The sequence below is a fragment of the Camelina sativa genome, chromosome 19, assembly GCF_000633955.1.
Source record: "Camelina sativa cultivar DH55 chromosome 19, Cs, whole genome shotgun sequence".
NCBI classification, from domain to species: domain Eukaryota; kingdom Viridiplantae; phylum Streptophyta; class Magnoliopsida; order Brassicales; family Brassicaceae; genus Camelina; species Camelina sativa.
In genome coordinates this window covers 21,609,164-21,669,457 of record NC_025703.1, presented here as the reverse complement: position 1 = coordinate 21,669,457, position 60,294 = coordinate 21,609,164, and the positions used below count along the sequence as shown (strand labels likewise).

General features: G+C 38.3%; 2 protein-coding genes and 2 pseudogenes across 2 annotated transcripts; all 4 read right to left on the bottom strand.

Moving 5' to 3' along the window:
* Positions 16,645–17,807, bottom strand: LOC109130885 (annotated as a pseudogene).
* Positions 18,064–19,939, bottom strand: LOC104766888 (annotated as a pseudogene).
* Positions 53,912–54,387, bottom strand: LOC109130997 (EMBRYO SURROUNDING FACTOR 1-like protein 7). The gene is made up of 2 exons (XM_019241259.1): positions 54,256–54,387; positions 53,912–54,157 (listed from the first exon to the last, which is right to left on the bottom strand). The coding sequence occupies exons 1-2, from the start codon at positions 54,326–54,328 to the stop codon at positions 53,952–53,954; spliced, it is 279 nt and encodes a 92-aa protein (XP_019096804.1). The 5' UTR covers positions 54,329–54,387; the 3' UTR covers positions 53,912–53,951.
* On the bottom strand, positions 56,800–57,326 carry LOC109130884 (F-box protein At1g11270-like). Its single transcript, XM_019240971.1, has 2 exons — positions 57,313–57,326; positions 56,800–57,217 (listed from the first exon to the last, which is right to left on the bottom strand). The coding sequence occupies exons 1-2, from the start codon at positions 57,324–57,326 to the stop codon at positions 56,800–56,802; spliced, it is 432 nt and encodes a 143-aa protein (XP_019096516.1).

Here is a 60,294-nt window from a genome sequence, read left to right as displayed (position 1 = left end):
TTGACAAAAAAAAAAAAAAGGGGTATAACCACGATTACTCCAATCAAACAAATGATGTGCCAATGTTCCTGGAACCAAATTATGAGTATTAGGGAGGGGTGTCGATCGACAAGGGTGGTGTAGGTCGACACCAATGTTTTCTGGTTCGGCGAGTTTGTCGTAATTGTTTATATGGGTCGGTTTGGTTTAAGATAAACCATTGAACAATGATATTTAAGTGGGAGGACGACCTAGGTCGTGCCTTCATTTATTTTTGGCCGCTGTTAGAGAGAAAACATAGAGAAAAGGAGGAGAAAGCGTTCTTGGGAGAGTTTGTGAGATTTCTAAGCTGTTTTGGTGAGATATATTCTTGTGGAGTGGAGTTCTTGTGCTAGGAACAAAGGAGAGGGCTTCTAGGGGTTGGATTCATTGTTGTTGGGTCAGAAACTTTCTGCAAAGAGGTGAGTGCAGGACCATGGCTGATCTAAGCCTGAGATCTCATATGTTTTGCTTGATTCTATGTTGTTTGTGGTGTTTTTCTTGCTTGTGTTAGTTATGTTATGGTTCTCATAGGTTCCTAAAGCTTTTGGGTGAGTTTGGGACATATTGGAGAAGGTTGGAAACAGAGATTTGATGATCGGTTTCGAGCAGAACGTGTCTGCGGGGTCGGTGTCGATTGACACCAGGTGGGTGTCGGTCGACACCAACTTGTTTGTCGCTTGATTTTCCCTGGTTTGTTGTGTTGTTTGTGTTGCTTAACATTTGAATCTCGGTTGCTTGTGTGTATAGCCCAATAGATGGGAGGATTGCCTCACTGAGTGTTTATTAAATAGTCATGAATCTCAATTTGTGTTTGCGGTGCAGGTGAAAGCAAAGTGTGATCGTGGAATCAAGGCGATGAGGAGGAGGATGATCTAGGGTTTCGTTTGTGTTATGTTGGTTATGTATGGTCATGTTGTTGGAACCTTGGTTAGAGTCATGTTAGGTTGTTGGATAGAATGGTTAGGAATGTTATTGTATTAATGATATAATTGGTTTGGTACTATTTGTATGTTTCCGCTGTGCATAATGTCTAATGCTGGTTTAATGATGAGTTCTGGTTTGGGTTGGTTAATTAAGTAGTATGAGATGCTTAATTATATATTGTATCAATTAAAAAAAATGGGATGGGTTGTTTCAGTTTGATATCAGAGCCCTTACGGTTCTAGGGCGGTTAAGTGGATTGGTTTAGAGCGGTTTAGGAATTTGATTGGTGGAATTATCTTCCTATTGCTTGATGCACGTTGTTGTGTAATGGAATTGAATATGAGTAGTTAGTCAATTTGCATGTGGTATGGAGTCCTAGTATCATCCTCTTCGAGCCTTCAATGAGATTCCATGGTAAGTGATTTTGTGTGTTGTTAGTTGTGTAGTGTTTTTAGCTTCTGTGCGAGAAGTGCAGTTGGCTATTGACAGTTGTTGGAAATGGTGGATCACGCCAATATCGGGAAATACCGTTGGAGGTGATTGGTGGGAGTTAATGTTTTGCAAATGAAGTTCTTTTGGATTTTTGACTGGTGTGTCATGCGGAAAGGAATTTGCGCGGGACTTCAAAAATTGGAAAGTTTCCATAAATGGAAAGTTTCTAAAAGTGGATAGTTTTTCGGGGGTAGAACTTGTCTATTTTTGGAAAGGGTGCGGGGGGGGGGGCATCCAAAGTGTTTGAGATGTTTGGAGTGAGTCATGGGGGTGGCCATGACATTGGTGATATTCTGGAAGAGTTTATGGTGTTAGTAGGACATTGAGATGTTCTATGCGGATCATGGGGGTGCTCCTCGCTGGAGAAAGGCTTATAGACGTTATGACCGTTTGCTATAGGGACGGGGATCATGAACAACTCATGACGAGATTGGGGTGCTCCTGAGGGGACAGAGGGTTCTCTAGATATTGATGGCTCGAGGGACTGTGGTCCTGAGGGTGGCAAAGGAGATGGGGGTTCTTCTGGTACTGAGATCACGAGGGTGACGACCTGAGGGTGAGACGGTATGACTCGAAGACGGGGGGTCTGAGAGTGGGATCGTTATGGCTTGAAGGTTCCGACATAAGAGCAGGTGAGTTGGGGGCAAAAATGTCAAGGACGTGGAGATAAGCAGTGTGTTCGGGTGCTGATTTAGGAGATTGATGGGGGTTCAATCTCAAATTTCCTATTGTGATCGGGTGCGGATTTAGGAGATTGATGAGGGTTCAATCTCGGATTTTCCTGTTGTGATCGGATGCGGATTTAGGAGATTGATGGGGGTTCAATCTCAGATTTTTTCCTGTTGTGATCGGATGCAGATTTAGGGGATTGATGGGGGTTCAATTTCGGATTTCATGTTATGATCGGATGCGGATCTCGGGGTTGACGGGGGTTCAATCTCAGGGTTTCTGTGTGCTAACCGGGGGGGTCAGGTGTATGGTGGTTGGGGGGACCAGTGTCGTGATGTTTGGGAGAGTATGGGTTGGGTTGACCAGTGGGGTCAAGACTTTGTTGACCGGTGGGGTCAGGATTATGTGGACCAGTGGGGTCAAGATGGTATTGACTTGTGGGTTCTGGATTGGTGCTAACCAGTGGGGTCAGGTTTATGTGGACCGTTGGGTCACGTGGTTGTGCGGACTGTTGCTGCAGTTGCACGGGAAACCTTCGCTCAGGGTGTTCAGTCCGGTCAGAGGATGTGCTGGCCGTGTTAACGGGTGCACGGAGGTCCTTGGCGGATGGACGGTGCTGCGGGATTCGAGGACGAATCCATATTGGTGGGGGACAATTGTAACATCTGCGAACCAATTTATGAGTATTAGGGAGGGGTGTCGATCGACACCAAGGGTGGTGTCAGTCGACACCAAGGGTTGTGTCAGTAGACACCAATGTTTTCTGATTCGGCGAGTTTATCGTAATTGTATATTTGGGTGGGTTTGGTTTAAGAAAAACCATTGAACCGTGATATTTAAGTGGGAGGACGACCTTAGTCGTGCCTTTAATTATTTTTGGCCGCTGCTAGAAAGAAAAAAAAAAGAAAGGGAGGAGAAAGCATTCATGGGAGAGTTTGTGATATTTCTAAGCTGTTTTGGTGAGATTTGTTCTTGTGGAGTGGAGATCTTGTGCTAGGAACAAAGGAGAGGGCTTCTACGGGTTGGATTCGTCGTTGTTAGGTTAGAAACTTTCTGCAAAGAAGTGAGTGCAGGACCATGACTGATCTAAGCCTGAGATCTCTTATGTTTTGCTTGATTCTATGTTGTTTGTGGTGTTGTTCTTGCTTGTGTTGGTTGTGTTATGGTTCTCATAGGTTCCTAAAGCTTTTGGGTGAGTTTGGGACGGATTGGAGAAGGTTGGAAACATAGATTTGATAATCGGATTCGAGCAACGTGTTAGCGGGGTCGGTATCGATCGACACCAGGTGGGTGTCGGTCGACACCAAGTAGAGGTCAGTGTTGGTCGACACCAAATTGTTTGTCGCTTGTTTTTCCCTGGTTTGTTTTGTTGTTTGTGTTTCTTAACATTTGAATCTCGGTTGCTTGTGTGTATAGCCCAGTAGATGGGAGGATTGTGTCACTGAGTGTTTATTAAATACTCATGCATCTCAATTTGTGTTTGAGGTGCAGGTGAAGGAAAAGTGTGATCGTGGAATCAAGGCGATGAGGAGGAGGATGATCTAAGGTCTCGTTTGTGTGATGTTGGTTATGTATGGTCATGTTGTTGGAACCTTTGTTAGAGTCATGTTAGTTTGTTGGATAGAATGGTTAGGAATGTTATTGTATTAATGATATAAATGGTTTGGTACTATTTGTATGTTTCCGCTGTGCATAATGTCTAATGCTGGTTTAATGATGAGTTCTGGTTTGGGTTGGTTAATTAAGTAGTATGGGATGTTTAATTTTATATTGTATCTATTAAAAAAAATGGGACGGGTTGTTTCAGGTGCCGCCAGTGGTTGGTGGGCAGGGTCCAGCAGTGCAGCATGTGGCTGGATTACAGGTAGGTGTACAGTGGAGGACCAAGGTAGTGGATGCACATTATGTTCAAATGTTGGTGCAGCTACGTATGTCGGTGACGGCCTGGAGTGTGCAGCGAGAGATGACTTGGAGGGAATTTGTGGGGACTTCAATGCCAAGTATTTTTCGCAGGAGGCACTAAATCGCATGGAGGGGCGGTTCTTGGGGTTGACCCAGGGGAACCGTACTGTCCAAGATGCAGAGTTGAGTCGGCTGGTGGTATATGCAAACCGGTCTTTGGTTCTAGAGTCGGCTTAGGTGCGGAGATTCCTGTTGGTCTTCGTGATGACTTAAGGACTTTGTGCAGGGTGAGGAGCTATGCTACTAGAGCGGATGTAACGCCCGAATGCCACTTCTCAGTAGGCCCCAAGTCCAATCCCAGTCCATGGGCCCTCATTCCTTAATGGGCCTCACGTCCTCTCACTAGGCTCGTGAGCCCATCCATATCCGACGACCGGTTTACTATGTCCAGAAGGCTTTAAAGACTTGTTACCGTCCCTACACATCACCACATGATCTTTCCTTGTGTTTTGTCCTCACTCGCACAGTTCCGACAGTCACTTCCCGGAAGGTCACCCATCCTGAGACTACTCTAGCATAAGCACGCTTAACTGTGGAGTTCTCTCATAACCTTTGACCGAAAAGATAAGTGCACTTTGGTGACATAGGTGGCCAAATCAATTGTATTAAACCTCTCCGCAAGTCCCTGAAATTGGGGTGTCATAGCGGAACTTGTGGAGACTACAGCTGGGATAGGGCATGACTTGAGGTAACAGGTGGTGTTGGTCAGTCCTCTAGTGCAACGGAAGTAAAATCAGCCGCATTCTGCACCTATCAAGGGTGGCAAGCTTGCGCAGGGGCATAAGCGGAATTTTGAAGCCATGTAAAGGTCGGAGTCCCGTGGTGCAAGATGCTTCGGTGTGGGAGTTTGGAGCACAGGGTGGCGAGTTGTCCACAGAGGACAACCAGCCAGCGCCGTCGACGACTCCAGTATGTTACCACTGCAGAGAGGCGGCATGTTCCAGGTGTATGGACGGATGAGAGGTGTGGATATTCAGGTGAATGGAGAGTCGATGTCGGCAGACCTGGTTATCAGTTCAGTGGAGTTGTATGATGTGATATTGAACATAGATTGGTTACACCTTAAGATAGAGTGTACCTTAAGATGGCCATGTTGCGGAGTCCGAACAGGTCTATCTCAGACACTAAGTTGAGTCTGAGGTAACTCCTCTGGGACCGAGGAGTTCAGACCCCGCAACATAGTTATCTTGAGGTACACAATCCGATCATGTGCTTATTAACCTAAAACGGATCTAAGTCTCGATAAAATAAAATATCATCATTTTGAATTGGGGGAAAATTAGAAATCCTAGGGTTCTTCATCTTCTTCTCTGAAATCGACGAGTAGAGAACGAAGAAGGTTCGATTCGAGAAATAAATGAGGCTACATTCCTCTCAACTCGGATATCTGCATCACAGGACTCAAGAATCTCCACATTATCTGTAACAGTTAACTAAATTTCGTTAACATGGACTCTCAATTTTATAATTACATGTATGAATTGTGAATTTTATTGGAGTACAGGTCTAAATTAGCATTACATGTTTGTACGAAGAAATATTAGCACTTTTGGAATGGAAACAGGTATAAAATGACCTTTTTCCCAAAATTCAAACTACCCGAAAGTATTTGAAAATATTCGAGAGTATTTAAATTACCCAAAAAAATCCGGTCAAAAATTCTCAAACTATCTGAAAATATAAAAATATATGAATTATATCAAAAGATTAAGGTTTTAAGGGTACTTCGAGTTTCGAGTTCAGGTAAGACATTACCCGAACCCAAAATACCACAGGCTAAAGATTCATTCGGGTATCTCTAATAACAACTCTTAGTTTTTTTGTAATAATATTACAACAAATAATGTCCACATCATCTGTAACGGTGGACTAAAATTTGTTAACGTGGACTTTGAAATCGGCTCAAGTTTATATTTACATGTATGAATTGTGAATTTTATTGGAATACATGTCTAAATTAGCACTACATGTTTGTACCGAGAAAAATTCGCACTTTTAGAATGGATACAAGTAGAAAATGACCTTTTCCCCGAAATTCAAACTACCCAAAAGTATTTGAAGATATTCAGGAGTATTTAAATTACCCAAAAAATCCGGTTAAAATTCTCAAACTATCTGAAAATATCAAAATATATGAATTATATCAAAAGATTAAGGTTTTAAGGGTATTTTGAGTTTCGAGTTCAAATAAGATATTACCCGAACCCAATATACCATAGGATAAAGATTCATTCGTATATCTTCATACTATGGTACTTATATGTACATATTAAAACTTTTAGGGGGTATTCAACTTGTATTTTATAGGATTTGATAGGATTTTAACATTTTAGAATTTTGCAAAATTTAGATGAGTTTTTAAGAGATTTGATTGTGTTTTATAGCTTTTATATTTATTTTTAAAAAATGAAATGTGATTCTATAAGTTTCTATTGTTAAATTTTGGGTGATTTTAAAATATTTTACAACTCAAATATATTTTTGTTTTCTTGAAGATGTAACAACGTTTGCATCTTCTTAAGAACATAACAACATGTATATATTTCTACGTATCATAAAAATCGGATCAAGATTATTGAGCTATGTCCTATGGAAAAGGCAGCCTCCACCGCAACAACAACGGTCACAAATCATTTTTGATTTTTCAAGTTTACCTAGTGCTATTGAACTTCCTCGGCAATCGCCGCTTCCACCGCAACAGCAACAACAATCACAATCGCAGCAACAACGTTCAAAATCGCCACCACCATAGTCTAAATTTGGTCAAGCCGATCCAATATTCAATAAGTTGGGTAGTTAAACTTCACATACAAGTGGAGCAGGCAGAGGAAAACCTCTTGATTCTAACTTAGATTTATCAGAAGAGTTATGAACATGAGAAATCAAAAATTATTCACTGAGAAGAATACAAAACGACACTAATAATAGGAAAAGACATTGTAGTTAAAGGTAACAAAGTGTCTATTTTGTTGGTATTGAATATAAAGAAAGAAAACAGCACAAGAAGATGACAAAACAGAGAGTTTTGTTTAAACGAAGAAGGTGGTGATTTGATTCACATGAAGAGACAAACGAAGCTTCAGGTTGAGGAGGCGCTCATGACCATGAAATGCCCAGTAAACTCATGATGGGTTTAAACCAATGCTATAACTCATGGAAGTCACACATTTCACACAACAAAGTCATAAAATATTCTATTATCAAAGGAAATCAGTAATTCAACTCTGCATAATGGAGAGTGTAGTGGCAACAAATTAGAAAAGGGCATATCGCCAATGCATTTGTATTAATTTTTGTTCATACATACAGAGGGGAGTTGAATTAGTCTGAGGCAGTGGTATAACGTGATCCCTCTCGAAGGAACCAATGTTTCTTAAACAAAAATGGTCAGATTGCATGTAATTGACCTTCAATAACCTAGACTTTAAGGCACAACAGTTTCATTTAACGCATCAAACTAGCGTAATGATATGAAAAATAGCCACATATAGTAAAAAGCTGGTAAAGTTACCAATTAGTACCGTTGTAGTCACCAAATTCAACCAACAGACAAAGCACCCTCCACATGAAAGGCAAATCTAACCTAACTCGATCTTCTAACTCATGAAGATTTACAATGTATCCCAATGACATTCTAAAAAGTAAAAACTTCATCCACTTTGTTAGTTAGAAACCATTTTAGCAACAGAAGTATTTTTAGATCAACTAACACATACTAAGTTTTTCAGTGTACGACAGGAACTAACCAGTGAAAACTTTTAACACAAAATTGTTGTAATGTCCCGACCGCCACCTCTTAGCGGGCCGCATTTCCAATCCCAGTTCATGGGCCCACTTTCCTTAATGGGCCTCACGTACTCTCACTAGGCCCGTGAGCCCATCAATATCCGACGGCCGGTTTGCTACGTCCGGAAGGCTTTAAAGACTTGTTACCGTCCCTACAAATCACCACATGATCTTTCCCTGTGTTTTGTCCTCACTCGCACAGTTCCGACAGTCACTTCCCGAAAGGTAACCCATCCTAGGACTACTCCAGCTCAAGCATGCTTAACTCTGGAGTTCTCATAGGACCCTTGACCGAAAAGATAAGTGCACTTTGGTGACATAGGTGGCCAAATCAATTCTTTTAACTTCTCTGCAAGTCTCTGAAACTGGGATGTCACAATTGTCAAGAAGTACTTTTCTGCAGGGACACTGTTATACTCTTGCTCAAGAAGGAGGATGAGATCACCAACAAATAGGTTTCCTTAGTTGAAATTGGCGGCAGAGACTTCACGGCTAGAGAAGGTGGCGTAGGTTTTAAGGCTTCGAGCTGTCTTCAAAAAATCTCCGGCAAAGAGAGCTCTGATGACGTTGTGACCAGTGGAAGACACATTTATTGCCGGTAAGAAAGTTGCAGACATCGATTGCAGTTTATCAAAAACAAAAAAAAAGTTGCAGTTTATCTTTTCGTATTGGACAGTTTTTTTTTTTTTTTTTGGAATCTTTCAAAATTCTAACTCAAAAGGTATGATTTTATTAGGCATACTTTTCAACTAAAAAAACAAAACAAGTCTCCTAAAATCATTCAAAGTACCATTTTAAGAAAAAGTTGTGATGTATTGAATAACAGTAGATTTCAAGTAAGTTTTATAAATGACTGATTGAATAACAAGATATTGTAAATTATTTGAAGTGATTTTACATAAAGTTCACACTACAAGAAAACAATCAATTTGCAATGGAAGAATACATCGCAAGTGCCTCGCAAATAGACAATCGCTAGGGATTTGAGAGATTTTACGATTCCTCGCAAATCGGCCAACATCGCAAATTCCTCGCAAACTTTGCGAGGAAAATTATTCCTCGCAAATCTCACGCAATTTGCGATGGCATTTTTTCCTCACAAATCTCACGCATATTGCAAGAAATAATTTTACTCGCAAATCGCAAGCAATTTGCGAGTGAGACTATTCATCACAAAATTTTTGCAAGACACGACGTTAGTTTAAATCTGCATGTTTCGATTATGTATCATATAATTGTGTTTAATTTACATTTTACCGTTTAAAAGTTGTTGGAGAATAATAAAATATAATCGAATTGAAAAATATAATTAAGATTAAAATAAAATTCAAATATTACAAAACAAAAAAATGTTAAAAGATTGTGTTTGTCCCTTCAGGGATATCCGATAAACAACAAGAGAGTTTTTAAAATGATTGAGAGAGAGAGGTCACATTTCTGGTCCTTGTGTGGCTTCCAGCTACTGTTTCACCGGCGTTGCTCTCTGGTTCGGCTTCTTGGTTTGTGCTTGGTGGGTTGGTTGTCCGGTGCCCAAACTTGGCAGCAAAGTCGGGATCCTTTTCAGCGAGATACTCGAAGTATGCATCATAGCTATGACTTCTCTCTGAAGCAAATATTTTTTTTTAATGAAACTGAAGCAAATAAACAAGAAAAAAGCAAGAAGCAACATTTTTTTTTTATAGATTTTATAAAAATTAAATAACAAAAATGGAAAAGTTATAGGTTGAAGAGATACAACCTTGGGGATAGGAGCTTTTGAAACTCTGATACCAGATGATATAAGATTGGAAACTCTCCAACTTAAGATCACACAAGGATCAAGAGATTCAAAGCTTAACTTGCGGAAGGTGGAATTCACAGGCTGGCTCTGAAGCACTCTCTCGTGAATCAAGGGGTGGTACGATGGATAGATGGGTGATTGACTCGCTCAATCGGTGGGGGTAATCGAATCGCTCGATCAATGAACGAATGAAGGATGTTGAATCACTCAACAAACTTAATCCTCAGGATTCTGAATCACTAAGTGAATCACTCACAAAGAACTAAAGAACAAAGCAATACAAAGACTTAAACTTTGTAAAGAAGAAAACATTTCTATTACTTTAAAATGATCAAGGGCGATTTACAAATGAACAAACTAATGAGCATATATAGGCTCAGCTACACGTTCTAGTGTTCTAAAACAAGAAAGAAATCACAACAATTAATGAAAATATGATCGTTGGACCATTAAGTGTAGAATCAGTCCAAATAATGCAAGAAGATGTGCCTTGTATCTCGTTAACTTGGGGAGGAAGTGGTGACGTCTTGGAAACTTCTTGGTCACTTGTGGTAACTTAAATATGCACAAGAATAGAATAGGAAGTAGTCGTTGTGCACTGATGACAATCGGGTCCGAAAAAGGCAAGTAATAAGATTGAATCCTCCTGATCCAATGGCTATTATTTCTTGTGAATATCCTCCAAATATTCTCTGGTGGGTTAGAGGTACTCCTGGTTTCCATATGTAGCTTTGGGACATGTCCAAGTGAAGGTAAATGAAAGTTTCCTTATCTGGCTTTAAGTAGATTAATGGACATGATTCAAAGGGTGGTTTGGACTTGGGTGTTCTCTTGGGTTGTTCTCCAAGGGCTGGGGACTTGTGGTGAAACAAATATGTGTGTGGTATTCCTTTAGGGCTGGTCCAAGTGTCAAAAGGCCAAAACTCTTCATAACTTGCAATGATGTCTGATTCATCTGCAAGTAGTTCAGCATGTCTATCAGCGAGTAGTTCAGCAGGTCCAACGAGTAGTCCAACAAGTACTTCAGCTATGACTTCTTGTGTCATCTTTGAATCAGATGAATGGTAAGTGATTCCTTGATGACTTGGTTTTGCCTCATTAAAAACCTTTCTAGGTAAACCCAGTGGGAAAAACCCTAGACAAGGGGAAAAGAGTGCAACAGTCATATCCCAACAATGAGATAATTTGACTTGCTGATGCTTGAACCATTGGACTCCTTAGAGTTAATTTGATGATGAATAATTAACCCTTCTCTTTGTGCTTGATCAGAACTCCATTTGGGAAAAGATTTCTCCAAGATGCTCTTCGTGGACCGGTTTGGTGTGTGGACCGGTTGGTTCGCCATGCTCCCGGTTTGGTTTAGTTCTGATGTCCGCATCAAGATGAGAGTTAACCGGAGAAGATTAGGGTTAGCTGGAGAAGATTAAGGATTGACGGAGGCTAGGGTTTGAGAGGATTTGAGAGAGGCTAGGGTTTGAGAGGATGAGTTTGAGCTTCGCTCAAACCAGCTCAGTTGTATATATAAAAATTTTGTGGCCTCGTAAATCCCTCGTAGGCATTGCGATGTAATAACTAGGATCCCTCGCAAACAGGTCGCAACAACCGACAAATTGACCAATAAGAATACACCAATTTTGCGAGGGATTAATATTGCATAATCGCACATCCCTCGCAAACCAGTCACAACAACCGACAAATTGACCAATTAAAATACATCAACTTTGCGAGGGATTCGCGTGGAGTAATCGCAAAACACTCGTAAATCCCTCGCATCCTGATACTTTTCATCAAATTCAGGATGTTTACAAGAAACTTTATTTCACATTTAAACCTAAACCCTAAACCCTAAGTTTCTTAATCTATTTCAGTATATGTCAATAAATTCCTTAATCTCCAAAGTTTCTTGTCTATTGATGTTGGTAAGTAATGCTCTTCTTTAATTTGCTTGTACAAGATCAAATTGTGAGGGAACCGTGAGGATTTAGCGAGAGATTAGCTCGGGTCCATCGCACATCCCTTGCAAATTGCGAGGGATTTGTGAGGATCTATAGGACATCCATCGCATATCTCTGGCAAATGTTTATATTCTTTTGCATCAAATTTTTTTTCTTACTGATACATTCTCTATTAATTTCATGTTTTTCCTATGTTTTGGAAAGTTCATTGTTCTTATAGTTGGTCTTTACTGGACTATAGACTCTACATTGCAATTGTTGATAAAAAAACTATAACACTTTGTCATGATCATAATGGAAGTAATTCACATCATCATTATATATATATATATATCTTCTGTGTCTTTATGTCAAAGTTTCTTTAAACATGTCAACATCTCAAAGGTTTTTTGTCTCTTGATGTTTACTGGGAACTTCATTTCAAATTTAAACTTAAACTCAAACCCTAAACCCTAAACATTAAACCCCTAATGACCTCACAAATCATCACATCTTCATCATTGAAACATCTGAATCTATTTCAGCATATGCCAATAAACTCCTTAATCTCCAAAGTTTCTTGTCTATTGATGTTGGTAAGTAATGCTCTTCTTTAATTTGCTTGTACAAGATCAAATTGCTAGGGAACCGTGAGGATTTAGCGAGGGATTAGCTAGGGTTGAAATCCCTCGCCTCTTCCTTGCAAAATTGCTACGGGTATATCTACTCGCTAATGCGTCGCAAATATCTGATAGACTTGCGAGGGAATGTTATCTCTTCGCAAATCAGTCGCAAAGTCCTTGCAAATTTGCGAGGGAGTTTTCCCTAGCAAATTTGCGAGGGACTTGCAAGGGTCCTCGTCTTTGTAGCAAATGACCCGCAAATCCCTAGCAAATTTGCGAGGCCGTACATCCGTCGCAGTTGTCCGTCGCAATGAGCGTGTTTTCTTGTAGTGTCAAGTTGAATAACATAGGATTTTACAAGATTTTTAAAAATCATCAATTGAATAACAACTGATTTTAAGAAGACTCTAAAATCTTCTAAATTATAAGTTCAATACTAAGAGTTTTTTTTTCATGGATTTTGGTTTTGTAATCCGGTCATTACTGCAACTTTATATATATATTTATATATAATTAGATATATTGTAAATATACGCTTAATTTGTTTGTATAATTATATTTTAATTTTCAACAAAAATATATTTTTTGATATATGTTTATTAAAGTATAATGATCCAATCATAAACTAATTAACAAATTGAAATGTTCTAGTTTATTAGTTTCTAATTGAAAGAACTAAAAAATCTAGAAATTTTGCTTTTTTTCTTTTTTTTTTTGTCAAACAAGTGCACTTTCATTCAACTCAAAGCCTCATAAAGAGGTGGGTTCTTACAACATACAACAAGATAATCAAAGGAAAGAAATGATAAAGGTTCCATGAGTTCTTCAAAGGGATTCTCAACTCTTGAAAGTTTTACAATGTTTGAAGGATCTATTGGGACCAAAGTGGATTCGACCATGAAGACAGGCTTCGCGAAATCCTTGACCAACAAGTGATCATAAGTGGCTCTAGCGACTGACGCAATCGAGCTTTGAAAAGAATGTTCCACAGGGGTAACACTAGACGGATGTCTCGCCAAACATGAGAGGTAGGGTAGTTGGAACAAAGTCCTTCAGCATTTTAAGGCCGAACCTCATAACTCTAGTATCAGCTTCAACCGGGGATCGCAAGAGTTGGGATCCAAACCGTAGCAAAGCAGGTGAGTCCTCCATCACATGTGTCTTATGGCCATGGAGGTTAAGGAGTTTCACACAAAGCTTGCAGCTGGTTTGGTCCTCATAATGATAACAGACCCGAGCAACCTAACGCTTGGTGATATATGACAATTGGGTACAATGGGTGAAAGCTTCAGCATCAAGCAGATTGTTGGATCAGACTCCAAATTAGAGCTCAGCAATGAAAGCATCCGAACACTGCTAATCGACTGGCCTTGACAAGGATATAGCTCATACAATTCTGAAGAACACAATATACTGCTATCGAGGACTCCTCGACTTGACCAAGCAGATATGATCGGAACTAGAGAAGTTGAGTTTGATATCACATTATCATTCACGGATCTAGATAGGACAATCCAAAACCCGACCAGTACAGATAAATCAGAGCACAAGCAGCTTCGACACCCACCTTGAATAGAGACAGAGCACACAGTTTCAACCTTCCAAGAACTTAGCATTACTCTTGTCAATAGGACCTCTGTATCCCTGAAGTAAATGATTTTCACATAAGGGGACTTGTATTTTCGGGGGGACAAAGGTGGCTGGTTTTTAAAGCAACGTAACCAACACTCCGTGGAGGTGTGGCCATAATGTCGTTGCTTTTAAACACTTTTAGCCTAAACCGACGCAAGAACATATCAACCCAACCTAGGGGAACCAAGGTTTTTTCTTATAAAATAAATATTACACTATTCTCGTTGGTGAAGTTGCTTGCCAAAGCTTCGAGACGCATTGTGTAGAATTACTTGCGATGGTCCAAGATCCTGAACATTGGTCGGCGTTCTCTACCCTACTGGATGATTTGCAACGGCTTCGGTCCTCCTTTCCGCTCTTTACCTTGTCTAAAATCCCTCGTTTCTTGAATCCAAAAGTAGCTTGTCTCGCTTGATCGTCTAAAATTTTATTAGTAGAAACTTCATTTATAAATTCTTTTCCTCCAGTTTCAGTTTCCAATCTTGGAATCTCCTTCTAATCAATGTGTGGTTGACAAAAAAAAATTAAAAAAATAATAAATAAATATTACACTTAATGACTCAAACATGTCTGGACGTGTGTAGTCCCATAAGCATCTCCTAGCATAATCAAACTAACAAAATCAGGTCTAGATGCCGACAAATGAAAACCCAAAGATAGATAAAATGCATAGTTTGTTAATCTATATGCAAGACTTCTTATACACATGTAAAACACGAAAAATGAGTTCTTCGTAATAGAGTCATAGTATAAACGTATTAGCAAAGACAGCTAATGAACATTACTTATCTATATCTTAAGAGAACCGACCATCATTTCCGAATTCACTTCCAACTCCACACGCCTAGCTCCCTACTCTAAAGCTATAAACAAACCATAATAAACTCCCCAAAATTTGACTAAAGTAGCATAACACACTCCTATAGTCATCGCAAACCCGCCACACCAACTAGATCGCAATCTTGTCGCACTGGGCATTCGGTTGCTAGTCTCGGGCTCCCGCGAGATGCCCCATCGCTGTTCAGCTTCATCCATCCATCCTCTGGTGGGCTCCAAGAAATTTTTTCGTGTAGCATTTTATATGGTACATATATTAAATAAGAAAAAATATGAGTATGGAGAAAATGCAGTTATTGTGGTAACGTTTTTCATTTGTTCAAGTTAAATGGTGGTGGAAATAGTCTAATCGTAAAGCTTACTATGGATGACTTATTATGAATCTTAAATAATATCATTATCATGTAAATTAGTAAATAGTTTGAGATATGATAACATTTAGCAAAGTTAACTCCCCATCTGCACAATAAGGTTCAGAATCCACGATATCATGCTTCATCTTCACAATGAATAACAAAGGTTTCGATTATTATTAGGTAAACTAGATTTTAACAATTTTGAAAAAAATAATATATACTTTTTTATTATATTTAGTTTGTTTTGTTTAATTAATTTTGTTTGGATTGTTAATTATTAGAACAATAATAAGGGAATTAAATACATAAATATGTAATTTATAAGCTATTGTCTCATTAAGTCACAATATTACCAATGATTTAATTGTTTTACAAAATTTTAGTTAAATGAGGATTTAACACGTGTTTCAAGACCGAATTAATAATATTTTATATTTATACTAATGTTAATTCAAACCATCATATATATATATAGATATTCAGTTTATAAATAAAATATATATTGAATTAAATGTATGTTCTCTTGCTAAAGTTAAGTATTTGTGAATATTGGTGTTCTAATCATTCTAAAATTGGATTTTCAGTTTGGAAAATTTATTAATGTTAATATAATTATTGAGATTGTAAACTTTTGTTATAAAAAATCTGGTGTATATCATTTAAATTTGAGAGATTCTAGCATCCATAAAAATAGTTTTCGAGATTTAATGGATTAAAATTTTAATGGGTAGAGTTGTTTTTGGAAAAATCATAATGTATAGATGTTGTTAAGATTTTTTGGCAGTAAATGTAACAAATGTTGGTCAATTTAAGAAAGTTTAGTATTTGTGTTTCTGTGCAATGTTATTTATGGAATTGTTTTAAGGGTTAATGTTGTAAAAAAAAATTAAATAAGTAAAACCAAAAGGGCATAAACCAAAAATGTACTTCAAAAATAATAAAATAATAATATAGATGTTTATATTCATCATCATGCGTCATATATAAGCTGGGAGCCTGGGAGACACGAACACCAGGTAGAACTTTCAACCAAATGAGCTCTAATATAAAGGAAATAAAGAAACTAACTCCACTAAAATCCATAATCCTTCGATGTGTCGCTGAATGAATCCACTGAAGAGGAAGACCACTAAACCATTAATAATCATATTCATAATGCAAACAAAGCAAAGCAGGAACATATATTAAAAAAACCTTTTAGAAGTTTGAGTGCGACTAATACTCCGTACCAGAAATTGTTACAACTTACAAAGTTCTTTCACATATTCTGATAGCGTTGCCATGTTCTTAGTCATGTGTAGGAGCTATTTTATGATCTGCCATCATGATCGGACTACATTACCCTGTAAATTATGTTTGCATTGCCTACTACTAAATAAACCAAATTCAAATTCATTCAGAAAGACTGTCGGATACTTGTTAATACAAAACCTAGAAAAAAGTTGTACATGAACAATTGGAAACAAGTCAAAAATATTGAATCTCCAAGCATCGATTTCAATGACGAACACGGATTTGAAATAAAACTAGAGTACATATCAAAAGAACATAAACGAATAGATAATTAGGCTGACAAAAAACGAAAAAAGAAGCATAGATAATTACGAGCAGAAAGTGACATCGACATATCATACGTCCCTTCTCACTGGAGGATGGACTGACTTGAGCAGTTCTAAATCGTTAAGATTAAGATCCTCTACGTGGTTTACAAAGGTGCAAACACTACAAGGTGTCTTAAACGCTTCACCAAAACCTTGGATTTCAACACGTTGGAGAGTGTTCCTTTCCAGATTGAAGTAGAAAACATAAAAAGGTTGGTTTGACGTATACTTGCGCATCGAAAACACTATTTCACCTGAAGCAGTCGCACCAGCGATAGAAACCTGACGACAGAAGAATCTATCATTGGTCCAAGTATTCATATTTCGACCATTCCTGTTTCTCAACATCCTCTAAAACCCACATACGCAACTCATTAGTGGCATCAACGTCGAGATTTTTCTCCAAATACTCATCAAGATCATCCCCATAATAACACTTCTTATAAATGTCTTCATCATCATCCCAAAAAATCACAGCTAATTTGCCCTTATAGTTAATCAATCGACAAAACCTTTCTACATCAATAAAGGTGAATTTTTCATCAATAAAGGTGAATTTTTCAGACCTAACATCAAAGCAAACTATCACATAATCAGACGTCACAACATGAGCATCATTAAAACAATCCGAGGTATCACACAAGTAATACAAAACCCCGTTGATGCATACCCCATCACTCTTAATATCATGTCGTAAGGGACATTTGATCCTTCTCCACGTCAAATCTCCATCTTCAAGTGTAAGAATTTTATTATGGCCAGGACGACAGTAATAAGCCATGGACAAATGCCTTGTATTGCTTCTCAATCGGGTCCAACCCGAAAAAGCTATAAGCCTTTCTGTAAGTATACCGATCAGGTAAGATCACATACCGTCCCGTGATGGGGTTACATATCAGATGTCTAGCCTGGTATCGATTACCATGGATATAGAACAAGCCAGAGACGTAGCCACATGAACAAAGAACAATATCTTAGATCATAATCATGATTGATCAGTAGATTGTCTGGAGAGAATCTCACATGAAATTCGGCCGCTGCTACAAGAGTCGTCGACGATGATTTCTCATATCGATTCTCAAGCTGAGGCGACGAGAAGAAGCTCCACACACCGCAGGCTTTTGCGTTTTCGTTGCCGTTTTCTATGATGGCAAATAAGAGGCGTGGCTTAGCCAAGGATCTACTCATGATTTGCCGATTCAATTCAACAAAGAAAAGAAAAAGATAAAGTTAAAAACTAGATATTGGGTAAACCTAACAAGTAGTAGCAATATATAATCGATTTTCCGATTTTAGTGGGCTAATTTAACGTCCAAGTGGGCCGCCAGCTTTTATTTTTAGTGTATAATCAAAGCTTGGTGTCCTAATCTAACGGTAGTTAAAGTCAAGCAAGACTACATATACTGATTTTGATAATCGGTTGCAGCATTAGCCTACGAAGTCACATAAGATAAGTTCAATACCAACTAACTGACTCAGAACTGTCTCAAAAGTCAAAACACAATACTTTAAGACAAAAGTTTCTTTTACTAAGTACTGATCAGTAGCCTTTTCTCCAAGACATACATTCATCCATCATCATCAGTGAGTCTCCTCTTAGGGTTTGACGACAACGAGGAGCAGCTCGTTTGGTTTGATGAGTGTGAATTTGCAAGTATCCCCGATATCAAGGGGATACTCTTTAACCAGAGAGCGCCATCCACCAGAGAAAGCTCTAAACCTCACTAGATAAACCACATTCCAGGATTTCTTCCCATCTGGGTGATGGATCATGAACATTGTCTTCTCCTCCGACATATGATCCTTTGCATAAGAACCCGGGATCCTCTGAAACACACACAAAAATAGATATTTTTGATTCATACCAGTTTTTGTAAAAACCAAAATGGATTCTGTTTCGACGTTATTGGTTTGTCTTATCTTTACCAGGAATATGAGATATGCTTTCTTGAATAAGATGGTGAATTCTGCAACCGAAGACGAAGAGGCGCCTGCAGAATCTCTCCTTGCCCTGACCACTTTCTCAGTCCTCTTGGGGTTTTGGGTTTCCTCAGCTTTCTTCTTCCTAAAGCTGAGCTTCCTTTTGTACTTTTCTCCTCCATTTGATTCAGCTTCTCTTGTTGGGGCACGATTACGCAACTCAGGAGACACCACCTCGTCTTTCTTGACATCATTGTAGACACTAACTCTTCTTTGTTCTGTTTTAATCCGACCTGTTTCATCATCAAAAGTAAAAGAATTATTTGATGTCTTTATATGGTTCACTGTTTCATACTCGGAAAAGCAAATCTTACTAGAAGAAGCCAAGGATGCTCTGGACTGTGAAGGTTGGAGCATCTCCTTGCCGTCTTGTTTGAAGATGCTAACAGTGAAACTCATGTTTCCATTGTGAGTGAATGTAAGAAACTCACTGTGTCCCAAGGCATTGTCCTTCACAAACTTCTCCCAACCAGACTTCTCCATGAAGTAGAATCTTGGGTTTTTTGAAATTGCTACTTCCCAAAAGCGTCCCCATTGTGTTCTTATCTTCATCTTACATGAGAGCTCTTTGTCCGAGAAGCTTCTCACGAAGTCATGAGGAAGTGCTCGCTTGGTTATACAAATAAGATGATATAAGAAGACTGAAATTAATATAAACCAAGAATCGTTTTTTTAACTACAATGAAACATTAGTGAACCTGTTACTACATCTAATCAAGTATTTGAGTCCAAAGTTTCAAATTTTACCATTAACCATCACATACAAATGAAAACCCAACAAGACATTTGTTACCAACAGAGGACAGATATCATCCAGAAGAAACAATGTCGAATATTCAAAAGCATAGATCCAGACAGTGAACTATGGGAAGCAACAAAGAGACAAGAATTAATGAGTTATTTGAGACATAAAAGCTTATCAACGAAAAAAAGATTCCACTTTTAAGACGAGACCCATTGTTACAGAAAACCAAAAGTTTTAGCTTTCCAAACTTAGCTAATAGGATTCGACATTTAAGACAAGACCCATTGCTACAGAGAACCAAAAGTTTCCACCTTTCCATATTAAGCTTGCAAGAAATCGCCAACTTTAGGAACTAAGAAGAGTTTAGAACATTGTTACCATGTTTTCGGAAGCAACATCTATACTCTGAACAGCCTTGAAGAAGCCTTCATTCTTCCGTTCTTGTAAGCACCGAAGGTAATCAGCGATCCCAGCCATTTCTCTGATTCAAGGAAGGTCACACTCACACACAAGCTTTGTTCCTTCAACCTCCTCTCGTGTCTCTCTCACACTCTCTTTCTCTTTGTTTTGTAATGAACAATCCTCTTAAATTTTTTGTGAAAGTTTGTCATGGAAATAATTCAGTCAAAGTGGTTAAAGTTAAAGCTGAAAAGTAAGTACAATGTGACATCATGTGATTTTTGTACATCACACGTAACTCTAATGTGTTTCCTTAAATTTTTAGAAAATGTTACTATTATCCAATTGAAACCAAGGAGGAGTACGGAGTTGGAAACCCTTTTATAAAGTTATCGTTTTTTTGTAAGTATTTCACTGGTCTTTAAGACTATTTTAATATTTCACATTAAAGGTAAAAATGAGAAATTATTTTGTAAGTATTTCACTGGTCTTTAAGACTATTTTAATATTTCACATTAAAGGTAAAAATGAGAAATTAACCAAAAAATAATTATCATTAGTTTTCAAAAATATTAATTCACTTTCTCTCTCTAATTAATTATAAATGGAAATTAATAATTAAAATTAAAAAAAATATATTAACTAATCAAAACTTACAATACTAAGATTGGATATTATACCATATTATTTGTTTTTCATATTATATTTGGAAGTTTTTGTTATTTTTTTTTAATTATAGTTTTCCTATCCATCTTTCTTTGATTTCATTGAATTATCATATAATATATATAATTAATAAATATGTAAATTTTTTTACATATATTGTGATTTTTAAAACGAATATATATTACTCAGTTATGAAGAAAAATGTGTGCTCAATGTTCCACATCATCCGATTAATAAGTTTATGTGGATTGATCAATAATAAGTTTTTTTTCTCACAATTCTAATATTATAATTACTACTTTAAAATATCTTACAAAATAATGATGCAAATACAGCAAACAAACAATATAAAACGATAGTATACGTCAAACAAATTAAAATGCTCTAATCTTTTTAAATAATTGGTATAATGGGGCTATTATATGATTGTTCAGGTATATTCCGACAAGAATATGAACTAATGGGTGACTTCAAATTATAGACATACAATTATTTCGTCATATTTAAAATTAAATTCTACTAATATGAACTAAATCAAATTTACACTAATAACCATATTACATCAATAAAATTACATAATTTACAGTTATGAATATACGCAATACATTAAAACTGCTTACTTCTTCACAATCCACGTTTGAGACACAATAACGAAATTAGTCCGAAACAAATAAAATATAAAAAAACTACACATGTTACGTGACTAAAGTATGAGCCCACAGCTTGCAGCCCACTTAGACGTATAAGATTAGCCTAGACATATTTATTTATTCTACTAAACCGACTAAAATCGAAAAATATTATTCACGGAACCTAAGTCTCTTATGTATACATATATATTGCTGGGTTTCTCTAGGTCTTAACTTAATATACAAGTTTATAAAAATGTTCAATGTAATTGAAGAAAACATTCCTACAGTTCTACCATTACTGATATATATAGTTTCAGACTTCATGTTCTTAAAGCATGCAATTTGTCTGTTTAGTTTTGAAAGTTTGAAATTCTTGGTTCTCTGTAACAATGGGCCTTTTCCTCAAGAACATGTTTTTGTTTTACTTCTCTAAGTTCCCAGTCTGAATGTGAAAAATGCACATGTTTATGACACTCTTTTGAAATGTTTCAAGTTGATTTTTAAGTTTGATGTTGGCATGGAATGCACATGTTTATGACACTTTTTTGAAGGTGATGCTGATGTGAGCTGTAAGGTTATGTCACAAGCGTTTCTCAAGTGGTCTTGTTGGTTTGAGAGTAGTGTGTGCTGCTAAGAGTTGACTTTATTGTTCTTGTTACCAGCATGCTAGTTAAGTCTTCTGGTCAGAATTTGCGAAAAGTTAATGAAAAAGTCTTCTAGAGAGGGTCCGGGAACAAAAACGACTTGTTTCGAGCAGGTTTGATAGCTAGCTAGTTAGTATCACTCAATATCCCCCTGGTTGAGTTATAAAGCTAACTAGTATCACTTAAGCTAACTAGATCCTAGGGATGTAGGTTAACCCCGTTAACAAATCTCTTGTGTCGTTTACTTTACGCACGTACCAGTTCGTTACACTCTCTCATCATATAAACACAGAAACACTCATAGGTCTAGCATACATATACGTATTTTCAAAAACAATCAATACAGTCTAAACCTGAAAAACGATGTCTCCCTCCATGATCCGGCGATAATAAAACCATTAATTAATATATTCAGGGTTCAAGGCGAAAGAGGAAATGGATGTATTATATAATCCACCAATTTGCTCCTTCACTTGAGCAGCTTCCCATGTTAATCTCTATTTAAACTAGAAGTTCTTGCGGATTTCTAGGACCTTGTTCGTTTGATGAACTATATATAATATGTGGATATAGTATCTAGACGTAGGATCTGGACGCAACATCTAGATGATGTTCGTTTGTGTTATTGGTTAATGTGTCCGTAAATTATATCTGGATGCAATTATGTTTGTTTCGTAAGTTGATATTTGTATCTGGATACAATATATGTAATAGACCAAAAACGTGATTTTGCTGTTTTGGCGGGAATACGTGATTTTGCAGTTTTGGCGGGAAAACACGATTTTGCGGCTTTGGCGAGAAATCAAGATTTTGCGGTTTTAGCGAGAAAATGAGATTTTGCGTTTTTACCAATTATGGATGAGTTTACCTCATCCAAACTCTCCAAAAAAACTCATCGAGAAATTCAGTTTTTTTTGAATGAGTTTTCAAAACTCATCCAAAAACCTAGTCCAATTCATTTCTTAATTGTCACTAAACGAACAATGACATGCATCTGCGTCCAGATACTGCGTTTGGTGAACCAAACGAACAACACATAAGTCTTTTCAACAACATTCGTATCAATTAGAATTCGGAAAAGTAAGTTTGAACACTTTCACCCTTTCTAACATTTCTTTCTTTTCGTTTTTGTCAATAATTTAGTCGCAGAAAACTCTATAATATATTACAGATTTCACCAAATCAATTTAATTCAATCTGATACTAGAATTATTATTATTATTATTTTATTTTATTTTGTCGTCAGTCAAAATCTTGGTACTATGATATTTTATTAGTTTACAAAGTGGTTAATTTAAGAAAATATTTTAAACTAGCATCAAACAAGTTTAAATACAATTATATATATATATATATATTTCACGAGATATTTAAATCATTTTAATATTAATATTTTAACAACAATTTCAGACTACTATGCAACACTTTTTTTTTCGTCCGAAGATTTTTCATTATAAAATACGATTGTGAAAGACAAGGATGGAATAAGTTTTTGAAACACCAAGTTGGAAGAAAGCAAAGAAATCCAAAGAAACTAAAGCCCAAAAGAGAAAAACTTTACCCAAACGAGCGAAACTTATACAGAAAAACAATCTACGGAATCTGAAGGAACCACAAATAGAATAGTCCCAATTACGCCCAAACAAGAGAACCACAGAGAAGGCGAGTTGAAGTAGAACGAATCGAGGGACTTGACAGAGAATTTGACGAAGGAAGATGAACGCACTAGCTCAAGGAGGACAGCCAAACAAACCCTCTAGCAAAACCGGAGGAAATCCAATCAAGTGGGTAAACTGAACCATCCACGATTGGCAATAAGAGGAACCCGATTGAATACTCAGCCATGGAAAGGCAATCAGAGACAAACCACAAGCATAATCCAAGACAGATTACCGTAGTAGAACAAGTCAATCAGGTTAACAACCAAATCTAAGAAGAGAGGCCACAAAAGAGCTGATACCGGATTGCATGAAAAGGCGAACCCGTAGATTACGGACCTCTAAATCCAAAGATCTATCCTAAACCAATGATTAGACCGTCCTAAAAAAAGAAAGACATAAGCGATCAAACAACATAAAAACCAAAGCCAAGTCACTCAACACAACCAAAAGAGGAGGAACCCAAAAACAATGAGGCCGTTGTCGCAAAACCAAAGAGAACTTAAAAACGAACTCAGGGATACAAGAAGCTGACTAAATACAAGCCTTAGACGAGACAACACCACCGCAAAGCCAACAAAATCCAAGAAAAAGCTCTTCAGATCCACCTTGAAAGCAACCGGAACATGCGACAAGTCACCACCGACTCACAATAAAACGAGAATAGAGCAGATGAACTAGAATGTAGAGACATTTGAACCAGATCGGGAACCTGAAACCTCGATAACCAAATCGAAAAGACGAGTAGGAGCCATCGGGGAATAGATCCACGCCGGAAAGAACTAGCATCACCGAGAGGAAAAGACAAAGGGTGGAGATGACGAAGCTAAAGTTTGATAAAGCTAGGAAAACAAATCGGGACAACCTAAAACGAGAAAAAACTGGAACAGACGATGGTGTTGTGGAAGCCACCTATCACCGGCCATTGGAGAAAAACTATTGATTGACGGCTAGAGTGAACGTTTCCTAGAGAGAGAGAAAAGGGATACTCTTGTCTTCCTTGACTACTATGCAACACACAATCTAGAAATTATATGTAATCTAATGTAAGTATTGACATTGTTCAATTTTTTTTTTTCTGTGGAAAAGTGTACTTTTGTGCTCTCGTAATGCCACTTACACTACTTTAAAATTATATATGTTTACTTAGATTGAAAATATTAATCTAGTATATAATAATCCGAGCTTAAGACCACCTCTATTGGTTGGGTGTCTTAAAAATAATCATAAACTAAGATTTAAGACATCTCAGTTTTTTTTGTATCTTCATCAAAAGATTATCATCCCTTTTTAGACATTTTTATTAAAATAACAATAAAATTAATTATATAAAAAAGTTTAAGACACTCATATTGAGTATCATCAATAATGATGTTCTAATCAAAGATATGACCTCTACTGGGGTGTCCCAAACATATGTACTAGTTGAATATCATTTTAAACAATACTGCAAATAAAATAATTTAATGGTTCATAATTTCTCAAACAAACAAACACAATTTCAAATAAAGATCAAAAGTTTTCAAGGTACAAAACTTGCATACAAAACATAGTTTAAAACAATTGCATACAAAACTTAAAACATATACTAGTTATAAATCTAGAAATGTTGATTGTTAACAGATGGCCAAACCTTATTGATATCAGACGACCTCACATCAGCATTATCAAAAGTTGTTCCATTAAGAGGTGGCTCTTGGTGGGTATCATTGTTGTTTGATACAGTGTTGCTTATCTCGAGAAATTGTGAATCGTCAATGCTAACAGTGCTTCCTCCATTTACTCCAAACTCAGGGCTCATGAAATCAAAAAGGTATTGCCTTGGCTGCCTCATAGACACAGTTGGATTATCAAACATAACTTGATCTTGTAACTGTTGAGAGATTGGCCCAGCAAAACCATGAAAGGTCAACATTGGGGACCCAACTAGCGCTATATCCAAATTAGGGTTTTCGTTACTACTGTTACCTTGGTATAGAGCATGGTCATGGTTTTTGTTGTGAGATATCATACCCATCTTGATGTCTTGGTCGTTTCCTTGTTTAGGCGTTAAAGGAGATGGAAAAAACCATTTATCAATCAAGTAATGGCTTTGATTTTCCCTTAGTGCATTACCAATGCTAATCCTTTTTGTTTCTTCATCAGTCTTCCAAGATCTCTCATCATTTCTGGTGTTCCTAAGCTCCTCGAATTGTGCCTCAAATGGAAGAATCGGTGGATCGCGAAGAGGAGAATATTGCACAAATTTTGACTCTTTCCTGCGAAGTTATCCCTTGAGAAAGATATCAACGCAAAAATCTCACTCAAGTCAAGATCATCAATTCTTCGACCACAATACAGTTGCACCATCAGCTGATCAATGACATAAACCCATATGATTCTTATTACTCTTCAAGAATTGCTCATGAACCTTCGCTTTGTTTTCTTTCAGGTATGACTCAAGATTCATCTCTTTTTTCTTCTTTTTGATCTCCGGTAAGGAAAAGAAATCGTCAAGGAGACCACGAGCCTTCTCAACAGAAAGCGCCATACCATTGGCTCAACCTCCTTAGGGCTGAACATGATAATGCACGCCATTACATCACACAATATCGTAAGTTCTTTTACCTTTTTCATTAACCCTACCCTCATTTTCTTCAATTTCTCCTCTCTTGATTTCTCATTCTCTACCCACGCGAGTTTTATTTTTTTTATTGCCATGGTCACTCTTTAATTTTGATTTTTTTTTTTTTTTTTTTTTGTATGTGAAGAGATGCAAGAGTTTATCTAAATATTCTTTAAACTTTAAACAAGGAATAAAATCCTTAGCACTAGTGCTAGTCAAAAGAAAAAGATACGTTGAATAAATTTGAGAAGATGTAAAATTAATTATTATATATTTAAAACTATTTATTTTTATTTTCAAAATCAAACCAATAGAGTAACACTTAAATCCGACTTGAACCACCAACATGTTCCAATCTTTATGTGGATGTGTTCTATGGAATTAAACTCATTTTACATAAAAATTAATTTTACTTCTAAATATATGCCAAATAGTAGTCATAGTCAATACATAATGAATATGATTTTTAATTCATATTTTTATGATTAGTTAGTACAAATAATTCTATTGACTACATTGTTTTCATTATTTTACAATGTATTAGTTAATTTTTTCTTACAAATATTTTGGAAATTAAATATTGACTATACTTTCCAATTTAAGTGTTGTTTTAGTACTTTTTATGCAAAGTTAACTTCCAAATTTTTATTTACTAGTGAATATAACCCACATGTTGCGTGAGCTTAGTACATTATTATGTTTTAATTACTATTTTCCAAAAATTTTGAGAGTTTTTGTGTTTTTTTTGTAATCACAACACAATTGTAGTATTAAATTTTATGATAGTGTTGTCAGTGTGTTACTTGATACTAGTTTTTCTGGTCTATCCTAGCAGTTTAAATTAACTTTATGCATTGTAATACTTAAGGTGTCAATCCAATGGAATGATGCTAATCATAGAAGATGCAATCAAGATAGAACAAGTTAGTCGGGGGAGGGGGGGAGAGGGGTTATCTATCGATCTAATGAAGAAGAAATAAAAATGAAATGAACTAAACAACTTAAAGAAGTACTAACCAGAATTAAGCTACAGAACAAGTGCAATAAAAAATACTAAGCAGAATTAACTAATACGCCGAAGTAAACTATAGTAAACTAAAACAAAACAATGCATAAACAAGAAAGTAAACTGGAGCTCGAGTGAGTGCTCGATCGAGCATGGTATGTGAAACGACCCGACCCATTTTTTTTAAGTAAGAATACTAATTAAACTAGTGGTCTCATACATACTAGCCACCTAACCAAAACCAAACCAAACAGCAGAAAATAACCAACAATTACCATTATCCAATAACCAATAAATAATGAAATAAGAATTCAATAACTCAAACCAGCAGAATCATAAACCAACAATCAGCATCCTAGCAACACTCTATGATGCAACCCTAGCGACCTAACAGAAGTTAGAGAACATCCTCTTCTTCACCTCCTTGATTTCACGGTCACACTTTGCCTTTACCTACACCACAACACATATGAGATGCGTGAGTATTTTATAAACACTCAGTGAGGCAATCATCTCATCTACTGGAAGATATCTCTAACCATCAAGCAACAATCAACAAACAAACAACAAACCAGGACAACTGCATCGACCGACACCAACCCATGCATCGACTGACACCAATTGGGGTTGCATTGACCGACACAAGCTTGTATTGACCAATACAAGGTTCACCTGCATCGACCAACACTAGCACTGCATCGAGCGATGAATGCTCGCCATTCCCTAATTGCATCGATCGACGCCTCCACATGGCATCGACCAACGCTCCTAGGTAAAATCGTGCCTTCCTCGCATTGCATCGACCAACAGACAAAATGCATCGATCAACGCACATGCCGAGCATCATCTTCCCAAAGCTCCTCGCCGGATCTCCATCCCTAAACCACAAAAACACAATCCAATGCAACAAAGAAGCTTTTCAAAGCCTCTTGCGACTCAACAACGTTCTAACAAGCCAAATAACACATAAAACAAGCAAATAAGAGAAATCTCAAGCTTAGATAAGCCATGGTCATGCAGTCACATTTGCCAAAGAAGATTTTGACTCTAAAACGACAGATCTACACTCCTACCAAGATACTACAACGATCCCAACTACAGATCTCCACAGGAACAGCCACAAATCGCCAAGAACTCTCAAGAACACTTAAGAACCTCTTCATCTCTTCTCTTTTTCTCAAAAACAGTCAAACTCGGCCAAACCCATGAGTTCCTCATTTTATACATGATTCCAGGGTTTTCCCTAATCCAAAACGCAACGTTTAACTTAAACTTGTTCGTGAAATGCGACGGTCGATGCACCTCCCAAACTGGGATTCTGGTTCGCGGATGTTACAATTTTCCCCCACAAACATAGATTCTTCCTCGAATCTTGAATAACCAACAACCAAGGCCACAAAGGCCAAAAATTTCTAACCAGACCGCCACCAAAGCTAAACAAATGTCCTAAACATGACCGCCACAAAGGCCAAACAAATTTCCTAATTAGGACCTTCACAAAGATCACTTGTCCTAAAGGACCGTCACAAAGACCACTCGTCCCGTAGGACCGTCACGAAGACCACTTATCCCAAAGGACCGTCACGAAGACCATACATCCCGAAGGACTATCATGAAGACTAGTCATCCCGAAGGATTGCCNAACCAGAATTAAGCTACAGAACAAGTGCAATAAAAAATACTAAGCAGAATTAACTAATACGCCGAAGTAAACTATAGTAAACTAAAACAAAACAATGCATAAACAAGAAAGTAAACTGGAGCTCGAGTGAGTGCTCGATCGAGCATGGTATGTGAAACGACCCGACCCATTTTTTTTAAGTAAGAATACTAATTAAACTAGTGGTCTCATACATACTAGCCACCTAACCAAAACCAAACCAAACAGCAGAAAATAACCAACAATTACCATTATCCAATAACCAATAAATAATGAAATAAGAATTCAATAACTCAAACCAGCAGAATCATAAACCAACAATCAGCATCCTAGCAACACTCTATGATGCAACCCTAGCGACCTAACAGAAGTTAGAGAACATCCTCTTCTTCACCTCCTTGATTTCACGGTCACACTTTGCCTTTACCTACACCACAACACATATGAGATGCGTGAGTATTTTATAAACACTCAGTGAGGCAATCATCTCATCTACTGGAAGATATCTCTAACCATCAAGCAACAATCAACAAACAAACAACAAACCAGGACAACTGCATCGACCGACACCAACCCATGCATCGACTGACACCAATTGGGGTTGCATTGACCGACACAAGCTTGTATTGACCAATACAAGGTTCACCTGCATCGACCAACACTAGCACTGCATCGAGCGATGAATGCTCGCCATTCCCTAATTGCATCGATCGACGCCTCCACATGGCATCGACCAACGCTCCTAGGTAAAATCGTGCCTTCCTCGCATTGCATCGACCAACAGACAAAATGCATCGATCAACGCACATGCCGAGCATCATCTTCCCAAAGCTCCTCGCCGGATCTCCATCCCTAAACCACAAAAACACAATCCAATGCAACAAAGAAGCTTTTCAAAGCCTCTTGCGACTCAACAACGTTCTAACAAGCCAAATAACACATAAAACAAGCAAATAAGAGAAATCTCAAGCTTAGATAAGCCATGGTCATGCAGTCACATTTGCCAAAGAAGATTTTGACTCTAAAACGACAGATCTACACTCCTACCAAGATACTACAACGATCCCAACTACAGATCTCCACAGGAACAGCCACAAATCGCCAAGAACTCTCAAGAACACTTAAGAACCTCTTCATCTCTTCTCTTTTTCTCAAAAACAGTCAAACTCGGCCAAACCCATGAGTTCCTCATTTTATACATGATTCCAGGGTTTTCCCTAATCCAAAACGCAACGTTTAACTTAAACTTGTTCGTGAAATGCGACGGTCGATGCACCTCCCAAACTGGGATTCTGGTTCGCGGATGTTACAATTTTCCCCCACAAACATAGATTCTTCCTCGAATCTTGAATAACCAACAACCAAGGCCACAAAGGCCAAAAATTTCTAACCAGACCGCCACCAAAGCTAAACAAATGTCCTAAACATGACCGCCACAAAGGCCAAACAAATTTCCTAATTAGGACCTTCACAAAGATCACTTGTCCTAAAGGACCGTCACAAAGACCACTCGTCCCGTAGGACCGTCACGAAGACCACTTATCCCAAAGGACCGTCACGAAGACCATACATCCCGAAGGACTATCATGAAGACTAGTCATCCCGAAGGATTGCCTAAACAGTCCACATGTCCTGAAGGACCGTCATGAAGACAACACATTTCGAAGGACAGCCTAAACATGCAACATTGGCTAATAAGCCTGCCACAAAGGCCACACAATTGGCTAAATAGCCCGCCACAAAAGCCACACAATGTCTCAAAAGACCACCACACAGAGGCACACAATGACTCAACAGTCCGCCACGAAGGCCACGCAAGCCCCTCCAAGGCTCCTAATCACTAAAAATTGACAAATTCTAACTCCCATAAAAATTTCCATTTTTAGAACTTTCTACTTTTTTTTGAATAAAATGTTAAATTATACTCAAAAGAAAAATTAGAACGTTTTTACAACTTGTGCATCAGTTTTTGATAGCTTTAGATAAACATTTAAACGGATATCCTAGACCCTAGATTGTAGCCACACCTGAAAAGCTGCATCATATCTTCGATCCCCCATTATACCAATAGCAAGAAGATGGTCTGTGACTTGCCGATCAACCCACCGAATGATGGTATCTACTGGGGTCGATGCTTCACCATGCTTGCGACCATTCCGTTCCCGCCAAACCATATAGATCACAGCTTGAAATGAGTATCGAATAAGAAACCCCTCCACCAGCTGAGCATTAGGATCAGATACGTAGTCTAGAAGGGAACTCCAATCTGTGGTAAACCGAGCTTTCATCAAACCATTAGCAAGGACCGACCATATGTTAGCAACAAACCCACATGCAAAGAATAGATGGTCCCGTGTTTCCATGGAAAGTTGACAGAACACACAAGTACCTGCAAAACTTCCATTCCACATAACCATACGGGCACCCGTCGAAAGACGGTCAAGAGCCGCCAACCATACACAAAACGAGAACTTGGGAGTTGAGTGACGAAACCAAACTCCCTTGTGCCAGGCCACAGTACTAGAAGTAGTGTGTACATGGTTCCAAGTATCCCGAGTTACAAACCTCTGCCGAAACACATCATTTTTCCCCTTCCAAAGGACCCTATCGCCATGCGGCTGACGTTGTTGCCGTTGAAGTGACAAAGCGTCTTCTATCACATTGAGATGATCAGCAGGGTGTCGCTGTTGTCGACGTCGAGTCCACACGTCAGCCACTGTGCTTTGCCAACTAATCCCCATATCCAAGACACCACTAGTTCCCACCACATCAACAAGCAGACCCATGCTGGACCAGTTATCAAACCAAAAGGATGTGCTTTCCCCATTCCTCACTTCCACTTTGCAAAACGTTCTTGCTAGATCCCGATACTTAAGTAATTTTGTCCATATCCAAGAACCCAGGCTAGTCGTACTCTTTAGGGACCAGAAGGAAGCTTGCTTCAACAAATTCATATGAACCCATTGCACCCATAAAGAATCACCCTTTGACACTATTCTCCAGATCAACTTTAAACAACAAACAATATTAGCCTCAGGAAGTGATCTCAGACCAAGACCACCCTCATATTTTGGTTTGCACACAACCTCCCATGCCAGTTTTGCTTTTTTAGTGCTCATCTCCGGTCTCGACCAGAGAAACACTGAACGCAAGGAATTTATCTCAGCTACACACGCACTAGGCAACATATAAGCAGCTATCCAGAAATTACAAACACTCCAAAGAACCGAGGAGATCCAAGTTAAACCTACCCGCAAATGAGAGGTGTCTGACCGTCCACGAGCCAATTCTCTTTCTTATCTGCTCTAGCAGCGGGGAACAGTTGACATTAGTGAGACGTTTAGTAACCAAAGGGAGCCCCAAATAGCGAACTGGCAACGAGCCAGTGACGAATGGGAATTGAGCGGGAGCAGGGCGATGTGTTATATCCCCTGCCAAGTAAAGCGTTGACTTTTCCATGCTTATGTTTAAAAAACTGAGTGAAGACCGCAATAATACCCTCATTAGACCTAGCCTTACCATCCGCGAGTACCATAAGATCATCCGCAAAACTAAGATGAATGACACCAAGAGACCGGCATCGAGGATGGAACCCAAACTTGTGCTCACCCGCCGCTCTATCAAGAAACTTTGAAAGAATGTCCATACAAATAACAAACAAATATGGGGAGAGGGAACATCCTTGACGAAGCCCTCGAGAACTATGGAAAAACCAAGCAAGCTCACCATTAACCTGTACTGAGAAGGAGGCGGTCGTAACACATAGCATTATCCAGTGTATAAACGTCGGTGGAAACTGCAAGGCGGAGAGAACCTTGGAGAGGAAAGACCATTGAACAGAATCAAATGCCTTTGAAATGTCAATCTTGATAGCACAATGACCAGAAATAGAGGTTTTATGATAGTCTTTAACTATTTCAGTAGCCAACATCACATTCTCAATCAACAAGCGGTCCTTCACAAATGCAGATTGGTTGCTAGAAATAAACTTTGGAAGCACCCTCTTTAGTCTATTAGCAATGATTTTTGAAATAACCTTATAGATCACATTGCAGCAGGATATCGGTCTATTGTCCTTCATCTCCTTAGCAGATACTTTTTTGGGGATTAAAGCTAGAATAGTGGAGGTAATACCTTTAGGCAGAAACCCCTTTGCAAAAAAGGACTGAACTGCTAACACAAACTCAGAGCCCAGAAACTCCCAAGTGGCTTTATAGAACTCTGAAGTGAACCCATCAGGTCCAGGTGACTTATCATTTGGCATGGATAAGAGAACCTTTTTGATTTCCTCACCTGAAACTTCCCTCTTGAGAGTTAGCTGGTCCACTGCAGAACAGCGAAACGGCAATAATAGCTCCATCTCCTCCACCGTCGTACCCTCGAAACCTACAGGAATGGTTTGTAGGAAATCCCTAAAGTACCGTTCAGCCTCAACTTTGACTTCTTCTTCCCCCACAACCACTCTCCCATCCTGAACCTGAACCTTGTTAATAGAATTTAAAGTTGTCCTTGCAGTAATCGCTCTATGAAAAGATTTATTATTCTTGTCCCCCACTTTCAACGAGTGCAGCTTGGACTTCTGCTTGAGGTATTTTTCTTCTAACCCCGCCAAGAACTCCTAACGTTTATATGCTTCATTCTCCTCCACCATAGCCGTAGGGGACGGGTTGGTCAGATTGTTGTTTTGCTTAGTGCATAAGTCATCAAAAGCAGCTTTGGTCTTCCGAACCAAATTCCCTAGCCGTCTCTTTGCCAAAGAGCGTAACTATGGCTTTAACACTTTAAGTTGTTTAGAGAACCTGAATAATGTAGAGGTGGATAGAAACAGAGGTTGCGTAGTTTTCCAGTAGGATTCAACTAGCGGCCTAAACTCCTCCATCTCCGTAAATAAATTGACAAACTTAAACGGTTTTCGTTGTCGAGCATGATTACTAAAACCACCCGTAACCATGATCCTGCAATACAGGTGATCAGAACAACCCCCGGCTGAGAACACACTATATGCCTGTGGATACGACCGAACCCAAGCATCATTCACCAACACGCTATCCAGCTTCTTGAGAATCAGATCATTATCCCGCTTATTACACCATGGAAAGCCATATCCGATAGAGAAAAATGGTTTACTACAGCTTGAAAATCCCGCATACCTCCTGAGATTATCGGATTAACATCAACCCTAGAATGCTCCACCATATCCAATGTTTCTTTAAAATCACCAAACAAAATCCAAGGTTTATTGTGGAGAATGGGCGAGCTATGGTGATCTCGTAGTTCCTCCCACAACACCTTTTGAGCCTCCGCAGTATTCAAACCATATACAAATGAGCAAAAGAACTCATCTTGTAGAGTATCGATCTTCACCGAGCAAGTTATGATTTGCTCACTCTTATAAAAAGGGTCCAACCACACCGTGTCCTTCCACATAACCCATATGCGACCCCGACGACTATACTCATAATTTGTCAAAATGGACCAACCAGGGAACAAGTGACTCCCCAACCGCTGAGCATTCCTTTCCCAAACCCTTGTCTCCAACAAACACCCAAACTGAAACTGATTACACTCCACCCACTGTTCCAACAAAAACCTGACATTAATGTTTCGTAAGAGGCTTCCTACTCTGATCTATAGGAGGATCCCTAGCAGAATTTGTAGGAAGGTTAGAACCATGTTTGTTAGCTACTTTTAGAAACTTTTAATTCAGGAAACTTTCCCTCTTTAACAACCGCCTCGCGGAATTTTGTGTCCTGAACACCACCTCATCTTGTTACTTAGTCGCAGAACCAACCACCCCTAAGCGACCAAGTAACAAGAGAGATGGGCTGGAATACTCCATTCCCGCTCCAGCAATGAACAGTTGGGACCAGGCTAGACAAGCTCAAGTCGCGGCCTGCTTCACAGACCACTTCTTAAACCTTGCCTTCAGCCTCGCCTCTGGCTCCCAAAGGACTCTCATCACAGGAATCTTCTTCTTCCGAGGTTCCTTGATCCCTTCTCTCGAGAACCCTCACTGGTCTCGCCTCCAAAGTCATGTTAGGCTGAAGACCCTAAGGAATCTTAGCCAACAACTGATCATCCTCGCGGAGACACTTCCGAAACATCGACACATGGAAGGCCTTGTGAAACGCATGCATAACCTCAGGCAACTCCAGCCTATATGCTACCGGTCCCATCTGCTCAATCACTCTGAACATACCCATATACCTCGGACTCAACTTTGTCTTTGTCAATGACCTGTTCAGACCCTGAAACATGGCCATCTTGAGGTACACTCTGTCTCCCACCTGAAATTCAAGATCTCTCTTCCTCATATCAGCATAACTCCTATGTCGGTTCTGAGCTTCTTTCATGTTAAGCTTCAAAACCCTGAATCTTCTCCGAGGTCTCCTGAACAAAACTCACCCCATACATGCTTCTCTCCCCCACCTGAGTCCAGCATAACAGTGTACGACATGGACTCCCATACAATTCCTCATAAGGAGCCATCCCAATACTCGCATGGTAATTGTTGTTGTATGCAAACTCTACCAAGATCAGGTGATCTGCCCAATGGCCACCCCAATCAAACACACACATCCTCAACAAATCCTCCAATGTCTGGATCGTCCTCTCTCACTGCCCATCTGTATCGACTGATACAAGGTTCACCTGCATCGACCAACAATAATACTGCATCGACTGATGCATGCTCGACATTTCACGAAAATCCCTAATTGCATCGATCGACGCCTCCACATGGCATCGACTAACGCTCCTAGGTCAAATCGCGTCGTCCTCGCATTGCATCGACCGACAGACAAAGTGAATCCATCGACGCACATGCCGAGCATCATCTTCCCCAAAGCTCCTCGCCGGATCTTCGTCCCTAAACCACCAAAACACAATCCAATGCCACAAAGAAGCTTCCCAAAGCCTCTTGCGACTCAACAACGTTCTAACAAGCCAAATAACACATAAAACAAGCAAATCAGAGAAATCTCATGCTTAGATAAGCCATGGTCATGCACTCACCTTTGCCAAAGAAGATTTTGACTCTAAAACGACAGATCTACACTCCTAGCAAGCTCCTACAACAATCCCAGCGACAGATCTCCACAGTAACAGCCACAAATCGATCGATGCACCTCCCAAACCGGAATTCCAGTTTGCAGATATTACAGTATGAAACATGGTCGAGCACTAGGTCGAGTGATGCAGGACTGAAGATGAAAGGCAAAATTAAAGTACAAAAACTATAAAGGAGACAATGACAAGTAATTAAATGTAAGAAACATAAGCAAACAAGTAGTAAATAGATCTTAAGGATGGTAATAATTGGATTTTAAACATTTTTGAAGAATAAAACACATAAGATCTATGCTTAACTTCTCAGAAAAAAGATAGCATATAGAACACCTAAACAGAAAGGATTCTATAGAATTCAAGCTTAAACAACCTAAACTAACTAATTTCTCTACCAACGTAGCCCATCCTTAAGAATCTATCTCTACTTAGATCCAATAAATAAGATTTAAGAACACAAACCTAGAAATTAACCAAACAAACATAATCAGAAAGATAATGATGAGATAAGTAATTTTGTAGAAGAAATCAAATGAAAATACTTAAAAGATCAAAAGTTATTAATATTACAAGTTTTGGAAAACCTTAGAGAGCTAAAAAATGAGATTGTTCTGCGGCCAGAGGTGAGAAGCCTATTTATAGGAAAAGAGGGAAACCATAGTTAGCTAGAAGACAAAATAAAGAGTTGGTGGCTTTTGCCTGACCATGTGCTCGACCGAGTGCATAGTCGAGTGGTTGGTCGAGTAACTCTAGTCTTAGATCTAGGATGATATATGTTCAGTAAAACAGTTATAAATCTTGAACCACAACTCCGATTAGCCTGAAACCACCGATTTTGGAAAGCTAACTCGATTGTCGACAACTTTGATGATGAACGCTGAATGCCAACGGAAGATCTTCATTCTAATCGATCTTTGAGGGGCTTTTCTTGAATTTGACCGAGTGTTCTTTGGTAACGGTCATGTGTGTGCTCGAGTCCATGGTCGAGCGATTGCTTTCCTTTCTTTTGAGTCTTATTCCCTTACTATATGTCTCCTTATGATCACAACTTCTCCTTGGTGATTCAAAAGTACCTAAATTCATCTATTCATGCACAGAAATATGAAAATGCTATGCAAATTCTATCCTAATACATAAACTGAGAATAAGAGACATAAATTTGCTATAACTAACTTTAAAAAATGCAAAACAGAAGATAAATGCATGCAAAATATGGGAAAGTACAGAGATATCAAAACTCACATTATATGAATTCTCCCCCACCTCGAATAAACCACATTTCATGTCTTCATCCCATTTGATTGATGGATCATGAACATTGTCTTTACCATGGAAATATGATCCTTTGCATTAAATCTTGGGATTCTCCGCAAAAATTGTTGTATTAAGCATTAACTATTAAGTTCTCCAAAAAAAAATCTAATTCAAATATCATGTTGTTCAAAATAGGATCCAATACAAAGACTATGTGTTCTTGCTTTGGATTCCTCAGCTTTTTTCTTCGAAGGCTGAGTTTCCTTTTGCATGTTCCTCCTCCATTGCATTAGGAAATGAAAAAAATATTCTTTTACTGATTTAGATTTGTTTCTTTTTATTTCAATATATTTTGGGAATCCTTATGAACCTTAATTTATCGGTTTTCATATTCGTTAAATATAAAAATACAAAGGCAAATATCTACTTTGTTGTAAATAGTTGAACCATACAAATCTAACAAATGCAAATGTTATTCATGCTCTTTTGGATTTTACTTTATATAGTGTAAATGTATGTTTGTGTGGCTGTTTTTCATCACCTCCAAATCTAATTAAATAACACACAATTATGAATTACCTAAGTTGTCTAGTAATATCATTTCTATTGGTTGTTCTATTATTTGTCAGTTATACCATTTATCCTATTATATCTCAGTTATACAATTTGTATATATTGTCCTGTGTTTGCAAATGTTTCATGATGCAAAAGATGTGAAAACTGTAATTTCGTGCAAATAATATTATTAAAACCTCCTAAATGATACTACAATATAATAATCTAACTACAAAAGTACAAATACACAAAAATTATCAAACTTCGGTTTGGTTTCGTTCAGGAGCGAAAGCTTCGATTTGATTCATCATTTACTGACTGGTACCGAAACATAACTGAAACAATATTTGGTTTGGTTTTTTGTTAGAAAATTCTCAAACTTTTCAATAATATTATTTGCAAAGTTTTTGTAAAGTTTGTTTCAGTTCAAAAGTTTGGTTTGGACTAAAAATTAAAGAGAACAAATTACTCAGATGTTATAGAAAAGTAGGAATATTGCTAGTATATTATACATTTTCTAAAAATTATTCATATATTTAGTGCTTTGGTGTATTTACAATTAACACCCTGAATTAATTTTTCATTTTTAATTTTGAAAATATTAAAAAAAAAAAATAATTCAGCAAATGATTCTACTTCATTATTGACAGTGAACGTATGATTTATATTACTTTACGGCTGAGTTATGATACTTAAGGGAAGTCGAAAGATCTTGTAGATTCATATCACGGCTGAGTTATAATGCTTTGTGGCTGACTTATAATAAGAAATAAAAGTAAACAGCTGAATTTTATTACTTGACGGTTGAGTTATAATACTTAAGGGAAAACGAAAGGTCTCTTAGATTCATATGGCAACTGAGTTATAATGCTTGGTGGCTGACGTATAACAAGAAATAAACTTAAATTAAACGGCTGATTTATATTACTTCACAACTGAGTCATAATACTTAAGGGAAAACGAAGGGTCTCATAGATTTATATGACGGCTGAGTTATAATGCTTTGTGGCTGACTTATTATCGTTTCATCCTTCCTCTCGATTCGTCCTTACCACTATTCGGTAGACTCTTTTGTCGAAAATCCACACATAGTCGTAGCTGATTGATTTTCCATATTCTCAAAAAACATTGCAACTCTGGATCATTGTAGACATGAACTGATGGAGTATCATGCAACATATGTTTCAGTGCCTTGTTCAAGAACATGTAGCTCAACTTTAGTTGATGGCTTAACGCGTTCAATCCGTAGTCATCGAGAACAAGCTTATTGTGTGTTGCTTTCGCATCTATCTGCAAAACTCTACACCCTCTATCGTCGATGTTAAATACATATTTGTGATTTTTTACCTAATTACCAAAAACAACAATTATCGGAACTGGATCCATGAAAGAAAATAAAGAAGAATGAGGAAAATTAAGAAGTGAAGAATATGGTGAGAACAATGTAAAAAAACATGTAAATCCTTCGCTTTTGAACCAGGTCTTCACCGAAACTCGATCCATGAGCGAAAATGAAGAAGAATGAGGAAAATGAAGTTATAGATATCTCTGTTCATGTGAAGAACAAGAGTCGAAAAAAAGACGTTTTGTATTTCCTTAGAAGATGATGAAATGGAATAATGACAGGGATGATGTGTCCGAAGTGGCAAGTCAGCCACCAAACAAACATGTAAATCAGCCATCAAACAAAATTATAAGTCAGTCCAACATGAATACTGTTACAATAATTAAAAACTAAAAAATGGCTGCCAAACTCAGCCGTTTAATGTCATAACTCAACTGAAAATCTGTAACTCAGCTGTATCATTTAATAAGTCTGTCGTAACTAAATTATATTCTAGTAATTAATCTTTTGCTACTAAGTCAGCAGTTAAATGGTCGTGTTTTCCGATAAGTTAGCTTGTGACGGCTGAGTTATAGTACTTAACCATAACTCATCTGTAACGACATCTCATAAGTCAGTCGTTGTTCATAATTCAGCCAGCCAGAGAAAGTTAATTCAGCCGTGTCGAAGTATTAACTCAGCCAAATTTTTGACAACTCAACCATCGGGTAAAAACTATGCCATAATTACGGCTGAGTTATGCTCATAACTCAGCCATTTTCTCATAACTCAGCCATACTTTATTAAGTCAGCCGTAACTACAGGCTGAGTTATGCTCGTAAGTCAGCCGTTTTCTCATAATTCAGACATTTTCCATAAATCAGCCGCAACATATTGTAACTCAGCCATCATTACCGTTGTAACGCTTTACGACTGAGTTATTTAATACATGTCAGCAATTTCTGACGTGACAATGATATTCTTTGTAGTTACGTTTTTTCCTGTAACATAAAACAAGAACACGCTGAGTATCGAAAAAATACCCGAAATATGATTGTAATAAAAAAATATTTTATATGATTCTGGTAATACTACCTAAAATGTATGACATCTGAGTAAATCTTCCATTAAAGAATTTGAAAAAAAAAATTGAAAATACTTTACTTAAGCCAAACAGAACCAGTTAGCGATGTAATAATAAAAAAATGATCTTTTAAGCTTATGCCCAGTTGTAGTTCTTTTTTTTTTTGTCATCTGAACTTTTTCATAAAATTTATGTTAAGCATACAAAAATGGTGGTTAACAGCATAACCCCGGAAACTAAAGCCAGCGGATAAAGAATCATCTCTGGAAGCTTAAGCCGGCAGGTAACACACCTCCGGAAACTAGGACTAATAGAAGAACAAAGACAAAAGCCAAGACCTATAGTAAAACTTTACAAAGGGAATGATAGAAGGATCAAAGATCTAAAACTGTCCAACTGAAACAGAGCGAATTCTACTAAGCTTTCCCAAAGAACCTGTAAGCGCCGGAGAGTACCCAAAAGACCGGAAGCACTAAGAGAGCATACCGTAGCAAAGCCTTAATCACACCAGCAGGAACAAAGGCAGAATTCATACCATCACAGAGAAACATAAACCACAACCACCACACCAAACCAGAACCCCATGGAGGGCGATCCAAACTAGGAGCAAAGAAAAACCTTGCGAATTGACCTGAGAAAAATCAAAGAAGACCAGCAGCTCTTACACGCGGACCCTCGTCGACCCAGCTTCAGCCATCTACAGACCCAAAACTGGTAACCTCTTCGCAAGAGAAGAGCTGAGGGCGATTCCACTGCTATTGTCAAGAACTCAACTCCAAAACTCCGAAAAGCCACAGAGGAGAGCTAGTAGATGACTAGCAACATAAAAACATCTGAATGATAGGCACAAGGAACGATACCTAGCTTGCAACACCAACACTAACAGACCAACAGACCCAAACTAGCAGAAGATCTAAGAACCAATTCAAACCCTTAACCAGAGAAGGCAGACTTGCGTAGATAAGACAAACCCCAACTCAAAGCAAACTAAAACTTCGGTAAAAGCCACAATGACACTTAAACCAACACAACCTTGTTGAAAAACCCGCAAGCTAGAGAAGAGAGAGACGATAGAGATACAATACCAGTCCATGAGACGACACACGTTCGTCTCTTTCAAGCCACCAACGATAAGAGCACCACCAGATCTGAGCCACGACCTAGACTAATCCGTTAAGAAACGGATCCGTCTCTAACCACAACCAACTCTCAATGCTGATGGCTTTCCTACAATCGTTCTTCACTTTGCTTCATAGAGGGTTTGGACGACAAGACCGCTACAACTCCGAAAGCAACAGATCTAAACCAAGCAGACAAAAGAAATACGAAGAATAAGATGCAAGACAAAATTCTACACCCTCCCAACACTCCGGCAAGGAGCCCGACAGCCGGAGAGGACAGATCGAAAATCTGAATGTTTTGTCGCGGCGGCTGGAATTGAGAGAGAAATTAGGGCGACCACGAAGAAACTGAATGCTAATGTCTTTCGCCCAGTTGTAGTTCCCACAATTAGATATTTCCATATTAATTGGATTTAATTGAAACAGAAATTAAAATTTCTTGCTTTTTGGTCTGTACTTTTTTGTGTTTTTTTGTTTTTTTGGTCAAAATCTGTTTGGTCTGCACAAGTAATTATTTTTTACTGATAATATACACACAGTAAATGTTATGTCTTCGCAGACACGCAAAAGCCTAATCCCATGCTTATATAGTTATATTAGTAACTGCACCACCTCTGCTACCAAAAAGGGGAAAATCGGTAATTTCATACCCCACCTAATGGGGTATGTTGAATTCCTACCCCAACTTTAACATTAAGCAAATTCATACATTAAGTTCAATAAAATTCAAATTCACTATCCTAACTCGTAAAACGGTGTTAAATCATACACAAAACGTAACGGTGTTAAGAGACTGTTAACGGCTGCTTACGTGTAGGTCACGTAAGAAACGACGTTGTTTTGAGAAACAAAAAAAAAGAGCTTCTTTTTGCCAAAACGACGTCGTTTCTATCTCCTTCTGTCACCGGTCACGACAAATCAAACGAGACACTTGGCTTGTCTCTGTATTCGTTCTTCTTAAAATTGTCCTCTTCGGTGTAACTATGGGCATCAATGATTTCTCTGGTAACTCTCACGGACACTGCATCGCCAAACTCCTATGTCGATTCTCTTTCCAGCCTCTCTCCATGAATCCTATGCTCGGTCCCTCCGATTCTACGTGAGTAGCTCTGTCGTCAGATCTAGCTTCTGTTTTGTTAACTCTCTGCTAGTTATTTTGTTTCTGGAATCGTTATCTAATTGAGTTTGCTAGATCCTTTACAGATGAATTTTGGGTGCTTTGTTGCTTATAACTGTAATTAAGTGATTAATTTTGGGTAAATTCTTGAATACAGCCGATCTTTCCAATCTTCTTCTTTTGGGTTCTTGATGATGTTGAGTCTTTAGTGGTGTCAATGAGATAGTTCTTATGCACTGGAGAGGGCAAGGTGCTTGATTTCACAGGATTAATGCTTGAAACCACTTATAGGTTGAGTACCAGTTCACGGACATGATTGTGATTGTGTGTCTATTTTTTTATTTGTATTTGCAAAGTTGATAAGAATAAGTACCAGATGATTCAGATTCCTCTACCTCCAAAACTTGACTTCAGTGTGTTTTTCTGCTCTAATTAGTCTCTTTGTATTATTAACCAATAACCATATTCTTTCTTTCTTTCTTTTTCTCTGCAAGCTGAAAAATTAAGTACATAAGTCGCAAGTCGTGTTCACCTTTGATTACAAGGTGCTGAATTATCTGTGTTCAATATTTTCTTTTATATCTATGAACCATTTTTGTTTCATTTAGCATGTTTTGTCTGACTACAAAACTTTGCTTCAGCTTGGAAACTGCAGAAATCAGTTTGAGCATGGAACTAGTTCTCTGTTCAACGTCACCTCCATTTTCACTTGAGAGTTAAGGCAAATGGTTTTTCCTTTGTCTTCTTGTGCAGTTTCAGCAGCTAAAGCAGAAAAGAGGAAGAAGAAACGCCAGTCGGGAAAGAAGAAAAGGGGAAGAAGAAGATAGAAACAATGTCGTTTTAGCCAAAAAAAACTTTTTTTTTTGTTTCTCAAAACGACGTCGTTTTTTATGTGGCCTCCACGTAATCAGCTGTTAACAGTCTCTTAACACCGTTATGGATTGTGTATGTTTAAACACTGTTTTACAAGTTGGGATAGTGAATTTGAATTTTATTGAACTTAATGTATGAATTTGCTCAATGTTAAAGGTAGAGTAGGAATTCAACATACCCCATTAGCTGGGGTATGAAATTACCGATTTTCCCCAAAAAGGCCATACCTTGAAACTTTATTTTTTTTCTGTGTGTTTCCTTTATTATAATTCTATTTTAATTAATTCTTGGATTTTTTATCCACAAATAAATCTGAATTTACAGCTCTAGCTGTACTATTGATACATTAAACGAAGATAGGACGTTTCGAAATCAAAAGGAATCTTAAAACATTTGCATTTATAGTTTTAGACGTATACATTCTTTGGATTTCTTAAAATTTAGAAGATATCTACAGATTCATTAAAAAGACTTAGGAATTCGTTAAAACATATTTTGAACGACCAAGATAACTTAATCTTCGTAAATTGATACTTTATGATGAATATATAAGGGTTCTAACTATTCACATACATTGGTATAACTCTGAACCGGTTACCCTTGGTTAATCTGAATCCAACAAGAATTCTAATTCACTTGGGAAAATTTTCAGGCAACTACAAGAGAGAGAAGTAGATAGGAAGAGCAGGAGATAGAGACATAGAGTGTGTGTGCGAAAGTGAGAGGGAGAGACGAGAGGAAGTAGTAGAAACTTTGATTTTCTAACGAGAGAGAGATGACAAGGAACTCTGATTTTCTTGGGTCATAAAAGAAAGGAATAACTGAAGCTTCTTCATGATTCTTCAGACTGTAAATGTTTCTTCAGAATACATGGTAACATGGTTCTAAACTCTTCTTGTTCTTTTTCAATTTAGAAGGTCGAACATTAAGGTGATTATCAGCCTACCGAGGTGGTTGTGCTAGTATCGGACCATGCTGAGTCCAGAGTCGATTACATGCAGTGTGACGAGCAGTCGAACATGTATCAGAACACGCAAGCGGTGAGGGACAAAGTCAGTATCCTGTTGCGCCTTGGGCGAGCACCAAATCCTTCTTTTACTACTGAGATACTCCTACCTTCCCTTTGTATATACCATTTCATTCATGCATTGTTTGTGTTGTGATTCTTAAATTCTCCTGCAAATTGTTCTTACACATAAGACTGTGTAATTTAAGTTTGGGGGAGGGTTTGAGATGATGTATTTGATATTGTGTGTTTGTGATTCTTATTTCAAACTTTTCATCATATCATGTTTGAGTTTGCATCCAATTTGCATTGAAAAACCATAAAAATTTGAAAAAAATTCAAAAATTTCCACAAAAATAGAGTGTTCATGTAGTTTGCATTTGCATATGAGGATTGAGTCTAGTGTTATTCATATAGGGTTGTTGCATTTAGCATAGGGGTTGATGATGATTGTAACCTTATTAGCATGCTGGATTCAATAGGATAGGATCAAGGCCCTTGTTATTAGTTCTTTGATGCTTGTTGATTGAACTTGAAATGTAAGACTGAACCAGGTTTTGAATTCTCGAAATTGCATTCTATTCTTGATTTAAGCATGTTTTGAATCGACGTCATTCCCAATCTATCTGAACCTAATCTTGACTTGCAATTATCTTGTTATGTATTGAAGTCGAACTCATGGATAAAATATACATACTAGGATTGTCTTTCACATTTTTACCACCCTTGTCAATCCAAGTAGTTGATTCCCATCTTTGGAACAGTTCCCCGCACCCTTAACCAACCGTTCTTTCAAGCCAATTGAATTTTTGAGTGTCAGCCCTTTTCCGAGTTGAGCTTGTTAGAAAGTGTTAGGTTCTAACCGACAAGAGTAGGATCCTGTGTAGTTCTAGTTCACGTTATCCGGACTAGTAGGACTAGGTGAGAACTCAATTTCTGTATTGGGTATAGATTTGTGCAGAAACGTGAAGATTAAAAAAAGGGAAGTAAATGGTAGAAAGTCTTTAGGAGGGAGATGTGTTTTCAAAGTTTAAAAGTCTAGTAAAGGATTTGGGTTGAGAAAAGTAAAAGAGAATTATTGGTTCTGGGCATCAAATAAAAAGGTTAGACAAATAAAAAAAAGTAAAAATGCTTAAGATGTCTAGAATCCTTAGAAAAAAAGAAAAAGAACCATCGTGTTAATAAAGATTTCCCAATCCGCTAGAATGATAAGAAGTGAACTCCTCCTAAGACTAAGTAAAAAGAGTAAGAGTATGGGTTTGAGATGATGTTTCTGATGAAGGCTAGAGATAAGACCAACTTCTGGGTAAGAATGTTAGGACTGAGTTTCCTTGGGGACATTTGGGTAGATAGGACGCTGCTCTTGTATGTATTAGTTGGTTTCAACATTTAGCCTTCTCTTAAGCTCAACTCCTTTTCATGAGAGAACTTTATTCTGTATTGATAAAACTGCTTGAGAAGGAGACCATCTTCGTCTCTAAGCTTTCACCCTAGCCAAATGAGTTCAATGACATTGCATTGCTTGATTCACGGTTCTTTGTTAATAAATGTTAAAAGGAATGATTGATAGGATTGCATATGTAGATTAAAGATTCAGAATTGTTTTAATAAAGTTTTTAAATAAAGTCCCTTCACCATGCATCATAGAACTAAAAACAAGTACCTTGATTCTAACTACTCTATTCAGGTTCTGAGATCCTATCTTCACATCTCTCTTCCATACTTTGTTCTCGATTGTTTGCTTGAGGGCAAGCAAATAATAAGTTTGGGGGAGTTGATATGTCTATATTTTATCTCTCTTTAGAATGTATTCGTCATGCATTTAGCTAAGATAACTCATTGTTTTGCATCATTTTCTAGTGTCTACTATACACTTTGCATGTTTAGATATTTCTTGCATCATCTTTGCATACATTTTGCATTTTAGAGTATTTCAGGTGTTTAGGAGATGCCCAGACTGTTTGAACCGAATGGAGGCTGAGAAATGCGATTCGACCGACACTCCCGGGAGAGATCAATGCGACTCGACCGACATGCGACTTGGATGCACTACCAGGAAGAAACACCAGCATCCCACTCGGTCCTTCATGCTAGGAATGGATGTCATCCTACTCGACCAACCACGCCAGATATCTGACTTCTTCCACCTCTTTGATTGAGTCGAGTGAAGATTTTACTTTGGGATTCAGCTTTCGACGTCTTCATAAAAGATGTAGAGAATTAAGTCATATTTTGAATGTTGTTTATTTCAAGCCAATCGGAGTTGTGTTTCAAGAGATATCATCTTTTTAGTGGATGCGTATACACCCAGCTCGAGCCAACACCACTCTAGGTCGAGCCAACACCACTCCACTCGACCCAGCTCGAGCCAACACCACTCCAACCTCCCCAACCACCGTTCGAGCCACCGTTTAACCCACGTCTCGAGCCATCCAGTCGAGCCCACGTTCGAGCCACCGTTCGAGCCACGTCTCGAGCCACTCATCACGCGCATCACTTGACCTCGCTCGATCCGCCCTGCTGCACCGACTCGATCGCACATGTCTGGAAGACGCTCCGTCTCACATGCTTTAGGAGATTCCCAAACCGACTATTTACCTTGTCGTTTTAAGTTTTAGGGATTTACATGTTTTTATTATAAATACATTTTGTTAAGTCTTGGCCGGAGAGATCTTTTATCTCGTTTTGTTCTTTTCCTTAAGGTTTTACCTAGCTACCTAAAACGTTCTCAGACTTTGTAATCCGATATCTTTGAGTTTATTCAGTTTTTGTATTTGATTTCTTCTACAAAGTTGTTCTTCCCATTTTTATCTATCTAATGATGCTTGATTCAATGTTTTCTGAGTTTGTATCGTTGATGATGATTTCTAGATCCGAGTAGTGTTAGAGTTCTTGAGGATGTGATAAATTAGGTGGAGGATCTTAGGATGTAAGGTGTTTAAGCTTTGATTTGTATGATTCCTTTCTGGACTAGAGTTAGAAATACTAGTTTCTCTTCGATCAATTGGAACTAGGGCTTAGACATTTCCACACCCAAAAGGTGTTCGATGAAATGTCTGACAAACTAGTGCCAGAGACTTACATTCCTAGCCTGAGAAATTAGTTGTCTAGGATGTTCGTTGACGTGAATGAACTTGTTTGTCATGTCTGCTTGATCATGTTTATCTAGCGAGAGCTAAGTTTGGAAGTGGTTTAGTTTGAGTAGCTTTTGTAAAGAGATTGGATTAGCTAAGTAGTGATGTTCATTGTTTAGGGATAGTTTGATTGTGGCATGTTAAACACACTATAGACTAGGATATTCCACCGACATCAATTACTCCCATCCTTAGGACTTCTTTCTTTCTGATTTTTATTGTATTCCTAAGACTGTTTCGCCTCTTGTTGTTTAGTTCATGTTTAGACTCGTTTCTATTTTCATTCATTTTTGGTTCTTTTCATGCATTCTCGTTCTATTTCTGTAACTCATTTCCGTTTTGCATTCTGATCATTCTAGGATTGTTAGAGATAAAACCACTCTTTGAATTGGCTTGACTTGTGATTTATTGATTGCATCTTGAGTGGTAGCATCATCCCATTTGGATTGACACCTTAAGTACTACAACACATAAGGTTAATTGAACCTGCTAGGACACACAAAAATCCTAGTATCATGTTTGATTCTGGAGCTACTCATAGAGTGCGCAGAGAGTGTGGATATCAAAGGAGATCCCGGGGAGCAAGCGGGAGTGGTCAGAGTTGCTGGAGGCAAGTTTCTGAGAGTCATTGGACAGGCGAGGGTGTTGCTATTCAGATCGCAGGAGAGTCGTGGCCAGCGGATTTGCTTATCAATATAGTTGAGTTGGATGGTGTTATTCTTGGGATGGATTGGCTACATCAGCATATGGTTCATCTTGATTGTCATCGGGGTAGAGTGGAGTTTGAGCGTCCAGGAGGGAAGTTGGTTTTTGAGGGTGTTAGACCGACTTCGGGGATTCTCGTGATCTTGGCCATGCAGGCTTATTTGGTTATTATATCGATCTACGGTTAGCCGTATTCAGGTTGTTGAGGAGTTTGAAGATGTGTACCAGTCGTTGTAGGGGTTACCATATTCTCGGTCTGATCTTTTCATGATTGAACTGGACCAGGGACAACGCCGTTATCCAAGGCTCCTTACAGGATGGCTCCAGCAGAGATGGCAGAGCTGAAGAAGCAATTGAAGAATCTGCTGAGCAAGGGATTCATTCTTCCTAGTGTATCACTGTGGGGAGTGCCGGTGTTATTTGTTAAGAAGAAGGATGGAAGTATTCGCTAGTATATTGATTACAGGGGTTTGAACCGGGTCACTGTGAAGAACAAGTACCCTCTTCCCAGGATCGATGAGTTGTTGGATTAGTTTAGAGGTGCTACTTGGTTCTCCAAGATAGACATGGCGTCGGGTTATCATCAGATCCCGATAAATGAGGCAGATGTGAGGCAGACTGCATTCAGGATGAGGTATGGGCGTTATGACTTCGTGGTGATGCCGTTTGGGTTGACTAACGCGCCAGCAGCGTTTATGAGATTGATGACAACGTGTTTCAGGAGTTTCAAGACGTGTTTGTCATCATTTTCATCGACGATATCCTGGTTTATTCCAAGAGTCCTGAGGAGCATGCAGTGCATTTGAGGGCAGTTGAGCATAAGTTGTTTGCTAAGTTGAGCAAGTGTAGTTTCTAGGAGCGGGAGATGGGATTTATGGGTCATATTGTTTCAGCAGAGGGAGTTTCAGTAGATTCGGAGAAGGTTCATGCCATCAGAGATTGGCCTAGACCGCATAATGCCACTGAGATCAGGAGTCTTCTTGGGTTAACAGGTTACTACAGGAGGTTTGTGCAGGAATTTGTGAGCAGAGCACGGCCAATGACTAAGTTGACAGGGAAGGATGTTCCTTTTGTTTGGTCACAGGAGTGCGAGGAGGGCTTTGCAAGCCTGAAGGAGATGCTGACTTCTACGCCAGTATTGGCATTGCCATTGCAGGGAAACCCTATTTAGTTTATATAGATGCATCCAGAGTTGGTTTTGGGTGTGTGTTGATGCAACATGGGAAGGTGATTGCCTACACTTCGCGGCAATTGCGAAAGCATGAGGACATCTATTCTACTCATGATTTAGAGATTTTATCTTTATGGTGCAAAAGTACAGGTGTTTAAAGATCGTAAGAGCCTGAAGTATATATTCACACAACCTTAGCTGAATTCGAGGCAGAGGCGGTGGATTATGATTTGGAGATAGCCTAGCACCCTAGTAAGGCTAACTTGGTTGCTGATGCTCTGAGTCGGAAGCGGGCGGCTTCGGCTCAGGAGCAGGATATGGAGTCTCTGGTAGGAGAGGTCAGTACTTTGAGTTTGTGTGCTGTTTTGCAGGAGCCATGGGTTTAGTAGCAGCTGATAGAGAAGATCTTCTGAGCAGGGTGCGGTTGGCTCAGGAAAAGGATTTGGGGATAGTGAATTCTTCTAAGCATGTTGACTCAGAGTATCAGGTCTCAGCTAATTGTACTATTTTGGTGCACGGGCGGATTTGCGTTCCCAAGGATGAGGAATTGAGGCAGGAGATCCTGAGGGAGGTTGATGCGAGCATGTTCTCTATTCATCTAGGAGCGAATGATCTCAAGAGGTACTATCATTGGTTCAGGATGAAGAAGGATGTGGCTAGTCTGGTCGCGAGGTGTGATGTGTGTCAGCTAGTGAAGGCTGAGCATTAGGTTCTAAGCGGGTTACTGAAGAGTCTTCCCATTCCAGAGTAGAAGTGGGATATGATTACTATGGAATTCGTGGTGGGTTGCTAGTGACTCGGACCTTTGATGTTGTTTGGGTCATTGTGGTCCGGTTGACTAAGTCGGCACATTTTCTGGCCATTAAGAAGACTGATGGAGAATGGTCTTGGCTAAGAAATATGTGAAGGAGATTGTCAAGTTGCATGGAGTGCCAGCGAGTATTGTGTCTAATAGGGATCCCAAGTTCACTTTGGAGTTCTAGAGAGCGTTTCAGGAAGAGATGGGCACTAAGGTGCATATGAGTACAGATTATCATCCCCAGACCGATGAGAATTCAAAGAAAACAATCCAGACGCTGGAGGATTTGCTGAGGATGTGTGTGTTGGATTGTGGTGGCCATTGGGCAGATCACCTGAGCTTGGTAGAGTTTTCTTACAAAGATAATTATTAGGCAAGTCTGAGAGGTCATGTCGTACACCATTATGCTGGACTCAGGTGGGGGAAAGGAGCATGTATGGTGCCAGTTTTGTTCAGGATACCTCAGAGAAGATTCAGGTTCTCAAGCTGAACATGAAGGAAGCTCAGGATCGGCAGAGGAGTTATGAGAGGAGGAGAGATCTTGAGTTTCAGGTGGGAGATAAAGTGTACCTAAAGATGGTTATGTTGCAGGGTCCGAACAGGTCATTGTCTGAGACTAAGTTGAATCCAAGGTATATGGGTCCGTTCAGAGTAATTGAGCAGGTGGGACCGGTAGCATATAGGCTGGAGTTGCCTGAGGTTATGCGTGTGTTCCACAAGGTTTTCAATGTGTCTATGTTGCGGAAGTGTCTACATGAGGATGATCAGTTGTTGGCTAAGATTCTGAGGATATTCAGCCTAACATGACTTTGGAGGCGAGACCAGTGAGGGTTCTCGAGAGGAGGATCAAGGAACTTTGTAAGAAGAAGATTCCTTTGATGAGAGTCCTTTGGGACAGTGATGGTGTGGAGGAGCAGACTTGGGAGTCAGAGGCGAGGATAAAGGCAAGATTTAAGAAGTGGTTTGAGAAGCAGGTCGCGACTTAAACTTACCTAGCTTGGTCCCAGTTGTAGTCCGTGGCTGGAGCGGGAATGGAGTATTCCAGCCAATCTCTCTTGTTTACTTGGTCGCTTAGGGGTGGTTAGTTGTGCGACTAAGTAACAAGATGAGGTGGTGTTCGGAGTACGAAATTTTCGTGAGGTGGTGGTTAAAGAGGGAAAGTTTCCTGGATTAGAAGTTTCTAAAAGTGGAAAGTTTCCAGATGTGGAAAGTTTTAAAATTGAAAATTTTTATGGGAGTTAGAATTTGTCCATTTTTAGTGGTTGTGAGCCTTGGAGGGGCTTGTGTGGCCTTCGTGGCGGACTGGGGAGTCTTTTGTTTGTCGTGTGCGGCGGCCTTGCAAGACATGTGTGACCTTCATGGCGGGCTGTTAGCCAATTGTGTGGTCTTTGTGACGGTCCTTCGGGATGTTTGGCCTGTTTAGGCGATCATTCGGGATGAGTAGTCTTAGTGACGGTCCTTCGGGACGATTGGTCTTCATGACGGTCTTTCAGGATGATTGGTCTTTGTGATGGTCCTTCGGGACGAGAGGTCTTTGTGACGGTCCTTCGGGACGACATGGTCTTCGTGACGGTCCTTTTTAGGACATTTGTTTGGCCTTGTGGTGGTCTGTTTAGACATTTGGCCTTGGTGGCGGTCCTGAGTAGGACATTTGTTAGCCTTGGTGGCGGCCCTTGTGGCATTTTTATGATCCTTGTGTGGTCATGAGGTATTCCAGTGAGGAGATATGTGGTTGGTAGGACATTGTGTTGTTTTACGCGAACCACGGGAAGGAAACCTTGATAGGCATAGGGCTTAGACGTGTTAAGAATTGTTTGCTCGCGGCTCTTAGGAGACTTTAGTTCTCCTGGTAGTGTCATATTCTGAGACTTTGTGGCTCGGAAGTATGGTTGGTATATCGACTTCAGATGACAATCCAGGGGCGCACTGTAGGGTGGCAACCCGAGAGATGGGTTGGACTTCCTTAAATGTTATGGCATGCGGGTCTAGGCCTGACGAGGAGCCAATAAAAACTCAAGGTCGAGACCTATGAGTAAAGGAATGTCCAAAAGTCGAGAGCAAATAATGCCTAGAACGTGAGTCTATCACCTAAAGGTGACCTTCATAGATTGGTCAAAGGAGTGCGGGCCGTGGAGACGGTTGCACGAGAGTCCTTGGTTGATGGCTGTTCGAGATTCGAGGACAAATCTATGTTGGTAGGGGAGAATTGTAACATTTGCGAACCGGAATCCCGGTTTGGAATCTGCATCGATCGATGTTGGTGATGCATTGGTTGATGCAAGGTCGGTTCTGTGCGAACGAGTGTAAGTTAAATGTTGCGTTTCGGGTTAGGAAATCCCTGAAAAATGTGTATAAAAGGGACTTGTCGTGTTGTGGCCAAGGTTTGGCTGTTTTTGGGAGGAAAGGAAGAGAGGAAAGAGTTCTTGAGTGTTCTTGAGGTTCTTGGGAGATCGGAAGTTGTTCCTGTAGAGATCTGTAGTCGGGATCATCGTAGGAGCTTCCTGGAAGTGTTCTTTTCTTGTTTAAGGTTCAGAATCGTCTGTGGCTAAGGTAAGTGCATGAACATCGCTTATCTAAGCTGGAGATTTCTCTGATCTGCTTGTTTATGTGTTGTTTGGCTTGTTAGAATGTTATTTGGGACTTTGGGAAGCTTTCTTGTGGCTTAGGATCGAGTTTTGTTGTTAGAGGAACGAAGATCCGGCGAGAAGTTTCGGGGAAAAACGATGCTCGGCATGGGCATCGGTCGATGCACTTTGTGCGTCGGTCGATGCAATTGCGAGGACGGCGCATTTGACCTAGGATCATTGGTCGATGCCATGTGGAGGCGTTGGTCGATGCAACTAGGATTTTTGTGCAATGTCGAGCATGCGTCGGTCGATGCAGTGTGAGTGTCGGTCGATGCAAGTGTACCTTGCATCGGTTGATGCAAGTGTACCTTGCATCGGTTGATGCAAGCATGTGTCGGTCGATGCAATCTCAGTTGGTGTCGGTCGATGCAAGGGTAATGTCGGTCGATACAGAGTCCTGGTTTGTTATTGTTTAGTTATTGATTGATGGTTGATGGTTAGAGATGTCTTTATTGCTTGTGTGTATAGCCCAGTAGATGGGAGGATTGCCTTAATGAGTGTTTATAAAATACTCATGCATCTCAATTTGTGTTTGTGGTGCAGGTAAGGGCAAAGTGTGATCGTGGAATCAAGGCAGTGAGTAGGAGGATGTTCTAGTGATTCATTTGGTGGTTGTCTGGCTTCTGTTTGGTTGCTAGAGTTGAGTCTTAGAATGTTGGTTAGGATTGCTGGTTATTTGATTCATGTTTTTTGGAGTATTGATTTAATTACTATGAATTGATATTGATTACTGGTTATTGGTTTAATGGTATTGGTTTCATTATCCGCTGTTTTGTATTGTGGCGAGATGGCTAGTGAATATAAGACCACTAATCTAGTTTACTAGTCATTTATTAATATTATTATTATATTTATTATTTATTATTAAAAAAACGGATTGAATCGTTTGAGAAGCTCTCAAAAATAACCTCTTGCTGATGAAATTTTTGATTCGCTGATAAAATTTTTGATAAGGGCATAAGGCCATGTCCACCAAGGTAATTGTATCTTTAGCGGACACGAAGGGAGAGACATTATTGATTGAAGCTCTCAAAAAAAAAAAAAAAAATCGTTAATCAAATTATCCAAATATGTATAAATAATGGAACTCATAAAACAAAATCGGTTGTTTATTCATGTAAGGGTGCAAAATCTGAAGAAGACTAATAATATTAGTCACATGATATCTTTTGGATAAAATGCATTTTCATGTACTTTAATGATTCAAAAATATATGAAAGATGATTGTTTATTTTTTTCATAGTTTAATATGTTTATCAATTAGATATGTAAAATTAAATGTGGATTAAAAGCTTTAAATATAAACAGCTAAATGAAAATAAGATTTGACACACATGTGGATGATCAAACATCATCACAATAAGAGAGACAAGCTGATTAAGTTGAAATGTATAGATTATTAAAATGCTTTAGAAAAGCCTGAAAATGAGTAAGCAACGTACATTACGTACTATTCTCTTAGCAATTAATGGTTTTAATCTTTTTTTTTTTAATGGTTTTAAATCTAGTTTGAACATCCGGCGTAGCATAGCTCTTTGGCGTTTGGATAATCCTTGTCTTTCCAACAAAGCCTCTTTTTCTTAGGGTCCAGTAGTCTCAAACAACACCAACAATCCCTTATATATGGTATCGTACAAAAAGTTTTGATACACGGAGGAATGTGAATACTGAGCATTGATCTTTTTGTTTCTCCATCCTCCATTTTCCCACCTACACATTGATTCAAAACACACAAACAAACTTTGATGATATGCAAAAAAAAAAAAAAGACATTATTGATATATACAGTGAGTAAAACATATACATACATTCATGTAGAGTGAAGAGGGAGAAGATGACTATGCATATTAGAGCTATATGTGATGATTTCATGGTTTGCATGTCTCGAATGACCTTGTTATGATTCTCTTGTTTTCCTATTGAAGAGTTTTTGTAATTTGTAAAAACAAAACACACACACACACACATAAATTTGGAGTTACAAGCCTATCATAAATTGATTATTTCATTGGGTAGTTAATGCACTAATCCTTATATTAATTTATATCTATAAGAAGTTACATAAGCTGTATGAGAGTTACAAAATGCAATAAATACATATTACTATATTTTAATATTTATTATGTTTCTAATTGTTATTAGTCATTTATTACAATACAAATAATATTATGTTTGTACCTTAAAGATGGATATGATTATTAATATGAGAGTTACAAAAGATGTGATAGAATATTGAATTTACTAAAATATGTAAGAAGTTTCACCAAAATACATTTATTAGTTGTTTTGAGTATTAATTATTTTTGGTTAATATAACTATAAATATATGATAGGAATTTCAACCTAATCAAATTAATATGAGAGTTACAAAATATGTGATAAAATATGAAGTTTAATAAAATATGTGAGAAGGTTCATAAATAAATACATTTTTTCAAATATAAATAGTTACTATGACTAATAATATATGATAGGAATTTCAAGCAAAACAAATTATAATTATATAGATATATTCATTTCCTTCTTTAAAAGACATATACTTTAGTTATTTCTCTCTAAATATTTATAATATACATATGTACATATATATTTAAATATACTTTATTTTATTTTAGTTAGAGTCAAATTGAAAAATAATGTAATAATCATATCATGTTAATTATTTCTATTAAAGTTCAGAAATAAAAGTAAAAATAATTATTTTGGACAATATGTTACACACATTAAAAAATAAATTGGGCATCTTATAATATATAATATCAAATTATATTTTTTTCTAAATATAAATAATATAATGTATGTCATATAAAGTTAACTGAAAAAATATAATATAAATATTAAAAAAAAAACATATGTCACAAGAAGAGAATGCCAAATGACAATTTTTTAGAGTTTGTCAAAAGAGAATCTTATTTTATTATATAAGATATATACACATATATATATATATATATATAAGTCTCCAGTTTTACATATTTCATACCATTTCTGGTTTTTATATTTGAATTTGTATTTTATAATACCAAATTTCAATTTCAATATTTGACATAATTCATAAAAGTTCTAATATTTTGTGTATTTTATTTTATTTTAAATTTGTCTACTAGTGGACGGATTTTTTGCAGAATTTGTTCATATTTTAAAAGTTGATGGATTCTAAAAAGCCTGCTGCGACTGCCAAACGAACATCACCGTTGTCACTTATGTTCCAATTGTGGTCATTTAGGGAATTGGTGGTTTGAGCAGCCCCGGCGCTGACTCAGTGCATGGGGGTGCATTTGCACCATGTAACCCAAATTTATTTTTTTTATCTTTTGTTTTTACCCTAATTTTTATAAAATATGAACTAAATTTAAAAAATTGTTTACACTTTAATCTAATTTTAAACATATTGTAGTTTTTCTTCTTTTTTTTTAGCAACCCATTGTTGATTTTCCAGATCTTCTCAAAATCTGATAAGTAATTTGAATATATAGTAGGTAAAACTTTTATTTTTTTCTAAAATATTTGAATATTCAGTCACTATCGCACCGGGTGTAGCGGATGTTTAACCCGGCCCAGAGTTTGAGTATGCATGATCCTTGTTTGTTTGTATAAACTTATGTTTGATGGTATGTGCCTATGAGGATGGAATACTTTTATAGCATACGAGAATGTGAACACACATCGCCTTTGTGCATTGACAAACCACTGATCTATGTGGTAAAGAAAATCACCATCATCATTTCCATACGTATATAGAATTAGGTGGTTAATTAAAGTTTACACAAGTTTGGTTTCTCTGCTATTACATCTATGCATATATGCTCGGTAATTTAGTTGGACACCAGATACAATCATACAAATAATGCACTAGCCAAAATAAAAGAAAAGAAAACGTAGTTGAATATATAATTAAATAAATCATTTATGCAGAAAATGTTAAATTACAATATGTGTCATGGGTACAACCGTCACAAAGAAAAGAGAGAAAAGTTAGTTTGACAAGGCAGAGAATAAACTCTCAACATGATAAACAGAACCTACAGGTCTGGTAGGTGTAAAGAGAAGCTCGTAGGATTTGGTATGGAGATCATGTATCACCAGTTCGTGGGAGGTATCACGACCTTGAAGCAATAACTTACCCTTGTCCATAATTGCTATCGGTGAGAGGGCAAACAGGGGTTCCCCAAACCAAGAAAAAGTTTGGGTGAGATCTATGGAACACATTTGGTTCCATGTCTTGCCTTTAGGATGGAACGACCATATGACTTGGGTGGGCCATTTTTTCTCAGATACGCACAAGTGGTTATCGAGGGTGCACATGGTGAGCTGACGAGGGTCACATGGATGAGCAAAGGGAGCTTTACAGATTATTTGGAAAGTTTCGGTGTGAAGGTCGAAACATAGTACCTTGGGTTCTTCACAGTTGGTGAACCAATAAGTGACCCATCTAAATACACGGGTTTATGGTAAGCGTTGATCTCATAAGAAGAAGAAGGGACAACGTAACTCCATGCATTGGTGGTAAAATCGAAAAGCTCACACGTAGTAGCATTATCTAGGCCAAATACGGATGAGTTATATAACCAAACCGGCTTGTACGTGCCGGTTACTTTGTCTCTACCGAGTCCAAGCTTAGCACTTGGGAAGTTGACCTTTTTTCTATCGAACAAAGAGATGTGGAGCTGTTGATAGCTGCAAAGAGGAAAACTCTGATACCATCCAGTTGCGGGATTCACCACGTAACTCGGATTGTGGATACTGTAGAGGCATATCATACCGTCGCAACTGCCATAGCAGAACAAGGGGACCAAATATGGGAACCTTACCGTTCAAGCTATTGATGACCCGAACTTAAATGATTGATAATCTTTTAGTCTCACAGTATCTTCACCATTGACACAGATGAAAAGGACATCGACACCTCGTGATTGCCTACAGTGTTCCAGACGTCGTTCCTTGAATTGTCGAGAATCGATTGTCGATTTCCAATTCTTGCACACAGACCTGTATACAAGGAGAGACTGGATGGGAAGTCTCTCGAGGATGAGCTACCACATCGTGGGGTGGCAATTCCACACACGGACGAAGTCTTTTTAACAACATTCGTATCGTCTTCTAATTGATCAGAGGCTATAAATATATATTTATAGGATACGGATTGAGCAAACCGACTCGGAAAAGGAAGTTTGAACACTTTCTCCTTTTCTAACATTTCTTTCTTTTCGTTTTTGTCAATAATTTAGTCGGAAAAAATTCAATTCAATCAAATACTAGAATTATTATTATTACTAGGTTTTGAAGTAGCGTCGGTTTATTTGATATATTTTGATAAAAATTATATATGATTGATTACGGTAATAAAATATTATCTTGTAAAAAAATTAAAATTAGTACTAAGGAAAAAAAAAATTTCAGATACACAATTTTTTAAAATATAAAATCAGTTATGTTATAAAATCAAATAAAATAAAAAAAAATCATAAATTTAACTTGACGTCCAGACGAGGCAAATCAAATTGATGACCTCACATATCCTAAACCATTTTCTTTGACCACCAGAAAAACGAAACAATTTTATAATCATGAATTTAACTTGTTTTCATATTTAATTGATCGCTACCACCTATGTTTTCGTGTTTTTTATTCAAAGTCCAAATCCGCTCTGCTAAGTGACATATCGGGCATGGCTCACGGGCATTAGGCCCGTTTAACGTCTCTAGGCCATACCTTGAAACTTTATTTTTTTTTTTGTGTTCCCTTTATTATAATACTATTTTAATTAATTCTTGGATTTTTTATTCACAAATAAATCTGAATTTACAGCTCTAGCTGTACTATTGATACATTAAACGAAGATAGGACGTTTCGAAATCAAAAGGAATCTTAAAACATTTGCATTATTTATACGTATACATTCTTGGGCAAATGACACTCACACCCACTTTCTCACAAACAAATACCACCCACACCCACTTTCCACTCTTTCTATACTTTCTACCTGTAAAATTACATCTTACCCCTCAAAACTCTCTTCAGTCAATTTATTTTTACTTACCGATCTCATTTTCTTACCGATCTCATTTTCTTACCGATCTCAATTTTTTTTCCAATCAGTACATTTATTTTTTACAACCGTAAAAAACACAAAACCCCAATTCCCCCCCCCAAACCCGACATCCCCAATTCTCTTCAACCCTAATTTTGCATTTCACGAGTTTCGAATCCCTTGTTTCCTACCTCTCCTTAATTTGTTCCGTTTGTTCCATTAGCTCCATTTGTTCCGTTTTCCGATTAACTTGCCGCCGATAACCGCCTTCGGACATGGCAGAGCCCCGTCGTCGCATCTCCAAATGTTCGACCGATGAACCGTCATCTACAACTGTTGGTGATACTTCTGGAGAAAAATCTGCAGATTGGGATGATCGGCTCCCTCTCCGTCTGTTTGCAACTGACCGTTTCCCCGACGCTAGGTTGAATGTTTACTCACAACCTGATATCCTGACGACAGTCCACAATGTTCTCAAAGGCACTCCCCAATTCGATACGATTCTTAGCTCAAGTCTGGGTTCTCTATTCCGGCTTCGTATTGGTGAGTCTCCTATCTCCTGCAAATTACTCCACGCTTTGCTATGTAGGCAGGTTCTGTCCAAAAAAAAATACGAATTGTGGACTGTATTCGGTGGATACCCTTTGAGGTTTTCTTTAGTTGAATTTGGTGTTGTGACTGGCCTTCAATGTGACGAATTTCCGGAAGATTACGACCCCGAAGACGACCCTGCTCCCGAACCTCATGATGAATGTTACTGGGACACGTTGATTGGTAGAGATCGCAAGGCGACCCTGGGTGATGTGTCCACTATTTTTGAAGACCCTACTATCAAGGATTTGGATCGGAAGCTTCGTCTAGCGTTGCTACTCATAGTCGATGGTGTACTCATTGCCTCCAGCCAAACGAGCCGACCAACTTTGAAGTATGTTGAGATGCTTGAAGACATCGACTCGTTCCTAGCATTTCCTTGGGGCAGAGAATCCTTCTTGAAGACTATTTCCACTATGAGACCTGATCTCAAACCGCAATCCATACCAGTGGCTAAAAGACTTAAACGGCAGGGCAAGGTTCAACCAACGGACTCCGTGAAGAGTTTCACGGAGAAGTTACAACAGAAGTCCTTCCGTTTGCATGGCTTCCCTCTTGCGCTTCAACTGCTCGCATATCGTAACATTTCTGGATTACGAGACAAGGTACCAGGTGCTGGTGACAGCCGCACTTTCCTGGAATGGTGTTCAGTTGGCCTACCAAAGAATAATTTACCTTTGACAGACGTCATAAGTGTTGAGCATTATCCAGATGTAAGTTGTCTTATATACACATTATTAACTTGGATTACATTATCCACGTGGATACACACATTATGACATTTTGTCTATCCCAACCGCAGCTATTAGTTTCTCCGTTTTTGGAAGCTGTCCAACACGAAGGGATTGTTGAATCTGGTTGGGGAGAGTGGGACGATGAGATTAAAGACAAAAGGATTGCTTATATGGAAAGTCTCATTCAGGCAGGACATATCTTCACCAAAAAGGAATGGCCAGGGGGTGATTGTTCTTTGCCTTTAATAACTTTACCTTATAAGAAGGGCAAAGGGCTTCACAAGAAGCACATTATTCCTAGGCGGAAAGAGATTTCTGCCAAACTTCGTGTCAATCAACCTTCTCCCAAGTCCAAATGCTCGAGTTCTAAGAGGCCCCGTGTTATCTTCTCCAATACTGAGGATAATGGTTTCGCTGATTTCAAAGCTGCTGTAGAGAAAGAATTTAATTCTATTAGGGATGCGGCAGATAGTAAGTTTAAAAAGCTGCAA

What these genes read in the sequence shown, in the direction of transcription:
- LOC109130997 (XM_019241259.1), bottom strand. Translation starts at nt 54,328, where the DNA reads ATGCAAACCATGAAATCATCACATATAGCTCTAATATGCATAGTCATC. An exon ending in CCTCTTCACTCTACATGAAT is followed by an intron (nt 54,158 to 54,255) that starts GTATGTATATGT and finishes ATCAATGTGTAG; the next exon opens with GTGGGAAAATGGAGGATGGA.